Source organism: Pristis pectinata, chromosome 29 (genome assembly GCF_009764475.1).
Source record: "Pristis pectinata isolate sPriPec2 chromosome 29, sPriPec2.1.pri, whole genome shotgun sequence".
NCBI classification, from domain to species: domain Eukaryota; kingdom Metazoa; phylum Chordata; class Chondrichthyes; order Rhinopristiformes; family Pristidae; genus Pristis; species Pristis pectinata.
In genome coordinates, this window is record NC_067433.1 from 1,977,112 (window position 1) to 2,048,289 (window position 71,178).

Consider the following 71,178-nt stretch of genomic DNA (forward strand, 5'->3'; position numbering starts at 1 on the left):
CAACACCGCGCCCCACACCCGCATCAGATCCCGGTAGAACCCGGGCAGTTCCCGCGGGGCAGCTCAGCCGACGCCCGCCGCCGGGAGACGCGCCCCCTCCCGGAGGCAGCGTCCCCGGCGGAGGAAGTAGGTGGCCAGCGCGTGCCACCGCGGGGGATCCTCCGCGTACAGGTACCTCTGCAGCGCCCGGAGGCGGAGGGCCGCCAGCTGGGTGCGCACGCACACCAGCGACTGACCCCCCTCCGCCGACAGCAGACTCAGGACCGCCGCGGAGACCCAGTGCCTCCGGCTGCCCCAGAATAAGTCCGTCAACCTCCTCTGGGTGGTGGCCACGAAGACATTGGGCGGCACCAGCGTAGCCAGCCGGTACCACAGCACGGAGGCCATCAGGACCACCCCTCCCACAGTGTGACCTTCCCTCAGTACCACCCCTCGAACGAGAATGGGTCCAGTGTCAAGATCAACCTGCCAGGGGAAAGGGAGCAAGGTCCTGCCGTGACATCGAACTCTGGGCACTGTGAACGGTGCAACATTGACCTGAGAGTGTGACCCGCGGTCAGTGCTGGTGGTCCTGCCTCCACGGTCACATCCTTACATCAGGGCTGTGGGCAGTGTCTGCCGTGGTCAACGTAAAACAGCTCAACATCAGCTGCACAGAGGGGGTGAATTGGCTCCACGTGGCTGATCATCCAGATCCAGTCCCGGTCCTAGCTCCCTCCCGTATCCCTCTACCCCTTGAGCATTTATCTAACCACTTCTTCAACAAAATTAGATTTTTTGCTTCAACTGATTTCTGTGGCAGAAAAGCTAACAGGTTCACCACTCTGTCTGTGCAGACAGTTCTCCTCACCTTAGCCCTGAATGGCCAAACCCATTTGCTCAGTCGGTGACCCTGGTTCAGGACTCCCCCACCACCAGGGGCATCGTTCCTGCACCTGATCTGCCCCGTCCCACAGGATCAGATGAGGTTCCAACTCGTTCTTCTAAACTCTGGTGAATAGAAACCCAATCATCGTAACCCCCTTCACATGACAGTCCTGCCCCACCAGGAATCAATTTTCCAACCTGACTCCATAAAACCTTCCTACCACAGACAAGCCAAAAGTCAGGAGTGTGATGGGACGCTATCCACTTGCCTGAGTGAGCTCCAAGAAGCTTGACCCCCTCTGGGACAAAGCAGACACTTGGTGGACCACACATCCTGACTTGGAAATCCATCGCCGTTCCTTCATCGCCACTGGGTCTAGGCCCTGGAACTCCCTCCCCAACAGCACCTTCACCAGAAGGACAGCAGTGGTTCACCACAGCCACAGGCAGTGTAGAGGCATAGAGAGTAGTACCACTGCCTCACAGCTCCAGTGATCTGGGTTCAATCCTGACCTCGGGCGCTGTCTGTGTAGAGTTTGCACGTTCTCCCTGTGACCACGGGTTTTTCTCCCACGTCCCAAGGACGTGTGGGTCGGTGGGTTAATTGGCCACTGTAAATTGCCCCCAGTGTGTGGGTGAGGGGTAGAATCTGGGGGGAGTTGATGGGAATGTGGGGAGAATAAAATCGGATCAGTGTAGGGTTGGTGTAACTGGGTGACTGATGGTCAGCACAGACTCGGTGGGCCAAAAGGCCTCTTTCTGTGCAGTCCATATGACGCTGACCTTCTCAATGGTGGTTAGGGATGGACGTCCAATCCTGAAAGATGAACAATCCATCCCTGTTCTTCCCTGGACTGCTCGGGACAGGAGGATGTCCCACACTCAGAGAAGGGGCGGGAAGGTTGACCTGACCCCCTCCAGCTGAGTCCCTGCTCCCATGTACTGGTCACTAGGGCACGCCTGCCAGTGGCTTGTCATCACTGGGGTGTTTGTCTTGTGATAGGTCGGTGTCGCTGGTAACTAGGTCAATGGGTTGGTGATTGCTGTCACTACTCAGAACACTTGTTCAGTGATGGTTGGCTGTCACTAGTTACCAGGACACCTGTCCAGTGCTGGTTTGCCCTCACTGGTTAGCAGAACACCGGGTTAGGGTGGTTTGTGTCACCTCTCAGGCTGGATCATCTGTCACTTCCAGCTCCAACACGATCCACTCCCCTCCGACTGACACCACACAGGCAGCTCCTGACAGTTGCTCCCAGCAACGAGTTTGAGAGCTCCACCTCTGCTGCAGACTGTACCTCCTCTGACAGTCACCCGTGGGCCAGAGACACATGCGGATGTGTCTGGTTCAGTGAAGGTGGTGAGAGGTGGGTAGGGGGAGGTGGTGGAGTGCTGGTGAGTTGTTCCTGGTCCTGACAGGCAGGTGGACAGCTCTGGTTGTCAGGGGTGGGATGAGCTGCCCCCCTGGCTGGTTGCTGTGTGGAAGAGCCTGTCCCCAGTTTACCTCTGCCTCCTTTTCTCCCTTCCTCCCACCATCTCTGCCCCGACAGTTAGTTGGATGGGAACAGTCACCTCATCACCGCAGTCCCTCCACATCCCTTCCCCAACACTTCCATCACTAAGGACAGAAATCACACACTTCCTCAGAGCTCCATCACGGGCACAACCCTCCCCACCATCAAGGACATCTTCAATAGGTGGTGCCTCAGGAAGGCAGCATCCACCATTGAGGACCCTCACCACCTGGGACATGCCCTCTTCTCGTTACTACCATCAGGGAGGAGGTACAGGAGCCTGAAGACCCACACTCAACAATTCAGGGACAGCTTCTTCCCCTCCGCCGTCAGATTTCTGAACAGCCCATGAACCCATGGACATGACCTCGTTATTCCTCTTTTGCACTATTTATTTATTTTGCAATTTATGGTAATTTTATGTCTTGCACTGTACGGCTGCCACAAAACAACAATTTCACAACATATAAGGCAGTGATAATAAACCTGTTTCTGATTTTCCCACAGAGTTTCCACTTCAGCTGGATCCTGAATGAACCTGTTAGTTCCTGGACACGTCACCGTGATGGACACCGGGGGGCTGGATGGAGAACCGAGCGCTGGAGACCACCAACACCCCGTCCCTCAGCTCTGGATCCTGATTGGCCAAGGACTAGCTGAGCCCAGGGGATTGTGGGTTTGATTCCACGAACTCGCGGTTCCAACATCTTTGTGTAACGATCACAGGCTGCAGACCCAGTCGGGTGGTCACTGTCTGCCCTTCACTCAGTCTCAGTCCCGCCACACATGGCCCTTGAGGTGGCCATGGTGTGGGTGAGAAGATTGCCCACCCCCTCATGGACTGTGCCTTTGCCGAGGTCTGGAGAGGGGTGTGATGCTCCTTGTCGAGGTTCCTGTGTAACACAGGGCTGCCACACACCGTTCCCAGGGGGGGACACACTGAGACTAACATCAGCTGCTGCTGGAAGGCCAACTGGGTGACAGACGCTCTTCGGTCTGCCCAAATCTCATTGGTCTTCCCATGTAAGGAGATGTCCGCAAATGAACACTGCCGACTGGCACATTCCAGGCTGCAGGAGTCTGTGCTGAGGGACGCACTGGAGCTGGGTGCAGCCACCACAGAGGCTGTGTGGGGAAGGCCCACAGGCTGGGGTCCTTCACCAGTGGGCTGAGGGGGTGGGCCCCGTGGAACAGCCTCTCAAACACTTCACTGATGCAGGAAACATGTTGGCGTGTTGTAAGGGAGTGTACTGCATAGCACCGTACAAGAAATGAAGATAACAAATATCCCGATTGTAGTTACTTTATATATAATGGGTGAAGAATATTTTTGGAGAAAGCATCTGGATACTGCTTTGTTCCAGAGCTGGACATGGTGACGGCTGCTTCACATCCAGTGGCACCACTTTGGAAGCCACTAGAAAACTGGTGGTGATTCAGTGACGTGGCGTCTGTGGGGGGCAAACACATCTGTCACGAAGACTGAATGTGGACAATACCGCCTCGTCTCTCTTCCCTCGCTGCTCCAGGTAGATAAGTGCGGAATTCCCTGGGTCTCTGTGGAATGCAGGAGGTGTAACCCAAAGGGGGACAGGACTCTGAGCGAACGCCTCTCGTTGCCGTGCTGTGTCCAAGTCCAATCAATGTGAAATATGCACACGGCGGTTTCAAATGTCAAAGCCCATTGGCACATGCATGGAGGAGATGTGATTGTCACAAGGATCAGCTTTGCACAAGGTTCTGGTGGTCTAAATGCTTTATGATGGTGTTTGAAGCACTGAGGCAGTTTTGTCAACACTCTCTGCACACGCGTGTCTCCCTTTGACCTGCACACGGAGCTACCAGCACATGTCCAGCTGTTCCAGTGACAACCCCAGTGAAGGTCACACCTGCTTTCCAACCCCTACCTCCCACCCAACCCTGCCTTCCTTAACCTTGAAGTGGGTAAATCCTGCCTTGCCATAGCACCTCTCACTCTGTGCAGGGCACCCCTGCCCCCAGCCAGTGAAGGACATGTTGAAGGTGGGAGACACCAGAGACTGCAGACACTGGAACCTGGAGCAAAAATTTCCTGGAGGAACTCAGTGGGTCGAGTAGCGTCTGTGGAGGCAGAGGGATGTCAATGCATTAGTCCCAGAAAGTCCACCATCTCTCTGCTCCACGGATGCTGCCTGACCCACTGAGTTCCTCCAATTCTTGAAACATGATCACTGTTAAGTGTAGGAAATGTGGAAAACAATGTGTGCACAGCAGGATCCCACCAGAGGAAATGTGGAGATTATTGGATGTCTCTGCTTCACTCAGGTTGCTTTGGGGTTAAACCCTGGGTCCAGGAAACCCGCCCCCTCGAGATGGTATCCTGGGATTGTATCAGAGCGCTGGGCTAAATGGTCATTGCCCCACGGAGCTTCACAGAGAGGCGGGCGGGTGCAGGGGTGAGTGTGGGGTGCAGTGTGCTGGGCAGGGTGACGGGGATGCCTCCTTGCTGAGTTTCTGTCAGCTGATCCCAGAGCTTGGATCCCCAGCCTCAGGTGAGCTGGTAAAAACCGTTCATTCCTATTGGCTGTTCACCTCCTCATCCAAAGCCAAAGCCATGGATGGAATCCCCATAAGCCTCGGTTTGTGGCAGCTTGCTGTGCGCCCATCAGCTGCTGCAATCTCACAGTCCAGCTGTTACCAACCCACCATGAGGAAATTCGGAACACTCCAAGCCGGTGACCAGAGTTGGAGAGTTCCCATAGTCATGTGTCCTTGAGTGTCCACTCTTTCCCTCATCAGCCCCCCCTCCTCAGGCACCGTGGGAGGGGTGGTACTGAGGGAGTGTCACACCGTGGGAGGGGCGGTACTGATGCACCGGTGTATTTGGAGAGGGAGCGCGCGGTCTCCACAGGCACCCTGGTTGAGTTCTGCTCTTGGTGGGCCCCTCAGTGAATCGCACGTGTGGTGGACGGTACGAATGTGATTCTTATTTGAAGTGTCGCGTGTTGCGTGAGCGGGTGTAGTGTGTGTGTGTTTCGTTAGTATTAGTTTGTTTTATCTACCGTAGTATGTCGTTGCATAGTTTCTTCTTTCCTGTATTAGATGTTGTGTATTGACACTGGTTGTCCTTCTTTTAGTGTTTTTAGCGAATAAACGTTTATATTAAAAAAAAGGGGCAGTACTGAGGGAGAGTCACACTGTGGGAGGGACGGTACTGAGGGAGAGTCACACTGTGGGAGGGGGAGTACTGAGGGAGAGTCACACTGTGGGAGGGACGGTACTGAGGGAGAGTCACACTGTGGGAGGGGGAGTACTGAGGGAGAGTCACACTGTGGGAGGGGTGGTACTGAGGGAGAGTCACACTGTGGGAGGGATGATACTGAGGGAGAGTCACACTGTGGGAGGGGTGGTACTGAGGGAGTGTTGCACTGTCAGGGGAGCAGCACTTCCTCAGTACTGCGTTGGGAGTGTGACCTGGGGTTTCGTGTGTAGTGTGAAGCTGTGCCTTTCAGACCCGGTTGAGCATGCAACGATGGAGCCAGGAGAACACGTTACAGATTCCTGTGCAGTGAGTCATTAGCTGCTGTTAATGATCTGGCAGAGGGACGGGACTGCTAATTCACCACACAGAAACCACACAACTCAATCAATCAGTGGAGCCTGTCGACACTGCTAACGAGCTAATGCTGAGGGAGAAAGAAAAGCAATATTGCAACACCTCAAGCACCTTTCCATTCATCTTATTTATTGTGATAAAAGATGGTCTGACAGCACAATTCAACGGGGATTTATGAATTCAACATTCCACTAATAAGTAATCCCTGATTTCATCAGCTGCTGGGAGGGGCGTGTCCAGGGAACTCGGAAAGGCCGTGCCAGGAACGGTGAGGATCTCAACAGGAGAACCGGAGGGGGAGGGGGAGGGGGAGGGGGTGGGGGCAGTGGAGGAGGGGGAGGTGGGAGGTGGGAGGTGGGATGGGGAGGGGGGGTGGGAAAGGGCAGTGGAGGAGGTTGAGTGGGGATGAGGGGAGGAGAGGAAGTGTCAAGTGAGGGGAGTAGGAGAAGGTGGGAGGGTGGGCGGGGGGAGTGTTGGGTGGCAGCGAATGTATGGAGTGGGGAGTGTGGGGGTGGGGTGTGGGGGTGGGTTGTGTGGGGGTGGGGAGTGTGGGGGTGGGTGCGGGGTGTGGGGAGTGTGGGGGTGGGTGCGGGGTGTGGGGAGTGTGGGGGTGGGGAGGAGGGTGGGCAGTGTGGGGGTGGGGTGTGGGGGTGGGTGTGGGGTGTGGGGAGTGTGGGGGTGGGGAGGAGGGTGGGCAGTGTGGGGGTGGGGTGTGGGTGTGGGGGGTGGAGAGTGTGAGGGTGGGGAGGAGGGTGGGCAGCGTGGGGCTGGGCGTGTGGGGGTTATGAGGGGAGATTGCCCAGTTTGGCCACATCTCGAAGTGGGGGGTGCGGAGCGTGGGGGCCGAGCCGGGGTGGACAGGACCCGTTGTCGGTGCCGGAGGGACATCCAGTCTGTCGGCACTAACTTGGTCATTGACCAAGCTGCCTCCCTTCCTGCCTGCAGTGGGCTGCCCTCCAGGGCTGACGTCTATTGCCCACCCCTAACCACCAACTGGCCCACTGCAGGGGACAGTTAATGAACCAATTGCACTGTGGACTCTGTGCTCTGGCACCACAGAGGGTACAGAGTGGGTCAGGATGGCAGAGGGCGCAGATGTGTCCCAGGACCACCTCCTGAGTAGAGCCGGTCTGTGGTGAGCTGCTGTGATCTTTGGTCCCACCCGTGTCATTTCCCTGCCTCCCTCTTCCTGTTTTCATTTACCTCACAAACACGGTGACCACCTCCGACGCTTTTCGGCAGCCCATGGATCTCACTTCCTCCTTGTGCACCCTGGTCTCCGCAGATTGCTGGCTTTCCCAGTCCTAGGGAGGAGTGGTCGGCTCTCATCTCCATCCGTGGGACTTCTATAAGAGCAGGAGTAGTCCGTACATATCCTCAGACCTGCCGCACCAGTTGGAACAATCACTGGACGCCACATCCCTGCCTGTTCCCCATAATCCTTGACCACGCACTTGTCCTCGAATGTAGTCAATGAGACCACCTCCACAGCTCTGTGGGATAGACTTCCAAAGATCACATCCCTCAGAAAAGAAATTCCACTTCCAAGGGCCCCACTTCCTCTGGGACAATGTCTTCCTGCTTCGAGATTTCCCTGTGAGGCATCTGAATGAGCTCGTGAATCACCAAGGCAAAGGTGGCTTCAGTCCAAGGTCCTCAACCTTTCCCCATGTCAACCCTTCATCCCAGGAATCAACCCTGTCGACTTTCTCTGCACTGTTCCCAATGCAAGTAGAATGTTCCTGAAATACGGAGACCACAGGTGTATCCAGTCCTCTAGGGGTGGTCTCACCAACTCCCTGTACAGTTGCAGCAAGACTTACCTACTTATGTACTCCAAACTCCTTGGGATGAAGGATCTTCCTAATGACTAGCTGTCCCTTGTGCTTAATGTTGGAGGTTATCCAGTCCCTCTGGCCCACAGTATTCAAATGGTCTCTAGCATTTTAAACAATCAGCCATCAAAGTGGATCACCCCACATCTGGCTGCACAAACCTCATCTGTCAAACTTCTGCCAACTCGCCTCACCGTCCTGTTTCTGTCGTCCTCCTGACAACTTAATTTCCAACCTCTGTATCACCCAATGTAACTACATGACACTACAGTACACTGTGGTACGCCACACTATGGTACAGTACACTATGGTACAGTACACTGTGGTACACCACACTATGGTACAGTACACTATGGTACAGTACAGTGTGGTACACCACACTATGATACAGTACACTACAGTACACTGTGGTACACTACACTGTGGTACAGTACACTGTGGTACACCACACTATGGTACAGTACACTATAGTACACTGTGGTACACCACTCTGTGGTACAGTACACTACAGTACACTGTAGTACACCACACTGTGGTACACCACACTATGGTACAGTACACTGTGGTACACCATACTATGATACAGTACACTACAGTACACTGTGGTACACCACACCACAGTACACTGTGGTACACCACGCTATGGTACAGTACACTACAGTACACTGTGGTACACCACACTGTGGTACAGTACACTACAGTACACTGTGGTACACCACACTGTGGTACAGTACACTACAGTACACTGTGGTACACCACACTGTGGTACAGTACACTATGGTACACCACTCTGTGGTACAGTACACTACAGTACACTATGGTACACCACACTGTGGTACAGTACACTATAGTACACTGTGGTACACCACTCTGTGGTACAGTACACTACAGTACACTATGGTACACCACACTGTGGTACAGTACACTACAGTACACCTGCTGCCTTCCCTAAATCATCAATACAGACTGTGAATAATCGAGGTCCCAGCACCGATCCGTGGACCACCCCAGAAGTTACAACTTGCCAACCCGAAACGCATCGGTTAACCCGATTCCTTGCTCCCGATGCCACCGGTCTCACACATGCTGTGCAGCACAAATGCTGTTTGGAAATCAAACCACTATCTCTACTGTTCATTACATCCTTAAAGAACTCTAATAAGTTTGTCAAACCTGATTTCCCTCTTACAGAACCATGTTTGGTTTTTATATTTTCTAAATGCCCTGCAATTACTTCCCTAATAATGCAGCTAAACAGCCAAACCAGCCGCAAGAGACGGAGCAAAACCACCCCACAGCCCCTGGGTCAGATCAGGCCTCCCCCTGCCACCCTGCCACATCACTGGACCCAGCACTCTCGGCCTCTCTCCGTATTACACAACGTGAATTGAATTGGCTGGAGTCTGGTTCTGTGACAATGTGGATCCCAGGAGGAAGTCAACGGGCATCTCTGCTGTGTCTCACTGAACGTGCCTCGTCTCCAGTGCTGACAGGGTGGAGATGTTTTTGGAGTCTCCTCCCAGAGCTGTGTACTTGTCAGCACCGTCCATCGCCAGCCGTGGTGGGACTACCGAGGTGTTTGGTGTGATCTGCTGCTGGGGAGATCGCTGAGCTCTGTCTGCCACACGCTGCTTCTCCTGGTTGGCCCACATCGCCCCATGTTGCCGGCACCTGGTCCTTCTCAGGTGCCTGGTGCTGCCCCCGACACGCCTGTCTGCCCTCCTCGTTGACCCAGGGTGGATGCCCTGACCCAACAGTAATGGTGGAGTGAGAGGTGTGCCGGCCCGTGAGGGTACAGGCTGTGGTGGTGGACACTTCACCTGCTGCTGATGGTCCACACCACCCCATGGATCGCTTCAACTTACATTACTTTACTTGTGCCTTAATAAACTTTCAAGCGAGGTCTGGGCTGCGTCACACTGTGAGTCTTGGATAGTTTTACTCCAGCTGGAGGGTTCAGGCTCTGCGCAGAAGGAGTAACGTCAGGCTTAATCTCTGGGCAAATGCCAAGGCCTTACCTGCACCAGGTCAATAGAGTCAGTCCCCAGCCAATAGCTCGTCTGCCCCAGAGGTAACCACTCACTGCATTGTCATCGGTGTCTAACAAGGGCAAAAGTGGCAGGAGTGGGCAAATCACAGAGTAAAACATGTAGCTTTATTGAAAAATGCACGAGGAATACAGATGGGTTGTAATGTACCTATCACCAAGTCTGTATGGGAATCATTCTGGGCCACCCTCACCAGTTTTAGGACCTTGCTCTGGTTGAACACCCTTGTTCTCCACACTGGGTTTTGGTGTTGTGGCTACAAGTTGTGCACCAGGTCCAGGTGTTGTGGCTACAGGTTGTGCACCAGGTCCAGGTGTTGTGGCCTCAGGTTGTGCACCAGGTCCGGGTGTTGTGGCTACAGGTTGTGCACCAGGTCCAGGTGTTGTGGCTACAGGTTGTGCACCAGGTCCGGGTGTTGTGGCTACAGGTTGTGCACCAGGTCCAGGTGTTGTGGCTACAGGTTGTGCGCCAGGTCCGGGTGTTGTGGCTACAGGTTGTGCGCCAGGTCCGGGTGTTGTGGCTACAGGTTGTGCGCCAGGTCCGGGTGTTGTGGCTACAGGTTGTGCACCTGGTCCAGGTGTTGTGGCTACAGGTGCTGCACTGCCACTCTCTGCAGGCTTTGGGGACGCACGCCCCATTTCTTCACCTATTATTATTTCCAATTCAACCTCTGCTTCGGATTTCAAGGACTGAGGTTCCTCTCCAGATTTGTCGACCTCCTTGTGGTGTTGGACTGCAACAAACACGGAGGATTTCCTCTTCTCCTTGGAAGCCCTCCGCATAGCAGCAGCTTTCAGTAGTTCCCTAAACTGTTCCGACATCGTGTGGTCCAAAGTTTTCGTCTTCTTGGGCTCTTCAGCCTCTTCAATGGTGCTCTTCTCCACTGGCCCCCTGTCCTTCTCTGTTCTCTCCTTTACTTGCTCTGTGTAGTCATGGCTGTAAATACTTCGATCAAACCTGACCGGTCGCATGGCAGTAGACGATTGCCTGGCCACTGCATGAAGTGGGATGAACTTGGAGAAGTAATTCATCTGACAGTACATGTTGGTGGCCATGGACTGGATGTCATAGAAGGGCACAGTGCACATGATGAAGTCAGTCTCAATAAGTTCAAAGGAAGATGAGGGATTTGTGATGACGAACCTAGAGCAAAGTACAAGAGTTTGAGTGCAGGAGGAGGAACACCAGGTTACAGCTGTACAGGATATTGGTGAGACGGCACCTGGAGGGTTGTGTGTGATCTGGTCGCCTAGCTACAGGAAGGATGTCATTAATCTGGAAAAGGTGCAGAAACGATTCACAGGAAAAGTAAACAAGGTGGATCCTAGGCAGGGAGATCAGTAGTCAGGGGCATAGGTTTAAGGCAATTTGTAGACAGATTAAAGAGGATTCCAGCAATATTTCTCACCCGAAGAGCAATGGGGGCCTGCAACTCAGCTGCCAGAAAGTGTGGCAGAGGCAGGAATGCTCACCATGAACAAGGCTTTGGACCAAGAGCTGGGAAGAGACTTACTACCTCCCTGTTGGCTTCTATGAACATCAGGGGTTGAATGGCCTTCCTGTCTGTGATGTATTTCTATGATCCTGTGTGACATATCCTTGAGTTCCTTTCAACATATTCCCGAGGACGTTACTGGGACTGGAGGACTTGAGTTACGGAGAGAGACTGGACAGGCTGGGACTGTTTATCCTGGAGCAAAGGAGGCTGAGGGGTGACCTTATAGAGGTTCATAAAATCATGAGGGGCAGAGATAGTGTGAGTGGTCACAGTCTTTTCCCCAGGGTAGGGGAGTCTAAAACTAGAGGGCACAGGTTTAAGGTGAGTGGGGAAAGATTTAAAGGGGATCGAGGGGCAACATTTTCATGCAGAGAGTGGTGGGTGTGTGGAACGCGCTGCCAGAGGAAGTGGTCGGTCAACAATTACAAAAGACACTTGGACAGGTACACGGATAGGAAAGGTTTAGAGGGATATGGGCCAAACGCAGGCAACTGGGACTAGCTCAGGTAGGCACCTTGGTCGGCATGTACCAGTTGGGCCGAAGGGCCTGTTTCCATGCTGTAGGACTCTATGACTCAGAAGAAACTGTGATTGGATTCATCGAATGGCACAGCACCGAACGAGGCCATTCAGCCCTTCCTGCCTGTGATGATTCAGCAATCAATCATAGAAAAATTTACAACATGGGAGGCCATTCAGCCTATAGTGTCTGTGCTGGTCCAGAGCCATCCAGCCAGTCAATCCCCCCTCCCAGCCCTGGGTCCACAGATCACAGCTCTTCAACTGTGTGCCCAAGTGCTGCTTCAGTGAGGGAAAGGGGAGATGTGGGGAGCAGAGAGGGGAGAGATGGGGAGAGGAGATGGGATGTGCAGGGGAGGGGAGCGGTGGGGAGGGGAGAGGTGTGGAGGGGAGTTGGGCTTCTCCCTGGCGTTCTGGAGCCAGAATTTAACCATCACCCAGAGTTACTACAACGGGGTTGCTGGGAGATTGGCCTTCTGCACCCGGGGTCGACGGGACTGAATTCGGGAGGTGGAGCCCAACTCCAGACTCTCTACCTCTCTCGGTTAGCATGGATTGCTCCGCCACTCTCTGCGGGATCTTGCTGTGTGTGGGTCACCTGTCACATTTCCTACAGTGGTCAAATAGCCAACCCACTAGCACGCTGGGATTGAGCTTGGTTGCCCAGTCCGAGGAGACAGGAGCAGGTTCTGGGAGCCACTTGGGTCTTTGCTCAGTCACAACGTTTGGGTTTGAGTCCAGTTCCATCTGAGCGGGCGTCAGTCGGTGTCTGTGGGCGTCAGTCAGTGTCAGTCAGTGTCTGTAGGCGTCAGTCAGTGTCAGTCAGTGTCTGTGGGCATCAGTCGGCGTCTGCAGGCGTCAGTCGGTGTCTGCAGGTGTCTGCGGGTGTCAGTCAGTGTCTACGGGCGTCAGTCAGTGTCTGCGGGCGTCAGTCAGCGTCAGTCAGTGTCTACGGGCGTCAGTCAGTGTCTGCGGGCGTCAGTCAGCGTCAGTCAGTGTCAGCAGGTGTCAGTCAGTGTCTGCGGGCGTCAGTTGGTGTCTGTCGGTGTCAGTCAGACACTAGGCCATGGAGTGGGTACAGGACGTGACCCATGGTGGGAGCGAGACTTTGGCCATTGGTGTCAGTGGTGAGTTGTGAGACTCGGAGAGGGGATGGACAGGGAATGTTGTCCGGGATCAGGGAACACTCTCCGGCTCCAGGTTTCAGCCTGCTTCAGTGCTACAGTCAGGTAGACGACATCTATCTAGAAAGTCCACTTGGGCTTGGACATGATCAGTGGGGAGAGGTTCGGGGGAGCACAGATAATGGAGGGGGGAGGGGGGGAAGCTTTGACCAGAACAGCCGTTACGTGGAGTGACTACAGGCGGCTGTGTGGACAGTCCCATTGAGCAGGACTGGAGCTGAGTTGTTCTTCTTCCAGCTGAAGAAATGCAGAGTCGGAGCCTTGGTCCAGTTCACAAACCCCTCCCTTTGACTGCACCACCTGGATTACCCAGCACAGTCTCCCTGCCTTCACACCCAGCACATGGGGGCTGTGGGTGGGAGCTGGTGTGCGGAGCTGTGGGTGGGGTGGGGGCTGGTGTGGGGGTTGTGGGTGGGAGCTGTGGGTGGCGTCTGTGGGTGGGGGCTGGTGCACAGACGGAGCCAATGTACAGGACTTACCGCTTCTTCGATTGCTTGGCTGGGTCTTGCAATCGAAATATCCCGAAGCACAGTATCCCATAGCGGAGCAGAGCTTTGCAGAACAGGTCTCCATATTTGCCACCGTGCTGGAGGAACAGAGAGGGCTGTCAGAGACGAGGAAACCTGCTGCTTTCTGACAAACTATTCCCAGCAGGGTCTGGACCACCCACCCTGCTTATACCCACTGCCCCGTACCCATCAGCACAACCCCTCCATCACCCCCTCTACACCTTCCCACAACAAACCTTCAAACCTAAAGTGGGCAATGCCCAAACAGTCCAGCTGTTAACAACAACCTGTCTGCTGGAGGAACTCAACAGGTCGAGCAGCATCTGTAGGGGGAGAGGAACTGTTGACATTCTGGATCGGAAATCCTTGCCACGGACATTGCCGATGTTAGTCTGGAGGTTTCAATAGCACCCCTATCACGCAATGACCAAACAGTGCATACACAGCACGGATACTCGCTGCTGATCGCTGCACACTGCCCACCTCCACACGACTCGTCAGCGCAGGAAGCAGCCCATTCCTGAGACAACGGCTAGACATGGGCTGGTAAGTGACAAGTAACACTGACAGCACTATGACCATCTCCAACAGACAGCATCTAAGCACTGCCCTTGACATACACCAGCATATCCATTACCAATCAATATGTGTTGACCAGAAACTCAAGGAGGCTACTACATTCGGTGCTCCAAGTGTGGCCTCCTCTACATTGGTGAGACCAAACGCAGACTAGGTGACCATTTCGCAGAACACCTGCACTCTGTCCGTAACCGCGACCTGCATCTCCCCGTTGCCGGTCACTTCAACTCCCCCTCCCACACTATCACCGATATGTCAGTCCTCGGCCTCCTCCACTGCCAGGAGAATTCCAAGTGCAAACTGGAGGAACAGCACCTCATTTTCCGTCTTGGAACCTTGCAGTCTAACGGCATGAACATTGAATTCTCCCACTTTAAGCAACCCCCTCAACCCGCTCCACCCCACCCCCCCAACCAGGCCTCTTCTCTTCTTCCCTTTCCTAGCCAATCTCTCTTTTTACTAACCCTTTTTTTTCTCACCTTACCTTCGACCCCTCCCCCAGTGGATCTGCTCTCCCCTCCTCCCCCACACCTGCCTATCCCTATCTCTTACCTGCATCTACCTATCACCTCCCTGTGCCCACCCCGCCTCCCCTCTTTTGTCCACCTATCACTGCTCTGCTTTTCCCTCCTATATATCGGGCTTCCCCTTTTCCTATCTTCAGTCCTGAAGCAGGGTTCTGACCCGAAACGTTGACCGCCTGCTTTTCTCCACGGATGCTGCCTGGCCTGCTGAGTCCCTCCAGCATCATCGTGTTTCTCATCTGGATTCCAGCATCTGCGGTCCTTTGTTCCATCAGTAACGGTGACTGTAGGTGCGGAGTTATCCAGCGAGCAGATTGGGTTTATTGAGGAACTGACTCACTAATAACACATACAAGTGGAACAAATACAGGAGCCACTCTCCAGCCACCGTACAATAGGTGTCCTGTTACAGCCAATCAGCACTGCATGTCTTACCCAATGACAGACCACACTATAAATGACCAATTGCTGTAAAAACAAAGGTTGTTAAGGGAAGGAAATCAGGTCTGGCCGACGTACGGCTCCAGAATGAGCCCAGCGAGGCACTGGGGCAGTGGTGGACGTATAATAAATGATGCTTCTGTCCCGGACACCTGCATCACACGAGCAAGAAACAGAAGAGGCCCCTTCCCTTCCCCTCCCCTTTCCTCCCCTCCCCTTTCCTCCCCAACACAGGGGACCCACCGCAAACTCTTCAAACCGCTTGTCACACATGGTGATGCGCGCGAGCTTGCACCGGTTCCTCTGGTTCATGTTATCCTGGGCGTGGATATTGCCTCTGAGTGCGTCCTCGTCGGCCAACTGCTCATCCAGCTCTGGGCTGGCGCCGCCTGTCACCAGGGTACGGATCAGTAACAGAATGTTGTCGTTGAAGTATGTCTGCAGAGGGAGGGGAAGAACAAGAGCATCCTTTGGACCGGGCGCGACACGTTACACCCCTGCCTCACCTTCCGTAACAGGCAGATCAACAAAGCTCTGCCTGAAGCCTGACTCACACACCTCTCCTCCCACAACCACCCGCTGGGCCACAGGGGGGCCAAAATAAGCAAGGCTCCATTTAAAAATTCTCTTCCTTGTTCACCGTTCCCTCCACAGCCTCCCCTCTCCCTTTCTCTGTAACCTCCTCCCAAACCACAGTCCCCTCAATCCCTTTCTCTCCTCCAGGTCTGGCCTCTTGCTTACTCTGGATTTCCATCGCTCTGGTTGGTTGACAAGCCTCAACTGCGTGGGCTCCATGTGGCTGGATTTACTGCCACAAACCTTCCTCCCTCTTTCTCCTCGTCCTCCCAACTGTTCCTCTCTGACCGAGCCTCTGATCACCGTCATTGTTTGACCTTGGGATGACCTTCTATGTCAGAGGCACACGTTAAATTGAGGTTCCAACTGCCTGCAGCAGAATTGCTGGTGTCTCTGAAGAGTAATCCCCAACTGTGGAACGGTAGCGCAGCAGGTAGTGCTGCTGTCTCACAGCGCCAGAGACCCCAGTTCAATCCCAACCTCCGGTGCTGTGTGGAGTTTGCACGTTCTCCCTGTGACCACGTGGGTTTCCCCCGGGTGCTCCGGTTTCCTCCCACGTCCCAAGGATGTGTGGGTGGTGAATGAGATTGCTCTGTGAGCCAGCATAGACCCCATGGGCCAAATGACCTCCCATGACATCAGGGTGAAGTGGCCGCAGTTACTTACCCCCCAGGGTGGTAGGGCAATCAGAGGGAGCGTGAGAGAGGATGCGTTACGGAGAATGAGCCAGTACAGACTCCATGGGCCAAATGGCCTCCTTCTATGTCAAATGAGCATGTGAGAATGAGAATATCCTGCTCCCAAACCCCCAGCCCTTGCCTCTCTCTGAAACTCATTCCATGCCAATCACTGCCTGGTATGGAGGATTGCACAGGATTGCAAGAGGCTGCAGAGGGTTGTAGACTCAGCCAGCTCCATCACGGGCGCAACCCTCCCCACCATCAAGGACATCTTCAAAAGGTGGTGCCTCAAGAAGGCAGCATCCATCATTAAGGACCTTCACCACCCGGGACATGCCCTCTTCTTGTTACTACCATCATGGAGGCGGTGCAGGAGCCTGAAGACCCGCACTTAATGATGCAGGAACAGCTTCTTCCCCTCCGCCATCAGATTTCTGAACGGTCCATGAACCCAGGAACACTACCTCATTGTTCTTTTTTTTGCACTACTTATTTATTTTATAATTTATAGTAAATTTCTGTCTTTGCGCTGTACGGCTGCCACAAAACAACACATTTCACATCATATGTCACTGACAATAAATCTGATTCTGATTCTTCTCAGAGATCTTGGGTCATGGACATCATCAGATCTGAGTGCACCCACCTCTGGCCAGTCAGTCCCAGTGGTTCAACTCACCATACACGTCAGAGAGTTCAAGATACTGAATGCAAACACACATCCACTGGCGTAGGGCTGGGTGAGGTACAAATCTGTGTCCGGTTCATCACGATCTTCCTGATCCAGAAAATAGACGTTCGACTGATGAACTGCAATTAAAAAGGGAGCAGGGAGTGAGAGAGCTCGAAGGACAATGTTCCTGGGAGGGTAAGGAATCAGTCTGGGGAATGGAGGTTCAGGGGCCTGGGGTTTTACGTGGGTGGGTCCATAGTCACTGGGGTTTGGACAAGTGGAAGGTAATTGTATTGAAGCATGCAAGGTTCTGAAGGGGTGGATACTGGGACAATATTTCCCTCCTGGGGCAAGAGGGGCATCGATCCAGAGACAATGAGGAATTTCTTCACTTGGGGATGGGAGTGGGGTCTTTGGAACGTTCTACCCCACAGAGGTGGGGTTGGGGGTGTGGTGAGGGCGAGTCATTGAATATAAAGGCCAAAGTAGACATATCAGAGAGATGTAGACACATCTCAGTCCATCAGCCAGCCTCCCCTCCATGGACTCTGTCTACACTGTCCATGGCCTCAGGAAAGCAGCCAGCACTATCAAAGACCTCACCCACCCCGGACATTCTCTCTTCTACCCTCTTCCATCGGGCAGAAGATACACAAGCTTGAGAACACGCACCACCAGGCTCAAGGACAGCTTCTATCTCATTGTTATCAGACTCTTGAACGGACCTCGTACAATAAGATGGACTCTTGGCCTCACAATCTACCTTGTTAAGACCTTGCACCTTATTGTCTGCCTGCACTGCACTTTCTCTGTGACTGTAACACGATATTCTGCATTCTGTTATTGCTTTTCCCTTGTACTACCTTGATATACTGATGTTGTGAATGATCTCCATGGATGGTATGCAAAACAACGGTTTTATTGGTACTTGTGACAGTAATAAACCAATTACCATTTTTTGGGGAATCAAACGGTTCCAGGAAAGAGGCAGGGTTGTAGAGCTGAGGCCCAGATCACATCAGCCAGTGAATGGTAGTGCAGATTTGTGAGGCCGAATGGCCTCCGCCCGCTCCTACACTTTATGCTTTGCTTCTGCAGTGTTGGAAATAAAGCAGTCACTCCATACACAGGAAGATCCCACTTGAGCCAATGAGGTAAACGACACAAAAACCTTTGACCTCTTTTGGCTGAAGAATGACCGTTGAGCGCAGAGACAAGGAGCAAACTCCAGCTTCTCTCCTTCTGAGGCCTCGAGGTCTCACCTGAAGGTTGGACAGCCCCACTGGTCTGGAGTATCCGTCCGGGCATGTATCCCTGCCTTCAGAGTGGATCTCAAACTAACCACCCTCTGGACTGAAAGCTCCAACCCACCAATCTACGATGAAGCCCACAGACCACACACTCCCTGAAAACCCAAGAGCCACGGAGTATTTGGGAAAGGCCGAGAGGAGCTGGGAAGAGGATAAGTGGTGAAAGGAGGCTGAATAAATACACTCCTTACCGAGTGAAGTGATGATAGGAACCCTGTAGTAATGTTTGTCGATTGAGGCAGATGTACCCGTATCATCGGAGACAGTCTCTACGACACAAACAGCAGCACGTCAGCAACAGTGTGATCTCTGACAAGCCCAGTGCTGCTCAGAGCTCCCGTGTTCAGACAGGTCCAGGAGTGACGAGCCAGCCTGTACACAAGTCCCAGAGACAGTCACAGGGTATCCCCTCCTCAAAAGAGTGGCAGTGAGATGTGTTACATCTGTCTGAGTGAAAACAGCTTTTACCACTCCCCTGTGCCAACCTCCCTCAGTACTAACCCTCCCACAGTGTGACCTTCCCTCAGTACTGCCCCTCCTGTTCTGTTCGAAGGGAACAACCCCAGCCCACTCAGCAGGTCAGGCAGCATCTCTGGAGGGAGAACCGGTGAAGGTGCAAATCGAAGACCCTTCATCAGACATTCTGACCAAGAGAACTGCTTCCCTCTCCACAGATGCTGCTCGGCCTCACGAGTAATCCCAGCACTTTCTGTTTCTGTCTCAGATTTCCAGCATCTGCAGTTATTTGATTTCCAAGGGTAAGTATGTCTGATGTGTTACAGCCTGGGAACAGGCTCTTCAGCACACTATGTCCATGCCAGCCATGGTGTACCTATCCATTGTCCAACACCCAGCCTTTGTAACCACCTCCTCTAGCTGTCCTACCTCACAGACCTGTCACGCACTCCCAGATCCCTCTGTTCCTCCACATCACTGAGGATCCATCACTTACCATGTCTTCCTGTCCCCTGTTTGTCCTCCCCACACACAGTCCCTCACACCGCACAGTGTAGTGTAGCCGCGGCACTGCTGCATTCTCTTTGTCCTTTGGGGAAGGGAAGCAGCCCCACTCCCACCCCCAACACCCTCCCCTTGTCCACACAGCGAGCTGGGGTCACCAGCCTTTCCCTGCTCCATGCACAGTTTCAGGCCGGACGTGACACCAGTGAGATGACTGTAACTGAGCAAGGACTGACCAGTCTCCACCCACCCCCATTGCCCTGACACCCTGGGCAGGGAGCACCGGTGAGGTTTGTACCTGAAGACATTGTGGGCAGCTCGTCTGTGCTCTTGACCTCCTCGAAGAGCATGGCCTTCAGGTTGAGGGTGGCCAGGATGCACTCCTTGTCCTGCAGGCTCTTCTCCTCGAAGTGGGTTCGATTGGAGGAGATGACAACGGTCATGTCGCAGGTCCCGATGCTGGCTGCCTTCAGGTCGGCTCGGCAAAGCGGGGAGCCCTGCGCCGATCAGCCAGGGGTTAGCACCCGCGACACTACCCAGCCAGCACTGGTTGGAGCAGGGAGAGGGGACAGGAAGGAGGGCAGACCACCACAACCTCAGGCTGCCTCTCCGCCGCTGACCCTTCAGTTCTATGTTCTCTTGCAGGTTGGGAGGGGCCATTCGGCCCCTTGGGTCCAGGTCAGCTCACAGACCCATCCCATTCCCGGATATTTCCCTGCAACCTAAATCAGGAAGTACTGCAGCCAAAATGAATCGAGTAAGCTCCCACCAGCAGCAACCTACTGATGACCAGATCAGTGAACTAACAGCCAGGATACCAGGACAAGCTCTCCCATTCATTGGCACCACTGCCAGGCACCAAAGGGTGCCTTGCTTCAATGGCTCATCTGCAAGGCGGCTCCTACAACAGTGCAGCATTGCCTCAGCCCTGCACTGGTGATTGGGCCTTGGCGACAGGCTCAGGTCCATTGGGTGGGGTCTGATGTCCCACCACCCTGACAAGGGGGGTCCGGATGGGGCTCGCGGGGGACGCGGAACAATTCCCAGCCTCCCTCTCGGATACCCACCGGCAGGATGAAGATCTTGGGGAAGTTGCTGATGGTCTCCCACTCCTTGGCGATGTACTCCAGGGACACCACAAACACAATGGACTTGAGCTCGTCGTAGGTGAAGCTGCTCGCACGCAGAGGCATCACAAAGTTGCGCAGGCCTATCCCAGGGCACTTGGGCTCACTGAAGATGCAGACGATCACGTGTTTCGACAGCTGCAGGCGGGATGCCATGGCACGGCTCTGGGGGACGGGAAGCAGGCACAACTTGTACCTGCCACTTCAGGATCAAGGCCAGTGGCAGAGCGCTGAGCACTGGGGGGCCATTCTGCCGATCAAGGACAGGAGGTCACTCAGCCTCAGGGTCATGACCCACAAGAAGAGGGGGAGGCTGAGGGGTGTACAAAATCATGAGGGGCATAGATGGTCACAGTCTGTTCCCCAGGGTAGGGGAGTAAACTCGAGGCACAGGTTTCCAGTGAGAGGGGAAAGATTTAAAGGGGACCTGGGGCAACATCTTTACCTGGAGGGTGGTGGGTGTGTGGAACGAGCTGCCAGAGGAAGTGGTAGTGGGTACAATTACAACATTTAAAAGACATTTGGACAGGTACATGGAGAGGAAAGGTTTAGAGGGATGTGGGCCAAACACGGGCAAATGGGACTGGCTCAGGAAGGCACCTTGTTCAGCATGGAAGAGTTGGGCTGAAGGGCCTAATTCCATGCTATATAACTCTATAACAGAAGGCTGTTCTGCTCCTCAAGCCTGTTACACAAGGACAGGGGGGTGGGAACCAGAGTGTCAGAACAGCAAGTGAAGAGGCTGTGGGGAAAGTAGATGTTAAGACCACAGGCAAAGATGGAAACCGAAAGGTTGAGCGCAGTGGGACTAACATTCTGAGTTGCGTCTATTTCAATGCGAGGAGTATTGTAGAGTAATGCAAGGCAGATGAACTTAGAGCGTGGATCCATATGTGGAATTATGATGTTGCAGCCATTAGTGAGACTTGGTTGCAGGAGGGGCAGGACGGGCAGCTCAATGTTCCAGGGTTCCGATGTTTTAGACATGATAGAGGGGGAGGTATTAAAGGGGGAGGGTTGGGATTACTCATCAGGGAAAATGTGACGGCAGTGCTCAGAGAGGACATACTGGAGGGCTCGACTACCGAGGCAATATGGGAGGAACTGAGGAATAAAAAGGTGACGACCACGTTAATGGGACTATATTATAGACCTCCCGATAGTCAGGTTTAGAGGAACAAACTTGTAGAGAGATAGCAGACAGTTGCAGGAAATATAAAGTTGTGATAGTAGGTGAATTTAACTTTCCACGTAATGACTGGGACTCCCATACTGTAAAAGGACTGGACGGGATAGAGTTTGTCAAATGTGTTCAGGAAAGTTTCCTTAATGAACATGTAGAGGTCCCAACTAGAGAGAGCAGGTGAATGAGACAGGGCAGGTGACAGGAGTGAGTGTAGGGGAACACTTTGGATCCAGTGATCATAATTCCATTAAAGATAATTACGGAGAAGGGTAGGACTGGTCCTCGGGTTGAGATTCTAAACTGGAGGAAGGCCAATTTCAATGGCATCAGAAGGGATCTCACAGGCGTGGATTGGGATCGGTTGTTTTCTGGCAAAGAGATGCTTGGTAAGTGGGAGGCCTTCAAGAGTGAAATATTGAGAGTACAGAATCTGTGTGTTCCTCTTAGGATAAAAGGCAAGGCGAGCAGGTTTAGGGAACCTTGGTTATCGAGGGATATTGAGGCCCTGGTAAAGGAAAAGGAGGTGAATATCAGGTATAGGCAGTTAGGATCAAATGAGGCTCTTGAGGAGTATAAGAAATGCAAGAGAACACGAGAGAGAAATCAGGAGGGCAAAAAGAGGATGAGGTTGCTCTGGCAGACAAGGTAAAGGAGAATCCCAAAGGTTTCCATAGCAATATTAAGAGTAAAAGGAGAGCAAAGGACAAAATCTGTCCTCTTTAAGATCAGCGTGGTCATCTATGCGTGGAGCTGAAAGAGATGGGCTTTTTGCATCTACCTGGGAGACAGACACAGAGACTATAGAACTGAGGAAAAAGTGTAGTGAGGTCATGGACCATATCCGGATTATGGAAGAGGAGGTACTTGCTGTCTTGAGGCGAATGAAGGTGGGTAAATCCCCAGGGCCTGACAAGGTGTCCCCTCGGACCTTGTGGGAGGCTTGTGCAGAAATTGCAGGGGCCCTGGCAGAGATACTTAAAACATCCTTAGCCACGGGTGAGGTGCTGGAGGACTGGAGGATAGCTAATGCTGTTCCGTTGCTTAAGAAAGGCTCTAAGAATAAGACGGGAAATTATAAGCCGGTGAGTCTGACGTCAGTCGTGGGTAAATTATTGGAAGGTATTCTGAGGGACAGGATATATAAGTATTTGGATAGACAGGGCCTGATTAGGGATAGTCAACATGGCTTTGTGCGTGGTAGGTCATGTCTTACCAATCTAACAGTTTTTTGAGAAGGTTACCAAGAAGGTTGATGAGGGGAAGGCAGTGGATGTTGCCTACATGGACTTTAGCAAGGCCTTTGACAAAGTCCCACATGTGACGCTGCAGAAGTTTAAGTTGCTTGGCATTCAGGATGAAGTAGTCAATTAGATTCAATGTTGGCTTAGCGGGAGAAGCCACAGAGTGGTAGTAGATGGTTGTCCCTCTAACTGGAGGCCTGTGACTAGTGGTGTGCCGCAGGGATCGGTGCTGGGTCCGTTGTTGTTTATCATCTATATTAACGATTTAGATGATCATGTGGTAAACTGGATCAGCAAATTTGCAGATAACACCAAGAGTGGGGGCATAGTGGACAGCGAGGAAGGCTGTCAATGTTTGCAGCGTTATCTTGACCAGCCAGAAAATGGGCTGAAAAATGGCAGATGGAATTTAATGCAGACAAGTGTGAGGTGATGCACTTTGGGAGGACAAACCAGGGTAAGACTTACACGGTGAATGGTCGGGCTCTGAGGTGTGCAGTAGAACAGAGGGACCAGAGAATACAGATCCTTATTTCCTTGAAAGTGGCATCGTCGGTCGGTAGGGTCATAAAGAGAGCTTTTGGCACTTTGGCCCTCATAAATCAGGGCATTGAATACAGGAGTTGGGATGTTATGTTGAAGTTGTACAAGACGTTGGTGAGGTCGAATTTGGAGTATTGTGTGCAGTTCTGGTCACCTACCTACAGAAAGGATATCAATGAGCTTGAAAGAGTGCAGAGAAAATTTACACAGATGTTGCCGGGACTTGAGGACCTGAGTTACAGGGAACGGTTGAATAGGTTAAGGCTTTATTCCCTGGAGTGCAGGAGAATGACGGGAGATCTTATAGAGATACACAAAATTATGAGGGGTATAGATAGGGTGAATGCATGCAGGCTTTTTCCCCTCAGGTTGGGTGAGACTAGAATTAGAGGACATAGGTTTAGGGTGAAAGGTGAAATATTTAAGGGGAATCTGAGGGAAAGCTTCTTCACTCAGAGGGTGGTGCGAGTGTGGAATGAGCTGCCAGCGGAAGTGGTGGATGCGGGTTCAATTGTAACATTTAAGAGAGGTTTGGATAGGTATATGGATGGGAGAGGTATGGAGGGATATGGTCTGGGTGCAGGTCGATGGGAGTGGGCAGAAAACCAGGCTGGCATGGACCAGATGGGCTGTAGGGCCTGGTTCTGTGCTGTAGTGTTCTATGACTCCATGACAGGAGTTCACAGCCACTTAATTTCAATATTCAAAACTCCGAAAGGCACACGACCTCAACACCCTGTAGTGAGATAGTCCCAGATATCCACTCCCCAGTGTTGGTGAAGTTCCCTCTCCACAGCTCAGGGTAGGGGCAGCACAGGGTAAAACCCACTCTAATTTGCCCCAATAACAAAGTCCAATCCCAGCCTCAAATTCTCCCCTGATATTTCCCTTGATGACAGGGCAGAGGAACTCCAAGATCCCCGACTCCAGGTGAGGCCTGAGGCCGACAGAACAGTCCGGGTGGAACCTGCACCCACTCCTACTGCTGGTCTGGGTGGTATCCACACCCCAGCATCCAGACACCGTCCGGCCTGAATCCATACCCTGTCATCCCAGAGACAGCCTGGGTGGAATCTGCACCCTGGTATCTCAGCTGGTGGGCAACGCAGGTCAAAGTACCCACCAGAGTCACTTGGCTGATGGCCTTGGGTGGGCACCAGTGGAACATGCCAGTGGAGTCCAGGGTCACCTTCTCTCTGGCCAACGTTGACTCCGTCCTGTGGAAACAGAAACTCGGAGAGGGACTGGGACACGGGAATGTTGCTGGGATAGTGGGGAGATATTCCAAACCACATTCCTGAGAGGAAAACACACTCTGTTTCTGAGGCTTGGCACGGCAGGGTGTCCCAGGTAACTTGTGGACCTTCTTACAGGAGGAGAGGGAGAAGGGCAGAAGTTCAGGGAGGGAGATACGGAGCTGGGCAGCTGAAGGCACGGCCGCCATTGGTGGGGCTGGGGAGAGGCAGGGAAGGTGGGAGAGGGGGAAGGAGATGGATGGGATTGCTCTGCTGGCAGCCAGCATGGACTCAATGGGCCGCATGGCCGTCCTCCTACTGTGATGCATAAGGAGGGCCAGAGCAGAGGACAGAAGGTGGTAAACCAGGTCCACGATGGACGGCAACTTCTGGGCTAGGAACTGAAGGTGTCAGGGCCGGTGGTCATTAATGACCAACTCCAGCCGCTGCCAGCGACCGCCAGGGTGTTGAGGAGAAGCCAGTGTGGGGAAGGGGGTGGGGAAGGGGGCAGGGAGATGGGGAAGTGGGGGAAGGGGGCGGGGGGGAAAGCGGGAAGGTGCAAGGGCAGGAGGATCCCTGACTGCAGTCTGTCAGCCATCAACCTTTCAGGCAGTGAAATGGCTGCCTACAATAAAACATAAAACTGACCAGCGCAGCGGTCTCATCAAAGCCCGTGAGTACTTTACAAGATCACAAATCAATCAGTAGGCATCCTGTTCCGAAACACCACAGTAACTCTGGCAGTGCAGCAGCTCACAGCTGGAGGGATGAACAGAGCAATCCTCGGGTGATCAGGCAGTGGGTGTGGGCACACATGGGGACAACCCCACCCACTCACCATTGAACAGTCCATACTTCCAGACTCAGCAACTGAGGGAGGGTCGGTACTGAGGGAGGGTCACACTGTAGGAGGGGTAGTACTGAAGGAGGGTCATACGGTAGGAGGGGTAGTAGTGAAGGAGTACTGTGGAGGAGATGTGAAAATGAAGCCAGGTGTCCTCTCTCAGTGAACCTTTCTGAAGATCAGGGCGATCCCTCATGTCGCAGGTAACGTGTCCCTCAGCACCATCCAGCGACCAGCACAATGGCAGGTGTGGAATTATGTGCCACATCCCTCTCCCTCGCTCTGCATCAGGGTGAGCTCCCTCGCTCTGCATCGGGGTGAGCAGACCTGACTGGCAGGGGGTGTTGGGGGCTCTGTACAACAGCAGGATGTGTGAACCTGCCCTAAATATGTCTCTGAATATCTCTGGAGGAGTGAAATACAAACAGGGTCTGGAGCAATCCCACTGGGGAACTGTGCTGCCTTAAACACGGAGCAGTTGTGTTCCTGGTGTCTCATTTACTTGGATTGACACTTTGATAAATATCTCTACAGCTGATACTGTAACTTGCTGGAGGGGTCATTTTATTATTAAGATCTGTCACCAGGAAAAGTCTGAGCGATGGTTCAGTAAACAGATTAAGAGCACAATATAAATCATCCCTTTCTATTCACTCCCATCTCCAGCGTTCAGCCCAGAAACCCTTGCAGCTCTTTCAGGCACTTTGATGTGGTGGTGCTTTGTACATGGAGCAGATTGTGATCTCTAGACTACTGAGGACATGTTGGGAAAGTCTGGGCTGCGTTGGGAGGGGGAGGGTGCGGGTGGGGGGGGAGGGGGAGGGAAAGGGGTCCCAAACTTCCCAACTATCTCCGGGAGTGAATGGGAGGGGTGGGCACTCAGTTGGCGCAGGTGCTCATAGAACATTTGCCCTGGTGCTTGGGGCAGGAGTGGGGGTGTGCCCTGATGTCAGCACCCTAATGTACCTGGGCAGCCACCTCTCACCCGTACAGCCCAGTCCAGACGGGGAGGGGACGAGGCGGAACTGGGGATTGGTGCAGTGTCTGCTCGGGAACAACCTCTCTCCTGATGCACAACCAAGAGGAGTGGTCACTGCTGTAGTGCAGGGGAGACTGTGCACAGCAAGATCCCACAAACTGCAAATGAATCCACCTGCAGCAAGCTCCCATTTACCCACAAACCTTCCACTGACTCTTTATTTTCTCCCCACCACCCCCTCCCCCCCGCCACCGGATCCTACCCCTCACCCACACCCTGGGGACAATTTACAGCAGCAAATTAACCCACCGACCCGCACGTCTTTGGGATGTGGGAGGAAACCGGAGCACCTGGGGGAAACCCACGGTCACAGGGAGAACGTGCAGACTCCACACAGACAGCACCGGAGGTCAGGATCGAACTCGGGTCTCTGGTACTGTGAGGGAGGGGCACTACCTGCTGCGCCACCCCACTCCCTCGGTACACAGTGCCCCTCACACGGTGAGATTTATGTACTGACTGAGCCGGTTACCCTGCACGGTGTGTGACCCCTGTGGTCTCAGCATCCTCCCGCCTCCTGAGGGACTTTTGGGTCAATATCTGGGGGCGAGGGGACACTCCCTCACCCAGGGGTGTGAAGCTCAGCAGGACTACAGGACACACACACTGGACTGGTGCTCCCTGCAACACTGAAAGGGGAGAGACCCTCCCATTGAGGTGACTGACACGAGCAAACGAGGAATGGATGAACTGCTGGTCATGGGGAGGTGGGGGGGGAGGCGGGGGGGGAAGTCCAGAACAAGGGGGCCAGGCACTAACACTACTCTGAGGGGACAGGAGGCGACGTTGGAAATCTGCAGTGGTGTTAGCCAGGGGGGTCAAATAACAACTGGGCTGCGAGAGGCCGTACTGAGGGTTCAGGCCCTGAAGGCACATGATACAGTCAGGGTGCAGGTCAGATTCGAGGGGCTGAATGGTCTTCCCAGTGGGACCCCAGGCCAAGCAGGGCTCAACCGTGGAGGGAGGAGCAACAGTGGAGATCCATCCCCGGCAGCTGAAGTGGCGGGAGGGTGGGCAATGAGGGGGGTGGTCAATGTGGGGGTGGGCAAAGGGGGGTGGACAATGAGGGGGGTGGACAATGAGGGGGGTGGGCAATGTGGGGGTGGGCAATGAGGGGGGTGGGCAATGTGGGGGTGGGCAATGAGGGGGGTGGGCAAAGGGGGGTAGGCAATGTGGGGGTGGACAATGTGGGGGTGGGCAATGAGGGGGGTGGTCAATGTGGGGGTGGGCAATGTGGGGGGTGGGCAAAGGGGGGTGGGCAATGAGGGGGGTGGGCAATGTGGGGGTGGGCAATGAGGGGGGTGGGCAAAGGGGGTGGGCAATGAGGGGGGGTGGGCAATGAGAGGGGTCTGTGGTGAGGAGTGGGGAGGAACAAGGGTGGCGCAGCGGGTAGTGCTGCTGTCTCACCACTCCAGGGACCCCGGTTCGATCCCGACCTCTGGCGCTGTGGGTGTGGAGTTTGAACACTCTCCTCGTGACCGCGTGGGCTTCCCCTGGGTGCTCCGGTTTCCTCCCACATCCCAAAAACATGCAGGGTTGGTGGGTTAATGGGCTGCTGAAAGTTGTTCCCAGAATGAGGCTGGGGGTGGAATCTGGGGGGAGTTGATGGGAGAGTAAAATGCGATTGGTGCAAATGGCTGGTTGAGTGTGAGCAGGGACACAATGGCCCGAAGGGCCTGCATCCTCGATGTACGGCCCTGTGATGACGGGGGTTAGAGCAGTGAAGAGCAAATGGCTGTGAGGAGGATTCGAGGTGAGGAGTGGAGGGGGTCCAGAGTGGGGAGAGGGGCAGTTTGGTGGAGGGAAGGAGGTTGGGGGAAAGAGAGCAGGGAGGAGGAGAGGGTGAGAGAGAGGGGCTGGGCTATGGCTGAAGTCTCAGCCTCTCACTGGTGCAGGTTTTAAACCTCTGAATAATCTGTCATCACTGGCAGCTGCCTGCTGTAAATTCTATTAGTTAGGGATATTTGACATCAAACCCATTGTAAGGTTGTCATGAAAAATACTGTTTACAATGGGTTGTGGCAGGACTGCTGTCTGTACTGCAGGCTGACAGCCAACAATAAACAGCTTTGATATGAAGTATTCCTTCTCTCGATGCTAGTATTTAGGCAAATTATGGGCCTCACAGTTCCTGGGGATGAATAAACAGAGCCAGAGACACTGCTCCTTATTGGAAAACATCGATCACCAGTATCGGCACTTACAGAGCAGCAGTGAGTACTCACAGGGCAGGGAGCAGCACAGGACTGAGGGAGGGGTGGTACTGTGAGTGGGGCGGTACTGAGGGGGTCACACTGTGGGAGGGGCAGTACTGTGGGAGTCCTCCCGCTGTACATCGGGGACCTGGGGTGGAGGGTGTTGCACCGGCCCGTGCCGTGCAACCGATTCTTGAGCCGGTTCACCGACACCCCGGCCACCTGTCACTTCTGCGGCCGGGAGGAGACGGTGTACCACGCGTACGTGGAGTGCGAGAGGTTGCAGCCCCTCTTCGAGTATCTGTGGGGGCTGCTGCTGAAGTTCTGGTTGCACTTCAGCCCGGCGCTTTTGGTCTATGGGCACCCGGTGTGGCGCGGGGAGGGGCGCGCGGCGGATCTCCTGGTGGGTCTCCTGCTGGGCCTGGCCAAGCTGGCCATCCACGGGACGCGGCGGCGGGTGGCCGAGGGTCCTGGGAGGTCGGCCTGCCTGCCCGTCTTCCGCGTTTACGTGGGCGCGCGGGTGTGTCTAGAGAGGGAGCATGTGGTTTCCGCGGGCACCCTAGCTGAGTTCCGCACTCGGTGGGCCCCTCAGGGGATCGCTTGTGTGGTGGACGGTACGAACACGATTCTTATTTGAAGTGTCGCGTGTCGCGTTGACTGGTGTAGAGTCGCGTGTGTGTTTCGTTAGAATTAGTTGCATTCTCTACCGTAGTATGTTGTTGCGTAGTTTCTTCTTTTCTGTATTAGATGTTGTGTATTGACACTGGTTGTCTTTTGTAGTGCTTTTAGTGAATAAACGTTTATTATTAAAAAAAAAGGGGCAGTACTGAACCTCCCGCTGTACATCGGGGACCTGGGGTGGAGGGTGTTGCACCGGGCCGTGCCGTGCAACCGTTTCCTGAGCCAGTTCACTGACACCCCGGCCGCCTGTCACTTCTGCGGCCGGGAGGAGACAGTGCACCACGCGTACGTGGAGTGCGAGAGGTTGCAGCCCCTCTTCGAGTACCTGCGGGGGATGCTGCTTAAGTTCTGACTGCACTTCAGCCCGACGCTGTTGGTTTATGGGCACTCGTTGCGGGGCGCACAGAGGATCTCCTGGTGGGTCTCCTGCTGGGTATGGCCAAGCTGGCCATCCACGGGATGCGGTGGCGGGCGGCCGAGGGTTCCGGCAGGTCCGCCTGCCTGCCCGTCTTCCGTGCTTACGTGCGCACGTTGGCGTCTTTGGAACGGGAGCATGCAGTCTCCATGGGCACCCTGGTCGAGTTCCGCGCTCGGTGGGCCCCTCAGGGGATCGCGTGTGTCATGGACGGTATGAACGCGATTCTTATTTGAAGTGTTGGGTGCTGCGTGAGCAGGTGTAGTGTGTGTGTGTGTTTCTTTAGTATTAGTTTGCATTCTCTACCGTAGTATGTCGTTGCTTAGTTTCTTCTTCTCTGTATTAGGTGTCATGTATTGACACTGGTTGTCCTTTAGTAGTGCTTTTAGCAAATAAACGTTTATATTAAAAAAGGGGCGGCATTGCACCCAGCTCCAGCATGAGGCCGATAACATTCCTGGGCAGGGAGACCGGCAGCACCGGCGGGGTCTGGGGAAGGTGGGAGACCAGTGAGTGGGGGAGAGGGGGCCCCGGGTGAGTGGGTGTTGGACGGATGTTTGATCGCGGAGGGAGGGTAGTCACCGGCTGGGACAGAGCTGTCTGTGGTCGGGGACGCGCCTCACTCACCACTCTGTGGAGGTCACCTGCCTCGGCAGAACCCCGAACGACTGCACACGAAAGACGCCGTAAAACACCTTGTCGTTGTTGGCCACTGGAACAGGAGGGAAACGTCTGGGAATGTCAGGAGCACCAGAGGCAGGAACAGAACCCCTTCCGCTGGGGGAGAGGTGTCCTTCACCCGGCGAGGGTTACATCCCACCCCCTCCACATGTAGGACCTCTCTCCGAGCCACAGCCCTTCCTGCATGTCGGAATGTGTACAGCTGGATCCCAGCTGGGAAAGCTATGGCACAGGGTGGTTCGGATCACCTTACAGCAATAAAGGAGGCCATTCCGCCCATCGCATCCATGCCAGCTCCCCCGGGAGCAATCCCGTCAATCCCTTCCCCCCCCTTCTCCCCTGTAACTCATACACTGAGTCCATGTGGACCATCAACCACCCACCAATCCTACCCCTGACCCATTTTATTCTCCCCACATTCCCATCAACTCCCCCCAGAACCTGCCCACACACTGGGGGCACTTTACAGCGGCCAATTAACCCACTGACCCATACGCCTTTGGGATGTGGGAGGAAACCGGAGCACCCGGGGGAAGCTGACAGTCACAGGGACAGCATGCAAACTCCACACAGACAGCACCGGAGGTCGGGATGGAAGCCGGGACCCTGGTGCTGGGATGCAGAGGCCATGCACCCTCTACAATGGGTACAGCAGTTCCTCACCCAGGCCACTCCCAAACCCACCACCTCTCCCACCAAGGACAAGGCACAGAGACACACCACCACCCGCAGGCTCCCCGCCAGGTCACACACTGTCCTGACTCGGAAACATCTCGCTGTTCCTTCATCATCACCGGGTCCAAGTCCCACAGCACCATGGCAGCACCTTCACCAGAAACCTGCGGCAGTTCACCAACTCCTCCTGCAGGGCAGGAATGTTGGCCGTGGACTGCGCACCCGCTGCACCTGTAACCCAGTGTTGGAAGGAGGCAGTGTCCCACACACACCAGCCATGTCCCCAGGAGTGGATGGAGCCTGAATCACCACGGTACAGCAGGCTACTGGTCACATGCTGGTACATGGCATTAGTATAGATGGGTTTGTGATGATTGACATGGACAGGATGGGCTGAAGGGCCTGTGTTGGGCTATGACTGAATGGTTCCACATCGCCCTCCTCCCTTCCCACAGAGGCTGCGGTTTGGAAGGCGCTCCGTCGAGAGCTGAAGCAGAGACGGGAGCTGAAGAAACGCAGCAGAACCCTCAGTAGAGAGGGTGGGGGTGAGGAATTACTCACGTTTCTTACAGCTGCACTTTTTGATGCGTCGATTGTCAGAGATGTCGTAGTGGCAGTTGGTGCAGTAGAAATTCGCTCTGTGAGGCCAGGCCAAGGGAGAACCACATTCAGAGCAACTCCTGCTCCTCCCAATCCCACCACCACCCAGGATCAACCCAACAAATACCCCAGGAAGCTGCAGTCGACAGGGAGGGTCCCTAAACAGGAGCCGGGGTGAGGATCAGGGTACTGAGGGAGGGTCACACTGTGGGAGGGGCGATACTGATGGCCGGTCAGCCTGCCTGCCCGTCTTCCGTGCTTACGTGGGCGTGCGGGTGTGTTTAGAGAGGGAGCACACGGTCTCCTCAGGCACCCTGGTTGAGTTCCGCACTCGGTGGGCCCCTCAGGGGATCGCGTGTGTGGTGGACGAGACGGATGTGATTCTGGTGTGAAGTGTCGTGCGTTTTGCAGTTGCGGGCGTAGTGTTGCGCGGGTATTAGTTTCGGCCGGGTTGTTTCTTTCTGTACTCGATGTAGCATGTTTGCTGTTGGTTGTTTTGTAGTGTTTTATAACGAATAAACGTTTTGTACAAAAAAAGGGGCGGTACTGATGGCAGGTTGGCCTGCCTGCCCGTCTTCCATGCTTACGTGCGCGCACGGGTGTCTTTGGAGACGGAGCACGCGGTCTCTGCAGGCACCCTGGTTGAGTTCCACGCTCGGTGGGCCCCTCAGGGGATCGCGTGTGTCGTGGACGCTACAAACGTGATTCTTATTTGAAGTGTTGCGTGTTGCATGTTGCGTTAACGGGTGTAGCGTCGCGTGTGTGTTTTGTTAGTATTAGTTTGCATTCTCTACCGTAGTTCTGTCGTTGCTTAGTTTCTTCTTTTCTGTATTAGATGTAGTTGTCATTTTTGTAGTGCTTTTAGTGAATAAACATTCATAATTTAAAAAAAGGGGTGGTACTGAGAGGTGTAATATTCTGCGTTACTAACGCAGGACTGAGAATTAATTTCACCACTTCCTGGAACCATGGGAAACACTTTGTGCTGCACCGTTCCCTCCTCACACCTAGCGTGTGTCAGGACACGCGTGTTCACCCGAGGGGCCGCAGTACATCTTACCTCTGCACCAGGCTGCGCTTCTTGGCAATGAAGAAGCCCAGGGTCTGTTCCTGGATCACAATGCTGGCATCAGGGTTAATCAGGATACTGGGGGAGGGGGGAGGAGAGAGGGCACCAGGATCAGACACGGACCGCAGGGAACAGCGACACACTCACAGCCGACACTCACGGCCGACACTTGCACACTCGCTCTGACACACTCACGTTCACAGCCCAACATATACTCCTTGACACATTCACACCCTGTCACACCCGACACTCTCACCCTAACACTCACCAACCCACACTCAACTTGCATCTTGATACACTCACTCCCTGATACACCAAAACAGCAATGCACTGACACTGATGCATTCGCACTCGAACACACACACACACACTGTCACTCATGCTTCAACACCCCCAATCACACGCCAGCACGTGCACACCTGACACACTCGCTCACACACACACACACACACACACACACACACACACACACACACACACACACACACACACACACACACAATATGTTCTCCCTCTGAGGAACTCACCCTCACAACTTGACAGACATCACAGGTACACCCCAACACACTCACATATAGACCATGCACACTCACACTCCGACAGTCACTCTCATAACACTAATGTTCACACACACATGCCCCGACACACACTACCGTTCACTCTCGCTGACACGTCCCATCACACTCGGGGTGTCAGAGGGATTAGTCACTGACCAGATGAATGTCCAGCGGCAGGTTCTAGCCCCGAGGACAGTCACCTGCAGCGGCTTTGGACACACGCAGCCCCACACGCAGCCCCACACACAGGCCCTACACTGAGCACGGGTAGGTCTGAACTACCAGCCCAAGTTCAGGAGGTACGTGTACAGAAAGCAGCAGGGGCAGCCAATCAGATTGTGTGAATCATAGTGACAAGCTGGGGGTCAGCTGACCAGCCAGGCCAGGCATCACGTGACCAGCTATGCCTGGAGATTGGTGACAAAGTGGCCAAGGCTTGGGTGTCAGCTGACTGGCTGGGCCAGAGGTCATGTGACCAGCTGGGCCAGGGTCATGTGACCAGTTGGGCCAGGAGATTGGGGACAAGCTGACCAAGGCCTGGGAGTCAGCTGACCAAGCCAGAGATCAGGTGACCAGCAAACGCAGCGAGGGCCATGGTTACCTGACCGACTCCTCACTGGTCCGGTACTGGACGGCGATCAGCAGCAGCTTCAGCTTAATGTAGCAGATCCTGTGGAGAGCAGGTACCACCGGGTGAGCCACAGTCCGTCCTCTCCGGCAGGGTGAGCCCCATCTGCCCTCTCCCACCGGGTGAGCCACAGTCCACCCTCTCCCGCAGGGAGAGCCCCATCCGTCCTCTCCTGCCAGGTGAGCCCCATCCGTCCTCTCCCGCAGGGTGAGCCCCATCCGCCCTCTCCCGCCGGGTGAGCCCCATCCGCCCTCTCCCGCCGGGTGAGCCACAGTCCGTCCTCTCCTGCAGGGTGAGCCCCATCCGCCCTCTCCCGCTGGGTGAGCCACAGTCCCTGCTCTCCCGCAGGGTGAGCCCCATCCGCCCTCTCCCGCCGGGTGAGCCACAGTCCCTGCTCTCCCACAGGGTGAGACCCGGTCCCTGCTCTCACACCGCCCCCAGTGCTCGGCCATCCCACATCATTGGTCACTTTCCCCCTCGACCAAGTGGGATCTGTGGCTTAGGGAGAGACCGCTCTCTGTCCAGCTCGGCACAGTCTCCCCACTTCTCCCTGGGACACTGGGAATGTTCCTTATTCTCATTGATCCGATACCAGTCAACCTGGACCTGAGCTGCCCCAGAAACCGGGCTAACAATAAGTAAATGAGGACAAAGAATTGGTATGTTTGAGGGTGATTCCCCTCCCTCTCCCACTGCCCCAGGACCCACCCCTCCCTCACTCCCCCTCCACCCTCCCCTCTACCCCTCCCTCACCTCCCCTCCATCCTCCCTCACCTCCACTCCACCCCTCCCTCACTTCCCTTCCACCCCTCCCTCACCTCCCCTCACCTCCCCTTCTTCACCTCCCCTCTGCCCCTCCCCCCTCCCTCCACCCCCCCTCACTTTCCCTCCACCCTCCCCCCCACACCTCCACCCACTCCTTCCTCGCCCCCTCTCCTGCTCCAGGGGTAGGGTTCAGTACCAGTGACCACATTCTGCCTGCACCACCGGTGAGGGATCAGAGCTGGGCCGGTCCCAGGAACTACACGGAGCAGGGACCTGGAACCTGCCAGTGCTGAGGGTCCGCTAACATCTGGAATTGTCACACGGAGACACACGGGACGGCAGATGTTGGAATCTGAGCGACAAACCATCTGCTCACTGGGCCGAGCAGCATCTGTGGTGGGGGGGGGGGGGGGGGGAGGAAATACTGACATTTTGGGTCGGGACCCTGGGCCAGACCAGGTGGGATTGGATCGGACCGGACTGGTCTACACTGGATCGGGCTAGACCGGACTACACTGGATCCAACTGCACTGGACCATACCTGGTGTTAAGTGAACATAGATGTGGCAAATGGGAAGTTCAGCTGGGGAAGTGTAAGGGAATGTCTGGGGATGGGAAACACGGGCCGACACGGGGAAACACGGGCCGACACGGCAAGAGAAGGCAGGATGGACGGTGTGGTGCCGAGCAGTGCAGGAGACCAGTGACCAGGAGTCCGTGTCCACAGGAGGCAGTGGAGCAGGTACACGGTGTGGGTGCTGTCCCCGGCCAGCACACAGAACACATGAGCGGGGAGAGTGTTACCGCAGCCAGAGCTGGAGCTGGGGCTCAGTCCCATCCCCACACTGCAGGACGGCAGTGACCACAGCGGAGGGGGCAGAGGGGTTTCCCAGGATGGTGCCTGGTCTGGGGAGCTGCAGGAGTCTGGAGACTGACGGCAGGTGACAGAGAGGTGGCAGAGTTCCTCTAATCCGGCACCTGGAGTCTGGAACGGTTACTGATTCAAAACGGGAACCGAGGGTGGTTTTACCGAGGGTGGTTTTACCGAGGGTGCTCCCTTCCCAAGTTCAGGTACAATGTTTACACAACGTGCTTGGATGGGAAGAAAGTGGAGGGACACAGACACAATGTGACCAGGTGGGCCTAGTGTAGACTGGAATCAGAGTCGGTATGGACCAGGTTGGCCAAAAGGCCCCGTTTCCGTGCTGTACAATGATTCAATGAGAAGTTTCAACCCAGCCGATCAAACCCTCACTTTGCAGTCCCACAGCACGAAACAGGGCCTTCCGCTCACATGCCCATGCCGACCACTGTTCCAATCTCTGCTGATTCCATTTCCCAGTCCTCCACCACTCCATCGCAGGCAGAGGGGTGTACATCCCCAACAGAAACGGAGAGGGCTGGAAACACTCAGCAGGGCAGGCAGCATCTGTGGAGAGAGTTCACCACTGAACTCTGTCCCAGACCTGAAACATTAACTCTTCTTCCCTCTCCGCAGATGCTGCCCGACTGCTGAGTGTTTGCAGCCCTCTCTCTGTTTCAGATTTCCAGAGGCTGCAGGTTTTTCTCGCTCAGAGTTCGGCAGAGCAGCAAGAACAAAGGACGTGTTGAATCGATGGCAGATCCCGAGGATCACTCAGAATCCCGGATCCGATGTAGAAAGGGCAACAAGTAAACATTACCAGTCATCGTAAAATCACAGCATGAGGACCCTCGAGTCTGTACCAGCTCTATGCGAGGGCAATCCAATAAACATGTGTGATGTCATTGCATGACACATTTGATTTACATGTATGTTGTCATGGGCAGTGTGAATCAAACCTCAGATGTACAAGATACATCTTCCAAAGCTCTGTGTTTCCTGCACTTTTATTCTGCATACAGGTTCACTCTAAACCAAGAACATACAGCAGTGCATATTACAAGCCTCAGAAGCTTTTTTAGCTGGCATGAACAGTGTGGGCCGAATGGCCTGGTGTTGGGGCGAGCAGGTGAACAGAGGGCGCAGTACTGCTTGCTGACTGGTGGTGGCGGTGCTGATTCAGGTCTCCAAAAGCTAGCCAACACTGACCCCGCCTGGCTGCCAGGTGTATTGCAGAGGCCCTCAGGTGGGAAACTGAAGGACTCAGGTGAGAACTTTGGGTGTAGGTTGAGTTTGGTAGAACGCAGCTCCCTCACCAAGAGTAAAACCCCAGAACACAGGGGGAGCCTTGGGTGGTTTAGACAGATTGAGTGAGTGGGCAAAACTGGAGGGTGCAGAATAAAGTGGGTAACTTCCAAGGGTTTTATTTAAATAGCGTTAGATCGGGAAGTGTCGATGTACAGAGAGACTGGCGTGCCCTCCTGCACCAGTCGCTGAAAGCAGCAGGGCGCGGAATGTGTTGTGGGCTGGTTTGGTCCCATAAGACCATAAGATTTAGGAGCAGAATTAGGCCATTCGGCCCATCAAGTCTGATCTGCCATTTCAATCATGGCTGATATTTCTCAAACCGCCTTCTCCCACCTTCTCTCCGTAACCCTTAACCACTTTACCAATCAAGAACCTATCAATCTCTGCCTTAAATACACCCAATGACTTGACCTCCACAGCCCTCTGTAGCAACACGTTCCACAGATTCACCACTGAAGAAATTCCTCCTCATCTCAGTTCTAAAGGGACGTCCCTTTACTCTGAGGCTGTGCCCTCGGACCCTGGACTCTCCCACTGAGGGAAACATCCTCCCCACATCCACTCTATCCAGGCCTTTCAGTATCCTGTAGGTTTCAGTGGGATTCCCCCTCATCCTCCTGAATTCCATCGTACAGGCCCAGAGGCATCAAACGCTCCTGACACACTCCTTCTCAGAAAAGAGATGCTTTCATAGAGGGAGTGCAGCCAAGGTTCAGCCCGCTGGTTCCTGGCATGGTGGGACTGTCCCAGGAGGAGAGATTTTGCCAACCCTGTCTGTACTCACTGCTGCTTTGAAGATCAAGAGGGAGTGTAATTGAAACTTGAAAACATTCTGACAGGGCTGGGCTGACTGGATGTGGGAGGGTGTTTCACCTGGCTGCAGGTCTAGAGTGAGGAGTCTACAAGGCCAGGGATTCGGGACGGAGAGACGGAAAAATGACTTCACCTGGATGGTGGCAAACCTGTGGAATTCTCTGCCACAGGAGTCGATGGACAGCCAGTCACTGGATGCATTATGGGAGATATACAAATCTCTGGACACCGGAGGGTATGGAGAGAGAGTGGGAACATGGTATTTAGAGGCTAGATCAGGTTCAAAGAACCAAACAGCCTCCTCCTGTTCCTATGTTTACAGCAAATGTTAGCCCTGGTCAGTAGCACAAAACACGTCACCGTCCCACTCCTGACCCACACTCTGCCTCCACAAGGGTCCATGGAAGTCGGGGAGTGAATTTCAGAGAGACAGGAGCACTGGCCCCACTGCAGGGGGATCTCGGCTCCAGTGACCCGGCGCAGTTTCTGGACAAATCCATGGGGGGAACTCAGGAACGTTTCCTACTTCTCAGTTTGTTGCAGCTCAGTCAGGCCGACGGAACAAGCAGGAAGGACGTCAGTCGGTAACTGGCTCCATTAAGGAATTTGGGAGCACCGACATACAAAGGATCTTGGGGTGAAGTCCATAGCTCCTTGAAAGCAGCAACACAAGTGGATAGGGCGGTAAAGAAGGCGTACGGTGTACTTGCCTTCATCGCTCGCCCCCTTACAGGAAGGATCTGGAGGCTTTGGAGAGGGTGCAGCAGAGGTTCACCAGGATGCTGCCTGGATTAGAGGGTATGAGCCATAAGGAGAGGTTGGACAAACTTGAGTTGTTTTCCCTGGAGCGTCGGAGGCTGAGGGGAGACCTGATAGAAGTTTATAAGATTAGGAGAGGCAGAGACAGGGTAAACAGTCAGAGTCCTTTGCCCGGGGTGGAAATGTCAAACACTAGAGGGTGTGGATTTAAGGTGAGGGGGAATGTTTAGAGGAGATTTTCGAGGCAAGTTTTTTACACAGAGACCAATGGAATGTTCTGCCGGGGAGGGGTTGGAAGCAGATCCAACAGCAACGTTTAAGAGGGATTTAGACCGACAGGTGAACAGGTGGGGAATGGAGGGATACGGACCACGTGCAGGGTGGTGGGGTTAGTTAGATTGGCATGGTGGTCGGTACAGACATTGTGGGCCGAAGGGCCTGTCCTGTGCTGTACTGGTCCATGGTCTGTGTCATTAATATAAATTATAAATAACTCAGGGCCAAGAACTATTTGTGGGACATCTCATGAGTGACATCGTAACAGCCTGAAAATGACCCATTTATTCCAACTCTCTGTCCTGGTCAACCATAGAAAGACACAAGAGCCGGAAAGCACATATCCAGAGGAGCCGACATTATGGAGATTAACTTCCAGATGTGGATGTCCAGGAACGGCCAGCGAACCCCAGGCGGAGGTCCCTGTGGTTGGGGTTAACTGGACCACATCTCCACGTGTGGGGTTGGGGGGTGGGGAGGTCACTGTCCAGCTCAACCCTGAACAGCCCATCAGTAGCTGTGAGCATCACCTCCAGAGCCGGGGATCTGTGCCAAGTACACGGACACTTGCACAGTGTGGAGCGGCTTCAGAACCTTGGGCAAAATCAGCCGGGATTTGGGGAAAACAGCATTCCCTGAGGAAGGATGAGGAATTAGAGGGATGGGCTTCGGTGCGGGAACTGGAGGGGTTGGATGGATGAGGGGTGGCTCAAGGCAGCTCCTATCCCGCTGTTATAAGACTATCGAATGGTCCCCTAGTACCATAAGATGGACTCTTGACCTCACAATCTACCTCGTTATGACCTTGCACCTTATTGTCTGCCTGCACTGCACTTTCTCTGTAGCTGTAACACTTTATTCTGCATTCTGTATTGTTTTACCCTGTACCACCTCGGTGCACTGTGTAATGAAATGATCTGTCTGGAGGGCATGCAAAGTTTTTCACTGCACCCCTGTACATGTGACAATAACAAATCAATTCCAATTCCAACATTCATTTTTCTCATTGAGTCTCTCTCTCTAATGGGGAACATTACTGCTGAATGGAATGAAAGATCCGCACTACTCACCCACTGACCTACCTTTAACCTGGTTTCCCAGTCGCTGCACACAACCCTACCTCTTTAAGTTGACACACTGGTTTTGGTTCTGGAGGTTTCAGCCAATGAGAAGCTTCTGCCCCACTCCCATAGACCTGGACATCTACTGCCAATAATGGGAGGGAGTCACTCACTGGCACACAGCAGGAAACGACATTCCCACAAAGGCCTCTGACAGAAATTCCGTGAAAATCTCTTGGCTGACTCCCTCTTGGTAGATATCGAGCCAGGTTCCCGTCTTATGCTGGAAACAAAAGGAAAATCCACATCAGAAGGAAATTTCAGAATATGAAGAAATCTTTGCTTCATCAAAGTGACCCCCCCCATTCCCCTGCCCCTCGCTCTAGTCCCAACCCTCCCATCTCCTCCACCCCTCATCCATCCAACCCCTCCAGTTCCCACACTGAAGCCCATCCCTCTAATTCCTCATCCTTCCTCAGGGAATGCTGTTTTCCCCAAATCCCGGCTGATTTTGCTCAAGGTTCTGAAGCCGCTCCACACCGTGCAAGTGTCCGTGTCCTTGGCACAGATCCCCGGCTCTGGAGGTGATGCTCACGGCTACTGATGGGCTGTTCAGGGTTGTGCTGGACAGTGACCTCCCCACACCCCAACCCCTGTGTCTGGGAGTGTCGGGGGGAGGGGCGAGGGAGGCCCTCACATTCCAACCATCTATCTTTTTTTACAGAGAATTTCCAAACCCCAGTCTGCTGCCTTAAGTTTCATCCTCGTGGGAGGTGTGGTCCAGTTATCCCCAACCACAGGGACCTCCACCTGAGGTTTGCTGGCCATTCCTGCACATCCACATCTGGAGGATAATCTCCATAATGTCGGCTCCTCCAGGGAAGGTTCGGGTCCAGGGAGCCCGTGGTGTGGGCGAACTCTGTGGTCACTCAGCGTTCGAGGATTTGAGAGTTTCGCAGCAACCTTTTCCTGGCTGAGGGCTGTGTGCGGGGTGGGGGGGGCAGTAAACATCCAGATGTGCAGAGGAGGCAGTAAACCCGGGTGTGCGGGGGGCAGTAAACATCCAGATGTGTGCAGGGACGCAGTGAGCATCCAGATGTTTGCAGGGGAGGCAGTGAATATCCAGATATGTGCAGAGAGGGAGACAGGAGTTCCAGATATACTGAGAGAAGTGTGGTGCCCAGATGTGCACAAACGAAGAGAGGTAGGTCTGCCAGATGTGTTGAGAGGAGAGAGGCCTGCGCCCAGATGTGTGCTGAGGGGTGACCCAGATGTGACACACCAGCCGTTGGAGTCGATCAGTGCATCCTGCTGTACGAGGTATTCCACCTTCACTTACTCCTGAGACAGAGGAGGCGCCTGGACTGTTCCCCAGCACCACCCCTGCCCCCTCCCCGCCCACCCCCAGCCCATGCACCACCATGGGGCACACCAGATTTGAAAGCCGCCCCTGACTCCGCTGTGGTCTTCTCCATTACCCCAGTGACTAACAGGGGCTGATGTCCCCGCTCACACCCCTGGCCCACAGCCCCTTCTACCTGCACTGATGGGGGCTGTCCGGGTGAGTGTGTGGGGGGGGTGGGGGTGTGTATGTGGGAGGCTGGGGTTACATGCCTCAGTCATACAGGTCACATTGCGGTCATACATGTCACACACCTGTCATATATCATGCCCTGCTCGTACACATCACGCCACGGTCCAACACGTCACTCCTTGGTCTACACATCATGCATGATCATACATATCGCACCATGGTCATACATGTCACACCCCCGTACCTCCATCTGGGACTTCTTGATGAACAAGTTGGCGAGCAGTGTGGAGAACCCCGGCACGATGCAGTTCTGTGCGATGAAGCCCATCTTCAGCTCACTCAGGCAGATCACACTGTCACGGTGCTTCATGTTCCAGCTCGGGAGGTTCTGCAGGTACGCCTGGTCACCACACAGCTCACGTCACCTCCCGCAGTGCGGCGCACCCTCAGTACAACCCCTCCCACAGTGTGACCCTCCCTGAGTACTGCCCCTCCCACAGTGTGACCCTCCCTGAGTACTGCCCCTCCCACAGTGTGACCCTCCCTGAGTACTGCCCCTCCCACAGTGTGACCCTCCCTCAGTACCGCCCCCCCAACAGTGTGACCCTCCCTGAGTACTGCCCCTCCCACAGTGTGACACACCCTCAGTACCGCCCCTCCCACAGTGTGACACACCCTCAGTACCGCCCCTCCCACAGTGTGACCCTCCCTCAGTACTGCCCCTCCCACAGTGTGACCCTCCCTCAGGTCTGTGGGAAGGCAGAAGGTGATAACATGGGGCCGACACTCCACCCACCTTCCACACCACTTGCTCTGTCCTCCTGTTTGCTTCCTGCATCACGTGGCCCAGCGCACCCGGGTCTCCGCACCTCCCCACCTCCCTCTGTTGAACCATATTCCACCTGTCCACTCTTCCTCCTGCAGAGACAATCCACACACTTTCCCAGCTCATCTCCTTCTGCCTCCTTCCCAGGTGTTACCCCCTCGAGTCCCTTCCTTCCTCTTGATCTGAACCATCGGTAAACATGGATACATGAGATTGTCTTCAGTTGTGAACAACTGAGGACTCCTCCCGGGACACTGACTGTAAAAACATCCGCTCATTTTTCTGTCCATTAACCAACCCTCTATCCGTGCTGACAGTCCGAGCTCTGTGGGCCTGTTACTGCTTTGCAACCTGTTGTACAGCATCTGGTCAAACGCTGGTGGGGCGGTGACACAGTTCAATGTTATTCCAGTCACTCGGGTACAACCCTGACTGTGTGGAGTTTGCATGTTCTCCCCGTGACTGCATGGGTTTCCCCCGGGTGCTCCGGTTTCCTCCCACATCCCAACAATGTGCGGGTCGGTGGGTTAATTGGCCGCTGTAAATTGCCTCCAGTGTGTGGGTGGGTGGTGAGTGAATTGGTGGTGGGGGGGGGTGGAGGGGGGGAGGGGGGGATGAGTTTGATGGGAATGTGAGAGAGAACAGATCACAGGGAAATGTGGGGGAATGGGACTGATGGGATTGCTCTGAGCCAGCATAGATATACAGGCTGAATGGCCTCTTTCTCATGTCACCTGAAATAATAAATGAGAAATATGACTTTTGAAACTCTAGATATACAGCATCTACTGGCTCCCCTGTATCTACACTGCTGGTTTTACCCCAGAAAGTCTAGGCTTGTCCGACATGGTTTTCTGTTCCTTAAAACACTGTTAATTCAGTGCTTCCACTCAGACCACGCGGGAGTTCAGCACCTCAGTGCAAGCGTGCCAGGTACAAGGACACCTTGAGTGTCCACACTGTCAGTCATCGCTCTCACCCTGACTGTACTCCGAGCTCGGATTCCTCCTGCTTCCAGGTGCACCCTGACCTTCGTAGTGTCCCACCTGGGGAATCTGCCCACGGGATCTGTCCCGGCCGGGGAACACTCTCCCTGCATCCACTCCATTGCACCCAGTCACAATTCCTCATGGTTTAACATGACTTTTTTTCAGAAATTTTACATTCTTTAAACATGAGGCTTAGTCCTCCATAGATGATAAATTTCAGACCAATTCAGAGACATTCCAGCTGTTTGACACTTCTGTCACCTGGGACCGAGGCTGTTCGAACACTTCAGTGGGACTCGTGTCTGGTGGGTCAGGTTAGAGGCACCACTTGGCAGGTATTGGCCCCAGGGGGCCTGGTGTCAGGGAGGAAGGGGAGCAACGACACTGGGAGACGACGTTATAACTTCCTGAACCCTGTTCTCATTTCCTACATCAACAGCAACACTTTCCAACACTGCCCTGGATAAAAGGGTAGAGGTTCCCCACTCTGTCTCTCCCCCGGTCTGTAAGGTAGCTGGGGTGGTGGTGGGACGCAATGTTCTGGGACTGGATGGGACGGGGTGCACTGACACGTACCTTGCTGTGATACTGCAGCACCTGAGCAATGATCCGAATTTCGGGGGAGTACTGTTTGACAGCAACGGCCCTGTAACCAGGCAGTACAGAAGAGCGGCGTGACCCACAGGGAGTGGAACAGCCTCAGCGGTGATCTGTTCGCCACAAGCGAAAGGTCCACAGACTGCGCACAAAGAGCAGCAGGGAGCGGCACCCCCGGATCCCATTGACATCCACCTGTCCTCGGTCGTGGAGCAGTCCCAGAACATACGGAATGCATCTGGTGTGGTCGCAGGTCAGGGTACCGGGGGTCAAGGTGCGAGGGGAAGGGTTCGGGGAGGGGGTTCAGGGTTCAGGAGGGTCAGGAATCAGGGAGTCAGGTTTCGGGAGGGTTAGGGTGCAGGGGTCAGGGTGAGGGAAGGTCAGGGTTTGGGGTCAGGGTATGGAGCAGGTCGTGCGGGGGTCAGGGTTTGGGATGGTCAGGGTGCAGGGGTCAGGACGCAGGAGGGTTAGGGTGCGGAGGTCAGGGTTCTCTCTCGATGATCTCTCACCTCATTATGTTTGCAGAATCTTCGGCCTCAGGGTTGAGGCAGTTCTTGTCCGCTAAGATCAGGCAGGCGTCTGCCTTGTCCAGCTGTTGATGGGATGGAGAAGTTTACTCATTTTGTGACTCTGTCATCGCTTGTCCCTGGAGCTGTGAGAATCAGACCTTTAATAAGTTATTTGAAATGCAAAATTAATGCCTTGTTTGGACGCATTCACTGACCAATCAGAGCGCAGAAACCTGCCCAATCCCTGGGTATAACCCAGTCATTCAGACCCAAGCTAAATTGCCAGTCATTACCTCACCGCAACAATTCTTCTCAGCTCCTTTGACCTGATGGAACTACAGCTCGGTCTCATGTGAAAGTCCATCCGTGGGATCAGTGTGTTGCTGTGCCAAGTACATCTGCAGCAGGCTGGGGAAACATCTTCAGCTGTGAAGCCAGATGTGCAATGTGTACGTTCAGGCAGGGCAGGAGGGGCAAGGAGGGGGCAACACCTACTTGGACAAATCAGGAGACCAGGAATGTGCTGACAGTGGGGCTGAGGCCAAGATCAGAGCAGCCATGAGCCAACAAAAGGCTGCTCCTAATTGTACGATGCTGAAGTGGCTGCTTGTAGATCTCCCCTGGGTCATGCACCAACCTTGGGCGGCAGACATATCCCTGGCTGCGAGACAGATTGTGGAACATGGGGGGTCAGTTACAGCAGATGCCACTGACCATCAAGTGGTCAGCCACTAGGACTGACAAGACTCTGTACTGCCCACAGCCGGGTTCCTGAAGCATTGACCAGGAGGCCGAGAGTGTGTCACGGTTGGTGTGCAGCGGTGGGGGGTCCGGGACTGACCCGGCTGCAGTGGTGGGGTGTCCGGGACTGACCCGGCTGCAGTGGTGGGGGGTCCAGGACTGACCCGGCTGCATTGGTGGGGTGTCTGGGACTGACCCGGCTGCAGTGGTGGGGTGTCTGGGACTGACCCGGCTGCAGTGGTGGGGTGTCCGGGACTGACCCCAATAGTGGAGCTTCCCACCTCCCCGCAACCCCCAGCCCCTTTCTCCCCATGATGGAACCTCCTGAAATGGGCACAGCTCAGCAGAGGGAGGGGAATAAGTACCTGGGGAGATTCCTCTCTGATCTCCCGGGGTGGTGGGAGCAGACCACTGGGTGACACCAACCTTCTCCCAGCCGGGAATCCCTCCAGTGCATCACCCCGGGGAGACCTCCAACCAACCTCCATTATAAATGGGACTGCACCTCACCAGCCTTGAATTGTTCAACAACATCATGGCTGATCTGACCTTGGCCTCATCAAGCAAAGAGTCAGGCCTTTCATCCTGTCGAGCCCATGCTGACCATCGAGCGCCCATCCACATTAATCCCATTTTACTCTCCCCACATTCCCATTAACACCCCCTGAATTCTACGCTCTAATGGTCACTGTCACGTGGACTGGCCTCTGCTCAGGGGTCTCCATCGGAGCCTTGCTTAGAGGATAACAGGTGAAGAACCAAGTGACTGGCCAAACAGTGTTCCATCCTGAGGACAATGTGGCTAGTGGTTACGTTACTGGACCAGCAACCAGAGGCCGGGACCTTTGACGGGAGACAAGAGTTCAAGTCCCACCGCTGCAGCTGAGGAACTAAAATTCAAGTGATTAAATACGTCTACAGCATAAAGGGTGGTGTCAGTAATAGTTATCATGAATTTTGCAGATTCTTGTAAGAACCTCCAAGGTTCACTGGTGTCCTTCAGGGAAGGAAATCTGCCCCCTCCCCCTAGCGACTGTCCTGGGCGTTGAGGATACACAATAGTTGCCAATGTTGCCAGTGGTGTCACATCCCATGAACATATAAAGCACCCCTCTCTTTGCAGACTGTGGATCTGACGGATGTGAGGGTCCGTGTCCCGGTTCATCCCCAGCAGCTGCGTGACAGAAGACTCTCTGATCTCTGGGCTGTTTTCGGGGACACACCGAGACAGACATCAAGTGCTGCTGGAAGGTCATCAACTCGGTGAAGGACGCCCTTTGGTCTGCCTGAGACCTGCTGGTCTCCCAGCACATTGAGATGTCTGTAAGGGAACGCTGCTGACTGGCACAGTCCCGGCTGCAGGAGTCCGTGCTGAGGGACACACTGAAGCTCGGTGCAGCCAATGCTAAGGCTCGTGGGGAAGGTCCACAGTCTGGGCTCCTTCTGCTACCGCACACAGAGGGGCAGAGTCGGGTGGGGAAACCCCTCGAACAATGAGAGGGGATCACCCCAGGGGGCCACGTGAGTGGCAAAGGTGCTGTGGATTTTTCTTTGGAAAGTTTACACTACTGAACGTAACGACCATGACTGTAAAGGATAAAGCACAAGCGACTAGATCCTGGTGCTGGTTGGCTGTGGGCACAGGCTGTGTGATCACCCATGCCTGAGCCTGACCCTGAGCGTGGAGTGGCAGAGCAGGTAGTGCTGCTGCCTCACAGCTCCAGAGACCAGGGTTCAAACCTGACCTCGGGCACTGTCTGTGTGGAGTTTGCACGTTCTCCCTGTGACTGCGTGGGTTTCCCCGGGCGCTCCGGTCTCCTCCCACATCCCAACGACATGTGGGTCGGTGGGTTAATTGGCCGCTGTAGAGTGTCCCCAGTGTGTGGGTGACAGAAGAGTTAAAAGGTGAATCATGGGTGTGTGAGAAGGGAATTAATTGCAGGGTTACAGGATACAAGGAGGGCAGGACTGAGACTGACGGGACTCAGGATACTGCAGACGCTGGAACCTGGAGCAATGAACAAACCACTGGAGGAACTGCGGGTCGAGCAGCATCTGTGGGGGAAAGAACTGTCGATGTTTCGGGTTGAGACTCTGCATCAGGACTGATGGAATCACTCTGCTGGGAGCCAGCATACATCCGATGGGTTGAATGGCCTCCTTTTTATCACAGTGAGTCAGGAGAAGTCCCTGTCCACGCCTGCCATTCTGCTGGCTGGTTTCACGGCAGAACCTGCCCAACGACAGAGGAGCAGAACCCGAACGGACCTCCAACCACCAGACACTCACCTGGATCCGAACCAAATCACTCGGCTTCAGCACTGATCCCTGGAAAAACTGCATCTGAATCACGTGTCGTTTGAACATGGCTTGGAGTTCCAGGCCGGGGTTAAAACTGTAACCATGCATCAGCAGAAGGCAAGAGTTGAGAAGCAGTCCCTGTAAAACAGCTCAGAGCAACGGCTGGTTAAATGAACACAACGTGCACGTTGTCTGTTACCAGCCGCCCCGTCTAATTCACTCCTCCCCCACTGCACCAGCCGGTATCTAACACTGACCCGAATCAAATGTGGACAGCTCAGCCTGACCGGAGATCACCATTACACTGACGTGAGGATTACCACAAGATATCTCGCCACTCCCAACAGGCACATCCCTCCCCACCATCGGGAGTATCTACAGGAGGCGCTGCCTCAGGAAGGCAACAACCATCATCAAAGATTCCCACCATCCGGGCCGTGCCGTCTTCTCGCAGCTCCCATCGGGCAGGAGGTACAGAAGCCTGAAGTCCCCACACCACCAGGTTCAGGAACAGCTACTTCCCTTCAACCATTCGGTTCTTGAACCAACCAGCACAGCCCTAATCACTGGAGTTCAGCAACACTGGGACCACTTTGCACTAAAATGGACTTAGTTTTTTTGGTTCTAATTGTGTTCTTTCTTGTAAAAATTGTGCATAATTTATGTTTAATTTATGTTTTTCTCATGAATGCTGCTAATATAACACTGTGTGCCTGTGATGCTGCTGCGGGGAAGCTTTTCACCGTACCTCAGTGCACACGGACTGCCCGGGTGACAATAAAATTGACTTTGACTTCTGGTCACCACAGCTGGTCGCGTCTCCCCCGCTGGATCAGCTGGCACTGTGGGAGAGTGCCAACTCTCCCCCACTCAGCCTGCAGTCTCCTGGAGCTAGTGTCCAGGACACAGTCCTCGGGGAGCCCTGGGTGAACCCTCAGACATTCGCTGTTCACTGGGATGGCAGAAGGTCGGAGGCTGGGTGTCGATGGGTCTGACTGACTGAGGACTGTGCCCACCTCCCCCACCCCCACACCAATGGTAGCACAGACTCGAGGGACTGCGTGGCCTCCCCCTGGTCCTACTCCGTCCCCTTTGGCCGATAATTGACGGAAATCTATTCAGGGAGCGAGGCCCACCAGCGCTGTACTTACTCCTCCAGGATCACAATGTTTGTTGAACACTCCTCCCTCTCCTTCCAGCTGAAATCCTTCAGGAACTCATGCAGACTGGTGAGGGTGATGTGACCACACACTATAATGTGCCTGGAACAGAGTGGACACACAACACGGCTTAACGACAGAGGTCAATCTCTTGGGAGGTGAGACATGGCCAGTTCCCTGTTCCTGGGAGTGGTGAACTGTTGCCTCACTGCTGCTCTCTGGGTGCACACTGAATCAGTTCTCAGGTGGGTGAAGGGTCATGACCTCAACTGGTCCCAGGGACCCAGCGGAGCTGTTGGTGGAGAGTATCTCCGTCTGACGGGAGCCCAGATATTGTTGGGGATGGGGTATCTCAGCACACTCAAGGCTGCGTTCTACCTATGGCCCATCTCACCCCACCCCTCCACCCACATCGTGTTCTACCTGTGGCTTAGCTCACCCCACCCCTCCAGCCCCATTGTGAGGCCACATTTGGAGCACTGTGTTCAGCTTTGGTCATCCTGCTTTAGGAAAGATGCCACTAAGCTGGAAAAATTGCAAAAGTGATGTTGCCAGGACTCAAGGGACGGAGCTGTGGAGAGAGGTTGAGCAGGTTGGGACTTTTTTCATTGGAGTGTAGGAGAATGAGGGGTAATCTTATTGAGATGTATAAGATCACGAGGGCCATGGATAGGGTCCTCAAAGGGTTGGAGAATCAAGAACTAGAGAGTGTTTAAGGTGAGGGGAGAGATTTAATAGGAACCTGAGGGGCAACCTTTTGACACAGAGGGTGGTCAATTTATGGAATGAGCTGCCAGAGGAAGCGGTTGAGGCAGGTACATTAACAACATTTAGAAGGCACTTAGGTATGTGGATAGGAAAGTTTAAGAGGCATATGGGCCAAACGCAGGCAAAAGGGACCATCTTGGTCAGCATGGACCAGTTGGGCTGAAGGGCCTGTTTCCGTGCTGTTTGACCCCATAATTCCAGCACAGGGTTAGATCAGGGGTCCAGGTGATGGCGAATGGCTCTTGCCTCACCGTGCCTACCCAACAGGAAAAGGAAAGGCCAAAGATGGTTGGCCCAGAGTTTTGGAAAAGGGTAAGGTTGATACCCATCCTGGGAACTCAACTGTGCTCCTTGTGACTTTCAGAGCTTCCAGGTCTGCCCGTCTGAGGTATCCAACTGCCTCAAAGATCCAGGATCTCAGGTACAAGTGTGACGGTGGTGTTGGGCATGAGGCTCCTGGTCACCTCACCCTCTGACCCCACCACCTCCCCACTAACTTCAGGTGGTGAAATACACACGGAGTGTTTCGGAATCTTCAGGTTCATCTTAATCATCTCAGATCAATCAGAAAGCGCGAGATGGACGGAGATACTCACTTCTTACCCATGACTAATCTGTAGGACCCTGTGTACTTGCGATGGCTTCCGATGAGTTCAATAATCTCAGGGACATGACTTGCAAACAATACCTGTTAAGAAATGGCAAGGATACAGATGTGAACATTTCAAAACCAGCCACCATTAAACGATGGTGGGGTGGGGTGGGGGGGGGAGTCGCTTTTTATCCCCAAGGTCCCTCACCACTGCCCAACACAGCATCAGACAGGTCATCCGAACCCACTGTCCCGAGCTAAAGTTTCTCCTCCACGCCAGCCTCCCTCCACCATCTCCCCAGCGCACCATGTCCAGCTGTCCCTCCCTCATGAGTTAAACCATCCCTTCTCCACCTCAACTACCCCCTCCTCCTCTGTGCGACCAGTTCCACATTCTCCCCGGAAGCTCCTCCCCCAGTGAGGATCTGGACAGTCAGTGTCTGGGCTGAGGTGCCATTTCTTTTGGTGCAGGTCCTCAAGGACCCCACTTCACCGTCCTGGCTCCCTCTCCTGTCAGGAAGGTATGGAAGTGCAGTGGGGGGAGAGGGGGTCACAGTGAGGGTGCCCACAGTGACTGAGGCGCTGGTACCTTCCATGTTCCACACAAGACCTGTCTGGCATCCAGCGATAACATGGCCGGCGGAATTCATGTCGGGCTCTTGTAACAGAAGTACCTTCGGAGAATGACGAGCGACCTTATAGAAGTGTTTAAAACTATGAGGGGCATGGATAAGGTGGACAGTAATAGTCCTTTTCCCAGGGTAGGGGAGTCCAAAACTAGGGGGCATAGATTTAGGGTGAGAGGGGAAAGATTTAAAAGGCACCTGAGGGGCAACTTTTTCACGCAGAGGGTGGTGAGTGTATGGAACGAGCTACCAGAGGAAGTGGGTGAGGCAGGTACAACAGGATCATTTAAGAAGCACTTGGATAGGTACATGGAGGGGCAGGGCTTGGAGGGATATGGGCCGAGCACAGGAAATTGGGACTAGCTGGGTGGGCACCATGGTTGGCAGCGACTGGTTGGGCCGAAGGGCCTGTATCTGTGCTGTATTGCTCTGTACTGCTCAAATTCATCAGATTCTTGCAGCATTTCTGCTTTTGTGTCAGATTCCAGTTCCTGCAGTTTTACTTGTTTTCCGTTCGGACCCTTCCTAGGCTGCCTCAGGCCTGAAACTTAGGCTTGGCCAGGTAGCAGAGCTGGAGATTTCTTTCCTATCCTCTGTTCAGCAAACACGTGAAATGAAGTGAGTCTTCAACCAAGCTGCCTGGTTCTGCATGGTGTTGAGCACCACTTGGAGCCACACCCAACCAGGCAGTCCTGACGTGTGCTTTGTAGATAGTGGCAAGGCTTTGAGGTGCCAGGAGTGAGTCGCTCTCCACAGGACACACAACCTCTGAACTTTCCAACTCTTCCCCTCCCCTCCTTATGTAGCCAGGGGGGTTCTATGGCTGCTCTGGTTCAGCTTGTGGTCAGTGGTGTTCCTGGGGCGTAGATGGTGAGGGATTCAGCACTGAAAATGCCACAGGTGATTAGATTCTCACTTGTTACCAGGCAACTGCAAACACCAATCTAATCTGTCATTTGTCAGCCTGTGCCCGAATGCTGTCCTAGTTTTACTCTGCGTGGATGTTTTCTGAGGAGTTACAAATGGGGTCAAACCTCACCTCACACCGTACAAGATGAAGTCCAAATGTAGACTGCATACCACTTGATTGTCCATGGGTTTTGGGCAGGCTTGGACAGGCAGCACTTGCTGCTTTGGCTCGTGTTGGGAAGGGGGGTGGGGTGCACTGCAGAGGACAAAGATCCTTTGTCCCACCTCCTTTGGGCAGGCGGGCAGTGTGCGACGGTGCCCCAGACAGTCACAGAGAGAATACTGTGGAACTGGGGCTTACCAAGCCCAGGATGATGAAGAACACCATGAAGACCTGGCCAAGTGAGGTCCTGGCAGTTAAATCACCGTAGCCGACAGTTGACATGGTGACCATGAGTAGATAGACGCACTGCCAGTAGGTCAGGGGTTGGCTGTTGTTTTCCTCCTGCCAAGGGTCTCCGGAGTTCTCGATCTGCAAACACACAACAGGTCCATCAGTGACCCAACAGGATAGGTGGTCCTCCAAAGACCCCGACCCACCCAGATTTTGCCCTCTCCCCTTCGTAACTGTAGCATTAATGAATTGGAATAGCGTGCATTGTAATGAGAATGTTGACCTGAATGTTCTTTCCTTAAACAGTTGAATCCTTCATGGATCAAATATACCTCACAATTGTTCTGATTCTCCTGGACTGAGGGAGTTATCCGATGCTCCACAGTTCAAGTCCCAAGGACCCCAGAACCTGAAAGCTGAGCAGTGAAGACAGGAGGACAGAGCAAAATCCGAACTGCGGGAGGAACCCAGCGGGTCAGGCAGCATCTGTGGGGGTGGGAATGGATAATGATGTATCGGGTCGAGACCCTTCGTCTGGACTCCAGTGTTCACTTGAAGGGTCTTGATCTGAAACGTTGACTGTTCATTCCCCCACAGGTGCTGCCTGACCTGCTGAGCTCCTCCAGTAGCTTGGTTTTCACTCCAGGCTGCAGCATCTGCAGTCTCCTGTCTCCAGTCAGGACAGAGATGGACTTCCCAAAGCGGAGGCAAGATGTTGAAGCCTCTCTGAGCTCATCCAGCTGGTCTGTGAGAGACTGGAGAGTGTCTAAAGTTGCCCAGGTCCTACCCCACGCTGATCCCTCACTCTAGGCTGCTTCATGTTCAACCCCAATCCTTGCAGCCTGCAGCGCTGACAGCAGCCCACCCTCCCCCATCACCCACCATTTCCTGCAGCCCACCCTCCCCCATCACCCACCATTTCCTGCAGCTCCCTCACCCCAGGTTCCTTCGCTGACTGACAGGCCTTGGCTCCGGAATTACATACCTAAAACCCTCCACCTCACTCTCTACCCTCAAGTTCAATCCTCAAAGCCGAAGCAGATTTCAGTTACGGCTTCTGAACCAAACCTTGTGGGGGCAGTGAGCGTTGTCAACGCTCTGCGATGTGACACAAGCTCCATGTAGCCAATGCCCAGGTACCAGCACTGGCACATCCCCCCAGGCCCACGGCTGAATTGGGAGAGGCTGCATCGGGGCGGGGAGGTGGGATACGCACTCACCGTGTATATGAAGCCGGCAGCGGTAAGCCAGGCTCCCACGAACACCGACAGCAGACTTGCCAGTTTGATTTTAGTGCTGCAGAGAAACAGGTGGAGAAACACGGTGGGAAGGATGAGCAGGAGGGAGAACACAGCCCACACCGTCCGGCCAACACTACCCAACAAGTTCACCAGCTCATGGAAACAGGCCATTTGGCCCATCCAGTCTGTGCTGTACATCAAACATCCATTTACACTGATCCCATTTCACTCTACCCACATTCCCACCAACTCCTCCCCTGATTCTTCCACCCCTCACCCACACACTGGGGGCAATTGACCCTCCAACCTGCACATCTCTGGGATGTGGGAGGAAACCGGAGCACCCGGGGGAAACCCACTCGGTCACAGGGAGAACGTGCAAACTCCACACAGACAGTAATAAACTGGGGTCTCTGTAGCTGTGAGGCAGCGGGTACTACCTGCTGCACCACCGTATTGCTCCGAATTCAGAAGCCACCAGTTTTGTCACTGACAATGAACAGTTTAGGAGAAGCTGCAGCAGCCCTGCCTCTCAGCAGCTCGATGATTCAAATCCCAGCGCACAAATGTAGTATAGGCGGTACTGCTGGGGGTCACACTGTGGGAGGGGCGGTAGTGAGGGAGGGAGTGTGCTTTGTGACATAATCCCGAACTGCCCCTCATTCTCCACATCCCCCATCAGCGAATTTAATCCCTTTGAATCAAGCTCGTGGACTTCATTTAATCACATGACACTGAGTTGCAGTTGTCAAGCTGTGGTGGGTCCCTCTGCACCAGGGATGAGATCCAAGTGAGGGCAATCTGTCCTCGTAATTTAACCCTTTCTGCTCCAGTATCTGCCAGTTGATTCTGTCCCCTCTCCCTCCTGAGGAGCGGAGCCCAGATCCCCGCTGGCAGACCCATTGCCCGCACTCAGTCTGCTCCCTCAGTAGGAAGGCATCGAGGAGGCAAAGTGCAGACCTCACACCGTGTGCCTGACACCTCTGCACCCTCCCATTACGAAGCTGCTGCTGACCCAACACACAACTTACTGACGCTTCAGGATCCGAAGGTACTGCAGGATTTCAGGCAACTGGAGCAGACGGAGAGACCTCATGAACCTCAAACCTGTGGGAGCAAAGCAAAACACGGAGACGTCACCTTGCTCTTTCTGGGCTCCTGCTGTGCACGGTTTGGCCTCTGTATTCCCTGCATTGCCGCAGGGCTGAGCTTCGAAAGTACGTGACTGTGCAGGGTCAGATGCCTACTCACCGACACAGTCTTGGTTCAAGTACAGCGAGAGGACCACTGGGGGGATGGTGAAGAAATCCACGATCGAGTTCAGCTCCACCCAGAACCGCAGCTTGTCGTCCGCGGCGATGAACTGTCGGCGACAAGAGCGGGAGGGTGACTCAGGGCCCTGGGGTGCAGATCTCCCACTGCCCCCTCACCAACAGGGAGCAGGGGTTGGGTTAGACGGATGCCCACCCTCCAGTCCCCAGCCCCTCCACCTTCGCCAGCACACCCACCTCCCGACCTTCCCCTTCCTCCTACCCCACCTCCCTAACTCGCCTTCATCTCCCTTCCTTCCCCACCACCCTCAGCACCACCCCCTCACACTCCCCACCCCTTCCTCATTATCCCCCACCCTCCCTACCCCACCTCCTCAGCCCCCCAGTCTCCCCACCCTCACTGCCCCTGTAGGTGTGTGTGGGCGGGGGGGGGGGGGGGGTGGGGGGTGCTGCTGTGATGGTTGCAACACAGGCCGGGTTAGCTGGCACCAGAATGAAGCAAAGCCTCCCAACCCCACGGCTGGTCTGGCAGAGACTGGTCCCTGAGGAGGAAGGTGTGGGAGCGGTACGCACAGATCTGTGGATGCAATGCTCTCTGATGTGTGACTGAGACGGGCAGGTTTAAACCTTGAAGAGGCAGACAGGTTTGACGAGGGAATAGAGCCCAAGGACAGGCAGCTGGGGGCAGGGGACCTGAACATGAATGTGACGCTGGGCTGGGCTGCGAGCTCAGGACCCTGGGTTGAGGTTTCCAGACGCCTTGATTCCGAGGGTGTGCTGTAACTAGTCAGTCTGTTCCCCAACTGGTTCCCAAGGGGAGAAAAGTACTTACACGTAGACCAAAGTAGAACAGAAAGAAAGAGTTAAAGCCCATGTCGACCACCTGCAGTGTCCTCAAGACCACCTGAGTGTCTTCACTGGTCCTGCAGAGGGGGGCAGCAGATCAGTGTCTCATCCAGCACAGGGTCACTGGGAGGTTCCAACCCCTCACCCCCTCCCCCTGCCCTCACCCCAGCGAGGACCGTTCACCGCAGAGTGGGGGGAGGAAGGGCAACACCTTGATGGTGCAGAGAGTTAGAACGGGCTGTCCCACAGCTACCCATCGGAACAGGGAGACGGACAACGAGGGGGTCAGCTCACACAGCAGGTAACGTGTGTGTGTGTGTGTGTACATTTGTGTGCATGAGCATGTATGTGGGTGTACACATGTCTAAGTTTGTGTGTGTGTATGTGTCTGCATGTGTGTAGGTGAGTGTGAGCAAGTCCACATATGTGTGTGTATGAGTCTGTGCGTGTGCATGCATATGACTGGACCTGTGTTTGTCAGTGTGTATGGTGTGCGTGCCCATGATTGGGTCTGTGTTTGTCACTGTGTATGGTGTGCGTGCCCATGATTGGGTCTGTGTTTGTCGGTGTGTATGGTGTGCGTGCCCATGATTGGGTCTGTGTTTGTCAGTGTGTATGGTGTGCGTGCCCATGATTGGGTCTGTGTTTGTCAGTGTGTATGGTGTGCATGCCCATGATTGGGTCTGTGTTTGTCAGTGTGTATGGTGTGCGTGCCCATGATTGGGTCTGTGTTTGTCACTGTGTATGGTGTGCGTGCCCATGATTGGGTCTGTGTTTGTCAGTGTGTATGGTGTGCGTGCCCTGTATTGCTGAACGCACCCACCGGGGACCTGAGCACCTCTCACTTCTCCCTGCCGCAGCGCTTACTCTATTGATATTACGAAGTAGATGAAGAGGGATCCGAAGCTCAGTAAGAACACCATCGTCACCTGTCCGAGAGAGAGGTACGTCAAAGTCTGTGTGCACAGAGCTGTGATCAGTCCAAACCCAAGCCCCCTCCCTCAGTTCCCCTGCCAACTCCCCTCCCCACCCCACCATCCACCTCATGCTCTACTTCACCGGGTCCCTGCTCCCCAAGCCCCCGACACCCCCACCTTGTCCCTCCCTAAAAACTCCCCCATCCCCTTACACCTCCGAACCCTAGGATCTCAGTCCTTCATTCCCCAAACCCTATTCCACAAGCTCCTCATATGTCGCCCCTCCACCATTCCTACACTCGGTCCCTTGCTCTTCCCACCCACCTAACTTACAGCAGCCAACTAACCGGATTGCAGAGTTTTGGGATGTGAGAGGAAACCGGAGCACCCGGGAGAGATCCACACGGTCACAGGGAGAACGTGCAAACTCCACACAGACAGTGCCGGAGGTCGGGATTGAAGCCGGGTTAGAGGATCTGTGACACATTCATCCAGCAATGTCTCCTTCAACCCCGAAAACAGCCACCCGCCAACAAACACAAAATGTCTCTCTGCTCTTCCATCCTCAAATGAAAAGCCACAAACCTCAGAAGTGGACTGACCACTACATCCTTCTGATGGGAGCAGGCACATATTACCCACACCCTCTGCCTTCTCTTTTTCAATTCCCTAAGACAAAAGATTGCTACGTGTTCATAATCTGCTAACAGTTTCTGGCATGGCACTCCAATGAATGTGTTCTTCAAATCCACATGAATGAATTCCTTATGTAGCCCAAGATATGACCAATCCTTTACCAATTTACTTTTGTTCTCCCCAATCAGAACATATCTGAACTTAATGCCAAACACTTTCCCACCACAGACATTAAAGTAACAACCCTGAAATTCCCTTTTGGAATGAGTAGCACAATGGTGTAGCTGGTGGAGCTGCTGCCTCACAGCTCAAGAGATCTTTGTTTGATCCCGGCCTTGGGCACTGTCTGTGTGGAGTTTGCACGTTCTCCCCGTGGTGCTCTGGTTTCTTCCCACATCCCAAAAACGTGTGTTGGCAGGTTAATTGGCCACTGTAAATTGCCCCTAGTGTGTGGGTGAGGGGTAGAATCTGGGGGGAGTTGATGGGAGTGTGGGAAGGATAAAATGGGATCAGTGTGGGGTGAATGAGTGCTTGACATTAGTGCAAACTCAGTTGGACTCAGTTTTCTGAGCTACATGACTCCAAGTTCATCAACGGTGTCTTCACCTTCTTACACTGTGCAAATTGTAAATAATCAAAGGAAAGCAGGCAGAAACACTGATGCAATAGTCTAGGGGCGTTGATCTTTATAAAGGCTGGACAAACCATTTGGATGAGTTTGCTTTTCTATAAGGCTTCTGCAACAAATGTTCAGGGACAACCAGAACGTAGGCTGGCTTAGCTCTCATACTGTGCATTCAAGCAGAGCTAAAGCCAAGGATTCTCTGGGGAAGATTGATCATAATTTGATAGAATTTCATATTGTTTGGAAATAAGATAGTTAGGTCTTAATTAGAGGTCTTCAATTTATACATCTGCAGTTATTGGAGGAGCCTTTGACTCTCTCTTCAAATCTAGTTGGAGTAAGTATCTCAGTGACTGGCAGTCAGGTGTTGACCATGGGTTTATCCCTGCAGCCAATCACTGGGTGGTCAGCAGATTACCAACCCCTCATCCTCTCCTTCAGCCGGATGATTCCACTGGCAACCAGCCACCCGAAGTATGCTTCCACTGTGCCCCTGCTCCAAGTTTGGGCACTCGTACTCACAAGGCCTCGGCCAATCCAAGATTGGGCCGATATCATTCGCTGTGCCCATTCCTGGATCTCGATCATTAGGTCCGCCTGCCTTAACTTTGATGTTTCTGTGGCGTTCATTTGTGCAATGTCCTGAAACAGATTTAGCATCAACAGTGAAGTGAGGCAAGACTGGGTAACATCCAGTGACAGGCAGCATCAACACCATTGCAATGAGCCCTTCCTAGTGGTCTGGGAGCTTCTGGTCACATCCAGTGAGCTGCATCTCCCCAGTGCTGAGTGTCCCACCCTGCTCTGGGACACGGCAACATGGGACCCCACCATCAGGTTACGTCATCACATGAACTTCCACCCCTGTGTGCTCTGACCCCGCTCTCCTCCCACTGGTCATATTACACTCCAGTCTTGTGACATTCTGTGACCAATCAAACACTGAATTGACTCTCTGTCACCTGATTGGCTAATTCTTGACTCTTGGTTTTTCTATTTTCATCCAATAATTTTGTGAGTGACAATTAAAATTGTTCCAAGGTATTGTGAGGATGCCTTTTCTTCATCGTCCCAGGTTTTCACCCAACTGCTCACGGCAGTGCTCAGGGTGCACTGGTCCGTCCAGGACGGGGGAGGGAGGCAGATGTTTTCCCTGGGGTACCAAATCGCAGAGAGACAAACACGGCAAATTGTGATTGTGGGATCTTGCTGTGCACAAATGGGCTGCCATGTTTCCTGAGGGGCATCTCAAGCACTATATAAAATAATTCATTTTCTTTCACATTTCACGATGATTACAGAGTAAAATAGCCCACTGGAAGCTGATAGGGTGTGTCGAACTGTCCCTCTACTTATCTTTACCTATCTGTCTGGATGTCTCCCTCCATTTCTCTCCGGTCTGTCCCTCGTCCCATCCATCCCTTCCTCTCTGTTCCTGTCTCTCCCTACCTCCATCTCTCGCTCCCTCTCTCTCTCTGCTTCTATTCCTTCCCGTGCTTCTGTCACCATCTCTCTCTCTCTCACTTTACCTGTCTCTCTTTTTCTCCGTCTCACCTTCACTATGTTGCCATCTCCCCATCCCTGCTTTTTGTCTGTTCTCTCCGTCTCTCTGTGCCTCTCCCCAGCCCATCCGTCACTCTCCCTCGTACAACGTGATGTGACTACTGATGAATCGTTGCACCAGACACTGCAGCTTCCTCCTCAGTAAAGGATGTTTTCTTGATAGCTCTACCTCTCTAATGGTTCAGGCAGGCAGCGATACCAACCAGCCTGTAAATGCACCAGCTCTCTACGTCTGTCCGTCTCCCCCTCTCTCTCTCTTCATCTTTCTCTGTCCTTCCTGTCTTTCTCTATTTCTACCTGCTTTGCCCCTTCCTGCCGACCTCTTTCTGTGCTTTCCACCTTTATTGTTCTCTTCGTCTCTCTCTCTCTCTATATATTTCTCTCTCCGTAATTTTCTCTGTCCATCTGACTCTGCCTTTTCTCTTTGTCTCTATGTGTGTGAATTTAAATTCCTCTGCTTTAGCAAGGGTGCAAACATCGATGCAATATGTTGTTTTACAGTCATGGGGCAGACTCAGTGAAGCTGGCCGGTGCCAGCCAAGCTCCACAGTGTTGATTCTGAGGCAGGCTGGTTTACTAACACTGACAGAAAGTACACTGACGCTCATTAGCAGCATCACACAACGTTAGGAGCACCAGCTCTTTCACTGAGCCCAGCGGGATGAGTTAACAACATTTACCCAAAGGGATTGAGAGTCGAGGCACACCCCCTACCCCCCGCCCACTCCCACCCCCAACCCCCGGACCAGAGCTCATGGATTCAAGTCCCACTCCAGACCTGAGCCTAGAAAAATGGGCTGAAAACTCCAGGGCAATTCTGGAGAGGTGCACTGTGGGAGGGCAGTACTGAGGGAGGGTCACACTGTGGTTGGGGCCGTACTGAGTGTGCTCTCCTTCGGCCTGATGAACTTTTGGCAAAGAATCTAACAGAGCGGTGTCGGAGAACTTTGGAAGTTGTGGGAGTGTGTGGTGATCATCTGGAGCGGTGGCTGAGACAGCTTCTCTTTGGAAGGGGGCTGCTTTTCACAAGTACTTGGGAGCTGGTTTCCAAGCGCTGTGGGAGTTGCAGTGGCTGGTGAGTTGCCAGGGCTCGTTTCTGAGCTTTGAGGGAGCTGCGATTGGATTTCTTTCTGATCTGTGATTTCAACTGGCTTCCTCCCACTGGAGACCTTGGCCCAGGGTGCCTGGGTGAAGATTTCTCGGTGACTCCTGGACTTTTCGTGCGGCCAGGGAAACATCGGGCCGGGGTGCCGGTGGACGCTTCGCTGCGTGCGGGAGGGACGGCGCTGGATTTTGAGACTCATCGGCTCGCGTATCTGGAGACATCTCCCACCTTTTCCTTTTCTCTGGACTGCTCTTAGAGAGTTTAATTACTGTGTTTCTGCTTATCGGACAGGCAGTGTGTTTTTGAATTTCTGACTGCGTAGGGACTAAACATGGCTGCCTGTGCTTCGGGAGTGACGCAGCCTCGTTCCTACGCAGCCGTCGCTGCTCCTGGAGGCGTGGCTACTGCGAAGACATCACCCTTCAGACTGTTGACTTTGAAAAATGCAGTTCGCTGCTCTGTGCCTCCATCGATCGGGCTGAGCGATGGCTTACGGGCCATGTCTGCAACAGTGGGGGGCAGGGCTGGTGTCGTCGCGGTCACTAGAATGTTTGGTAGACTGGTGTTTGTACTGCGATCTGAGAAGGAGGTGTCCTTGGCCTTGGGCAGGGGGCTGACGTCGGGGGATATCTTCGTGCCGGTGGAGCCGGTGGGGGCCCCTGTGCAGTGGGTCGTCCTTTCCGATGTTTTTCCCCATATCCCTGACGAGACCCTCCTCCCACACCTGCGGTCTCTGGGCGAGGTGCGGTCGAGCATCACCCCGATGTTGCTCAAGCCGGTCGTATCTGGTTTCGAGAATGTTTACTCCTTCAAGCGCTCGCTGCTTATGCAGTTGGTGCGGGGAGGGGATGCCGAGGGGCAGTTCCAGGTCCTGTACGAGGGGCAGAACTACAGAGTTTTCTGGGCCACCGGTCATCCGCGGTGTCACACGTGCAGGGCTTTCGGGCACGTCCATCGGCATTGCCCTGGCCGCCAGGCTGCCGATTCCGCTTCGGCGGCGCGGAGAGCTACCGCCGACGCTCCTGCCATGGCCCCTCCCCCCGCCGTTCCTGCCTCCGCCGTCCCTGCCCCCTCTGCCCCTCCTGTGTCGGTGGGGGTGGGGGGTGGGGACGAACACGGTGCGGAAGGTGGGGAGGGGTGGACTCCTGTCGTGGGTAGGAAGGTGCGGCGCAAGAAGGGGCACCTTCGGGCCTCACCCCTGGAGGGGCGGGAGCCGTCGGCCTCCTCTGGTCCGGACCCGGGGGTCCCTGGGGTCTCTGGGGTTCAGCGGGTGACAGGGGAGGTCGAGGGGGAGGAGGCGGTGCCGGGGGCCGAGGTTTCCTCTGCGATGGAGGTCACCGTGCCTCTGCACCCCAGCGGATTGAAGCGGTGCTGGAACGTGTCCAAGGGGTCGGAGGGACCGGGGTCGCCCGAGAGGGGGGAGTTACCCCCAGTGAAGACCATGTGCTCGGGGGGCGCCGAGGGGGACGACTCGGCTCCCGTCGGGGACGCGTCCCCCAAGCCGGGGGGAAGTGCCGCGGTGCGGGAGCAGTCGGAGGGAGAGGACCCACCCTCGGTCGAGACCGCGCGCTCCGAGCGCGCGCCCACCAGGGAGGGGGACGGCCCCGCCGAGGGCCCCGTAGAACCGGAGTCGCCTGAGGGAGGGGTGCCGGCCGGGGCAGTGGTCTCCTGGCTCGTGGCCGCCATCGAGGCCAGGAGTCCCGAGAGGGTGCGCTCCGCCCCCGCGTCTGAAGGGGGTCGGGTCGCCCCCGGGTCGCCGGCCCGCTCGGTGGCGCGGAGCGAGGGTACCCCAGTGAGTGGGGAGGGCGGGGACCCTCCTAGTGCTGCTGGCGGAGGGGGAGACCGGGGAGTGGCGGCGGGAGAGGCCCCGGCGACCCGCGTCCTCCATTCGAACTCCGCAAAGGCCTGCGAGCCGCCCGTCCGGGGGGGCGGTGACGGTGGGCGGGGGTCCGGTCCCGTCCCGCCTCGGGACCGAGATCCAGCCGGGCTCCCGGGCCTGGGGGCGGTGGAGTCTCCTTCGGGCGCCGGTCCTGGGGGTGGGGTCGCCCCCAGGGCGGGACCGTCGGGGGGGGCTCCGGCCTGGCCCGGGGCGGGCATGTCGCCCAGCAGCGGCGACTGCCCGGAGGAGGACGAGACCTTGGGGTGCGGCGGTGAGGGCGAGGGGGATTCCTTCGACGCCGAGCTGGAGGACTACCTCGTCCCAGGCGCCGCGTCGCAGCCCGTCACCGTGGAGGAGATCCGGGAGTTCCTGGAGGAAACCCGGGTTCGGCAACACAGGGACGAGCTGGCCGCCTCCCGCTGGGTGGATCTGCCGGGAGTCGTGCATTCTATCCACGACATCCTCGAGCGGGGGGGGGGGGGGGGGGTCGGCGTTGGACCGGAAAGAGAGGCGCAGGTCCAACAACCTGCTGAAGGTTGTGGCGGCTAGGTGTAGGGTGCGGGGGAGCTCGGCGGGGAGACCTGCTCCTTCCACCTGCAGTGTGGGTGGGGGGAGCGCACCGCAGCTGTCATGAGGGTCACCGTCGCCAGCCTGAACATCAATGGCGGCAGGGGGTCTCTCCGCAGGTTCCACCACCTCTCGGTCCTGCGGGACGGGAGGTACACGGTGAGTTTCCTGCAGGAGACCCGCACCGTTCCGGGAGACGAGTCCGCCTGGCTCCTGGAGTGGCACGGTGGGGGGGGGTCTACATGAGTCACCTCAGCTCCACTTCGAGCGGGGTGGCGATCTTGTTGGCCCCGACCTTCCAGCCGGAGATATTGCAGGTTCGGGAACTGGTGCCGGGCCGTCTGCTTCATCTGGCCGTGCGCTCGGACGGCGTGCCGATGCACTTCGTCAACGTGTACGCCCCCGAGCTTGGCCCGGCGCAAGCGCGCCTTTTTCGGGAGGTGTCCGCCCTGGTGGGCTCCTTCGATCGGGGTGAGTGCGTCATCCTCGGGGGTGACTTCAACTGCACCCTCGGGGAGAGGGATCGCTCCAGGCCCCAATGCAGCCGCGCGTCCGTGCAGCTGTTGAGGGACCTGGTGGGATCCTTCGACCTAGTTGACGTCTGGAGGAGCCTTCATCCGGACTCCCGCTTTTTCTCGCAGAGGTCCGGGGGAGGAGGGGGTTCCCGGATCGATCAGATATACGTGTCCAAGGCGCACGTCTCCTGCGTGTCAGTGGCCTCCATGCGGCCGGTGGCGTGCTCGGACCACCGCCTGGTGTGGGTGGTGCTCAGTCTGCGGCCCGCGAGGGGGGGTCCGCGTACTGGCACTTCAACAACCGGCTGCTGGACGACCGGCGATTCCGGGATTCGTTCCACCTGGACTTGGAGTCTCGTCTGGGAGCAACCGCCGAGGACTCGCCCCTCTGGCGCAGGTACCGGGCAGTGAAGGAAGCGCTGAGGGACCTGCAGCTTGAAAGGACCCGAGGCGCGTACGTGCGATCGCGGGTCCAGATGCTGCGGGATCTGGACCACGCCTCACCCTTCTTCTGGCGGGGTGTCTGCAGGCAGCTCGTGGAGCTGTTAGCGGAGGACGGGTCCTCGGTCGCGGATCGGGCGGGAATCGTCCGGGAGGTCCGCGCTTCTTACGCGGCCCTGTTCTCGCCCGATCCGTCCAGCAAGGAGGCGTGCACGACTCTGTGGGAGGGTCTGCTGCAAGTCAGCCCCGAGGCTGTCGAGTGGATAGAGGCTCCCCTGAGTCTGGAAGAGCTGACCGGCGCCCTGGACCAGCTGCGGCGGGGCAAGGCCCCCAGGCTGGACGGACTGACAGTCGAGTTCCTCCGGGCTTTTTGGGATGTCCTGGGGGTAGACTATGCGAGGGTGCTGGGGGAGAGCCTGGCGACGGGCGAGATGCCCCTCTCTTGGCGCAGGGCAGTCGTGGTCCTGCTGCCCAAGAAGGGGGATCTGCGCAGTCTGCGGAACTGGCGCCCGGTGTCTCTCCTCTGCGCCGAGTACAAGGTGTTCGCCTGGGCGATGGCCAATCATCTGGGTTCCGTGCTGGCCCAGGTGGTGCACCCGGACCAGTCGTACACGGTCCCGGGCCGGTCCATCCAGGACAACGTCCACCTCGTCCGGGACCTGCTGTACCTGTGCCGGGAGGCCGGGGTGTTGGCCACCTTTCTCTCCCTCGATCAGGAGAAGGCATTCGATAGGGCGGATCACGGGTACCTGTTCGGGACTCTGCGCGCATTCGGGCTCTGGCCACATTTCGCGGCCCGTGTCCGGCTGCTGTACGCCGCCGCGGGGAGCCTCGTCAAGGTCAACGGGTCCTTGACGGCGCCCTTTCGCTTCGGGAGGGGGGTGCGTCAGGGGTGCCCCATGTCGGGGCAGTTGTACTCGGTCTGCGCGGAACCGTTCCTGTGCCTCCTTCAGAGGCGTCTGACGGGTCTGGTGCTGCGCGAGCCGGTGACGGAGGTCGTCCTCTTGGCTTACGCCGACGACGTCCTCCTGGCGGTCACCGACCCGGCGGACCTGCGGAGGGTGCGCGAGTGCCAGCGGGTCTACTCGGCCGCGTCCTCCGCCAGGATCAACTGGGTGAGGCATTCGGGCCTGCTGGTGGGGCCGTGGCGGGCGGACTCCCTGCCGGAGGAGTTGCGGCCCTTCGAGTGGAGCACGACGCACCTCCTCTACCTGGGGGTCTACCTGTCCCCGGCCGAGGGGTCCTGGCCGGCGAACTGGCAGGAGTTGGGGGCGAAAGTCTCCGCCCGGCTGGGGCGCTGGTCGGGTCTGCTCCGGGTGATCTCGTACCGGGGCAGGGCGCTGGTCATCAACCAGCTGGTGGCCTCCATGCTGTGGTACCGGCTGGCCACGCTGGTGCCGCCCAACGTCTTCGTCGCCACCACCCAGAGGAGGTTGACGGACTTCTTCTGGGGCGGCCGGAGGCACTGGGTCTCCGCGGTGGTACTGAGTCTGCTGTCGGCGGAGGGGGGTCAGTCGCTGGTGTGCGTGCGCACCCAGCTGGCGGCCCTCCGCCTCCGGGCGCTGCAGAGGTACCTGTACGCAGAGGATCCCCCGCGGTGGCACGCGCTGGCCACCTACTTCCTCCGCCGGGGACGCTGCCTCCGGGAGGGGGCGCGTCTCCCGGCGGCGGGTGGCGGCCGAGCCGCCCCGCGGGAACTGCCCGGTTTCTACCGGGATCTGATGCGGGTGTGGGGCGCGGTGTTGTGCGGCGAGCGCGCGGCTGCTCCCCCTCCGGTTGCAGCGGGCACCGGGCCGGCCCCACCGGAGTTGCTGGTCGGGCCCAGGGCCCGGCGTCTCTCGCGGGAGGCGGCGCGGCACAACCTGAGCCGCCTGGCGGACACGCCGACGGTGCCGTTCTGCGAGGCGCCGAGGCGGTTCTTGTACGGGCTGCTCCTGCACACCTTTCACTTCCTCGCCCTGGTCTGCCGGCCGGACATGCCGTGGCGGTCCGTCTTGCTGGCGGGCGGCGAGGGTGGTCCCCATTGGGGGTCTCTCTACGCGGGAGTCCTCCCGCTGTACATCGGGGACCTGGGGTGGAGGGTGTTGCACCGGGCCGTGCCGTGCAACCGATTCTTGAGCCGGTTCACCGACACCCCGGCCACCTGTCACTTCTGCGGCCGGGAGGAGACGGTGTACCACGCGTACGCGGAGTGCGAGAGGTTGCAGCCCCTCTTCGAGTATCTGCGGGGGCTGCTGCTGAAGTTCTGGTTGCACTTCAGCCCGGCGCTGTTGATTTACGGGCACCCGGTGCGGCGCGGGGAGGGGCACGCGGCGGATCTCCTGGTGGGTCTCCTGCTGGGCCTGGCCAAGCTGGCCATCCACGGGATGCGTCGGCGGGCGGCCGAGGGTCCCGGCAGGTCGGCCTGCCTGCCTGTCTTCCGCGCTTACGTGCGTGCGCGGGTGCGTCTAGAGAGGGAGCACGTGGTTTCCGCGGGCACCCTAGCCGAGTTCCGCGCTCGGTGGGCCCCTCAGGGGATCGTGTGTGTCGTGGACGGTACGGACGCGATTCTTATTTGAAGTGTCGCGTTGATGGGTGTAGAGTCGCGTGTGTGTTTCGTTAGTATTAGTTTGCATTCTCTACTGTAGTATGTCGTTGCGTAGTTTCTTCTTTTCTGTATCAGATGTCGTGTATTGACACTGGTTGTTTTTTGTAGTGCTTTTAGTGAATAAACGTTTATTATTTTAAAAAAAGGGGGCAGCAGTGATTCACTTGCTCTGTTGCTCATGGTGTAGTCCCCTCTACATCAGAAAAACCAAACCCAGATTGGGTGACCACTTTGAAGAACATCTCCATTCAGTCCTGTGGGTGACTCTGTGAGTTTAATATTCTGTCCCATTCCCATTCTGACCCCTCAGTCTTTACCCTGCTGACACCTCAAGGCAGAGCACCTCATCCAGCACCTTATGGCTTTATGGACTCAACACTGGGATGAACTACTTTAGTTCATTCACCCTTTCCGTCGGGTAACCCAAACTTCCCACTTCCTGTTTCTCTTATGAATGAAACTCAAAAAACTTCACATGCTAGAAATCTGGAAACACTCAGCAGGGCAGGCAGCATCTGTGGAAAGTGACACAAGAGTTAATGATCAAAGACCTTTCATCAGAGCAGGAAAAGTGAGAAATCAAGTTAGTTTTAAGTTTCAGAGAGGATGGGGGAGGGCACGTACCGAGTTGCTGGAGGAAGTCAGCAGGTCAGCTGGTGTCTGTGCAGGGAAACGGAGAGACGAGGAATGGGTCAGACAGAAGGAATATCTCTGATAACATCCATGTGTATCCCGGTCGCAGCCCTGGCTTCACTCTGCCAGAGATATACCCACACCCAGCCTTTCTGTAAAAGCTAACTTGTTTTCTCACTTTTCAACCGGAAACATCAATTCTGGTTCTCTCTTCACAGATGCTGCCTGACCTGCTGAGTCTTTCCAGCATTTTCTGCTTTCTGATTTCTCTCTCTCTATTTCTCAGATTTGGTTCACCTGCTCCTTACATCTCATTCAGCACTCTCGCTCCCTCGCCATCTCCAATTCAATCTCTCCTGCTCCCAGGCATTGTGTCCACCCCCTCTGCCCCTCCCCACTCTTTCTCTGCTATTTAATTTCTCACTCCTTGTTCTAATGAAAGATCATCGACCTGAAACATTAATGGATTCTCTCTCCACAGCTGCTGCCTGACCTGCTGAGTGTTTCTGTTTTCGTTGTAGAAACGGAAGTCCTTGTTTGCGGACGAGGAACTCGCCTGCTCTGCAGCCCTACCTCTGGTGTCAGGGATTCTTTCCTCTCTTCCAGGACTAGATGACTGATCTTGTGTTTTCCAGTGATGACAATACCGTGAGATTTCAGATGCTCCTTACTCTTCTTCCACTGTTTCGGAAGGAAAGAAAAGGAGAAGTAGAGCAATGTGGAACCTGAAGCAACAAACAAGATGCTGGAGGAACTCAGGCAGCACCTGTGGAGGGAAACGGACAGTCGCCATTTAGGATTGAGACCCTTCATCTGGACTGAAAGATGGAGGGGAGAGAGTCAGTATAAAGGGTGGGGGGAAGAGGTGGAGCAAGAGCTGGGAGGTGATAGGTGGATCCAGGTGAGGAGGGGGGATAGGCAGATAGGGGAAGGGAGAGTGGGAACAGTGACGGAGGCCGGGAGGTGAGAGGTGGAGGTGACACAGGGCTGCAGATGGTGGGATCTGATGGGAGAGGAAGGTGGAGCCTGGAACTAAATAAGGGAGAAGGGGAGGGGACCCAGTGGGAGGGGTGTGTGGGTGAAGTAGGGGAAAGGAACAGGGTGATGGGGGGAGTGGGTGTAGGAGGAACTGGGGAGATCAGGAGGGGAGAGAAAAGGGACAGAGGGGAGTGGGTTACCTGAAGTCGGAGAATTTACTGTCCATGCCATCATGTTGTAGACTGCCCGGGGGAATATGAGGGGCTGTTCCTCTAGTTTGTGATTAGCCTCACCCTGGCAGTGGACGAGGCCGAGGACAGACGGGGCGGTGTGGGAATGGGGAGGGGAAGTAAAATGGCGGCAACCGAGAACTCCAGGCGGACATGGAGGTCAGAAGGCAGATGCTCAGTGAAGCGATCGCCCAGTTCATGTCTGGTCTCACTGAGGCTACATCAGGAGCACCAGATACAATAAAAAGTTGGAGGCAATGCATGTGAATGTCTGCCTCACCTATAAGGACTGTTTAGGGCCCTGGATGGTGGTAATATATTGGTATTCAGGCCACAGTGTGCTGGTATGAACTTAACCAAACACTGACATCTACTTCTTGGCACATTTGTACACAACAAGTACTTCTCATTTTTCAACCCTTTGTTCATGGATTGAAGCTTCATCAGAGGCTTGAGATGCATGAGGATCATGTTAGCTGTACATCTGTGTGCAATGCTCCCCATCCCAGACCTGTGATGGGACCCCACTGAGTTCCACCAGCTTCTCCAACCTCAACGTTCAACAGGACATCTTCCAACACCAGAACTCTCCATCTCCTACCCAACAAAACCGCTCCCTTCCCTTACAGCCAACATAATCAAGGACCTCTCCCACCCCGGACATTCTCTCTTCTCCCCTCTCCTGTCAGGCAGAAGATACAAAAGCTTGAGAGACATACCACCAGGCTCAAGGACAGCTTCTATCCTGCTGTTATCAGGCTCTTGAACGGACATCTCATACGCTCAAGATGAACTTCTGATCTCCCACTCTACCTCATTGTGGCCCTTGCACTTTATTTGTCCACCTGCACTGCACTTTCTCTGTAACTGTAACACTATGTTCTGCATTCTGTTTTCTTTTTACCACCTTGATGTACTTATGTACGGAATGATCTGTCTGGATGGCAGGCAAACAAAGTTTTTCACTGTATCTCGGTACGTGTGACAATAATAAACCACATGTCACTATCTGTCTTCCACTCTCCTTTTCCCAAATTCAAAATAAAAATGCCGAGGCGTTCTGTACAAAGTAAATCGTCAGCCTTCTAGAAAAATGGTGCAGTTGTCATTTAGTGCACTGAAGTTCACGCTTCTACTTCCATTCTGGGACAGTGATCCAGGGATATGTTCTGGATCTGAAATTGCTTTAACCTCAATACACAGTCAGGTTGGCTCAGTGGGTGAGAGTGATCAGTGATACGTGAAAAGTTGGCCTAACCCTGACTATCAATTTTCATCAGAAAGGTTCTGACAAAGGGTCATCGACCTGAAATGTTAATGGTAATGCTCACTCCACAGATCCTGCCTGCCCTGCCAAGTACATCCAGCAGTATCTGTGTTTATTTTGTGCTTTCACCTTCCTTTTCTATAGCTGGTTCCCCGAGAAATTTTGAAGCCACCACCAGACTCCTATATAGGCTCCTTAGATCTTACACCACATCTCCAACCTCACTGTCCTGCCTGAGGTTCTTGTAAACGTGGTCAGCCCCGTAATTCCTGTTCATCGTCCCGGTAACTCCCCTGCGAATTGGGATCTGCACCCCTCCTCTGTACAATGATTGTCCTTCTTCAAGGCAAGGTGGTGACCTCAGTGTCCAGTGCAGTGCTGATGCCCCCCCCACCCCCCTCGCCGGCAGTATGTACACCGTTAACCACGGCAGAAAAGGCTTCAAGAAGATAGGAGCAGAAGGTGGCTACCTGCACCTCACGCTTGTCCTGCCATTCAACACAGAGTCATACAGCAGGGAAACAGGCTCTGTGGCCCACCGAGAGCGCGCTGACCATCAGCGTTCACACTCAGCCTACACATCCGATGTTACTCTCCCCACATTCCCAACCCCCACCAGATTCTGCCACTCACCTACACACTAGGGGCAATTTACAGCTCCTAATTAATTAATTGATCTGCCTCAGGCCTCACCTCCCCTTCTGTGCCAGTTCTCCAGAGCTCTCAAAACTGTACCTTCCTCCCATTAATGACTCCCCCAAAACCCCCTGAGTTGACAATTCCAGAGATTCACCAGCCTCTGTGGAAGAAATTTCTGCACAGCTCAGTTTTAAATGACCACCCCCTTATCATGTAACAATGTTCCCTCATTCGGGATTCTCCCACTAGTGGAAACATCTCAGGCCCTACGTCATTATACCCCTTAGGATCTTATCTGTTTCAGTAAGATCATCCCCCTATCTCCAAGCTCCGAAGAATCTAACATTTTTCTGACACTGGACAACCCTCTCACTCCAAGAATTAGCTGAGTGAATCTCTTCTGGACTGCCTCCAATGCTAGTACATCCCTTCTTAAATAAGGGGCCCAACCTGTGCACAGTACTCACAGTGCAGCCTCGCATACACCCTGTACAACCATTACAACTGCAGCTGTTGCAGAGCTATTCATATCTCCACCGCAAACTCTCCAAACACTGGAAATCCCAAGGAGTCCAACACCTTCCTCCTTCGATGATACCCCTTGTCAACGTCAGTCACTTGGTGATCTGCGTTAAACTGTGCTGTGCACACTGGGGAAGGCCAGCTTTATCTCACTCCAACTCTCCCCACCCTCCACCCCTCCATGGTTAAGCTCTGTCTCCAATGCCCTGCCCTGGAAAAGCCATAACCTGCTCCATTTACCACTGAATATCCTTGGTTCCCATTCCCTGACCCTTCACACCAGTTATTCCAAGCTGAAATGGACCATGGCAGCCTGTGTGCCATCTGATGCCAACTCACCCTCCCTGACACTGGGACCACCTACTCCCACCTCACGCCCACCACCTCCCCCCCCAGAAGGTATTTTGCTGAACACTCACACACACCCCGTCACCTCTCAGCTGCATTTCCAGTAATAGAGACATCGAGTTCTCCTGCACGGAAACAGGCCCTTCAGCCCACCAAGGTGCCCATCTAAGCCAGTCCCATTTGCCTGCATTTGGCCCATATCCCTCTAAATCTTTCTGATGCGTGTACTCGTCCAAATATCTTTTAAATGTTGCTAATGAACCTGCCTCAACCACTTCCTCTGGCAGCTCGTGCCACACACCCACCACCCTCTGCGTGAGAAAGTTACCCCTCAGGTCCCCTTTAAATGTTTCCCCTCTCACCTTAACCCTATGCCTCCGGTTTTAGACTCCCCGACCCTGGGGAAAAGACTGACCATCCACCTTATCCATGCCCCTCTGTAAGGTCATCCCTCAGTCTCCAACACTCAGGGGAAAACAGTCCCAGCCTGTCCATGCTGCCTTTCCAACCAGCACCAAATCTAGTCCATCCACCAGCCCCAAACACACTG

At 54.8% G+C, this 71,178-nt stretch overlaps 1 protein-coding gene across 1 annotated transcript; it reads right to left on the reverse strand.

Annotated features, from left to right (window-relative positions):
• Positions 1 to 10,032: 10,032 nt before the first annotated feature.
• Positions 10,033 to 58,809, reverse strand: LOC127584143 (calcium-activated potassium channel subunit alpha-1-like). The gene is made up of 28 exons (XM_052040724.1): positions 58,804 to 58,809; positions 57,877 to 57,996; positions 56,044 to 56,105; positions 55,163 to 55,253; positions 54,311 to 54,422; positions 54,091 to 54,166; positions 53,039 to 53,114; positions 51,786 to 51,956; positions 49,894 to 49,985; positions 48,521 to 48,631; positions 47,358 to 47,463; positions 44,328 to 44,410; positions 43,798 to 43,867; positions 41,651 to 41,806; positions 40,046 to 40,155; positions 34,002 to 34,070; positions 32,835 to 32,921; positions 31,736 to 31,812; positions 30,446 to 30,530; positions 24,533 to 24,626; positions 20,380 to 20,604; positions 19,611 to 19,809; positions 18,544 to 18,621; positions 17,049 to 17,179; positions 15,357 to 15,551; positions 13,540 to 13,646; positions 12,475 to 12,645; positions 10,033 to 11,002 (listed from the first exon to the last, which is right to left on the reverse strand). Exons 1-28 carry the CDS (start codon positions 58,807 to 58,809, stop codon positions 10,033 to 10,035), a joined length of 3,930 nt encoding a protein of 1,309 aa, XP_051896684.1.
• Positions 58,810 to 71,178: the final 12,369 nt, after the last annotated feature.

Coding starts and splice junctions, on each gene's coding strand:
- LOC127584143 (XM_052040724.1), bottom strand. Junction 41,807..43,797: donor TGCTGCAGTATCACAGCAAG/GTACGTGTCAGT, acceptor TGTGGTGACCAG/GCGTACCTGCAGAACCTCCC. Junction 13,647..15,356: donor AGCGGTTTGAAGAGTTTGCG/GTGGGTCCCCTG, acceptor CTGTTCCTCCAG/CACGGTGGCAAATATGGAGA.